General features: G+C 32.9%; 2 long non-coding RNA genes across 2 annotated transcripts; both read right to left on the reverse strand.

Annotated features, from left to right (window-relative positions):
- Positions 1-4,612: 4,612 nt before the first annotated feature.
- Positions 4,613-33,111, reverse strand: LOC131804204 (uncharacterized). The gene is made up of 2 exons (XR_009342945.1): positions 32,734-33,111; positions 4,613-5,130 (listed from the first exon to the last, which is right to left on the reverse strand). It is a non-coding gene; the product is annotated as an uncharacterized LOC131804204 (long non-coding RNA).
- LOC105262480 (uncharacterized) lies at positions 13,566-27,910 on the reverse strand. Its single transcript, XR_891804.3, has 2 exons — positions 25,744-27,910; positions 13,566-14,056 (listed from the first exon to the last, which is right to left on the reverse strand). It is a non-coding gene; the product is annotated as an uncharacterized LOC105262480 (long non-coding RNA).
- Positions 33,112-72,089: the final 38,978 nt, after the last annotated feature.

A 72,089-nucleotide genomic window follows, 5' to 3' on the forward strand; every position in this document is an offset into this window, starting at 1 on the left:
GCCGTAATATGCACTATGCAACAACAATATTTGGTGAAATATATCAAATACAGCTCAGAAATACATTTGCTAAATTTTATCGAGATCGGTTCAGATTTGGATATATCTCCCATATATATAACTTCGTCCGATTTACCTTTTATTGTGCACCAATCGTCTAATATTTGTCCAAATGGAATGGAATTTGGCACTTACGACCGAATTGAGTCTAGAAGCTAGTATGTCAAATTTGGTGAAGACCGGTTCAGATAAAGCTATAGCTTCCATATATATTATTCATCCGATTTTTTATATTTGTCCACCGCCGCCGTAATATGCACTATGCAACAACAATATTTGGGGAAATATATCAAATACAGCTCAGAAATATCTTTGCCAAATTTTATCGAGATTCGTTCAGATTTGGATATAGCTCCCATATATATCTTTATCCGATTTCAAATTAATTGTGCACCAAATGGGCAATACAATTCCGAATTTAAAAGATACAAATGCTTCGGCATATTTAGTTTTTTTGAACTTTAAATTATAATTATAATCATAGCGTGTATGATTGAATTCTCCCATAAAAACTTTTAATTGTTATGTGGAGCTCTACTTAATTAGCAAACTGGTGTAGGGTATCATAAAGTCGGCCCCGCCCGACGTGAAGACTTTCTTTACTGGTTTAAAATTTAAATAGGTCAAACGGGGTTATGACAACAGTTTTTGGAAACGCTACTTCGTTCACTGATAAATGAAATCAAATCAAATATTGAAAATTTCCTGGAATCAGATAATGGCATGGAAAAATCGTTCAGGTATGGTATGAGGTAGCAATCCGAAACAGTATAGCCCCCACATGGAAGCCAAGAACCATCCAATTTGGGCCCTATATGTAAAAGGTTGGATTGATATCACTGGGACGAACAATACATTTTTCCATAAGATACTGAACATCGGCATTTGCCACCACTTATTTCTCAGGATCTAACTTTGAGACCTTGCTTTAATTGAGTTTCAGTTAGAAGTAATTCGATGTACCGCTTGGTGGATGTTATAAATTTTTCTAAGATTTTGAGAAATTAATTACAGAAATGTTTTTCTTTTAAATGGCATAATATTAAAATTGCATACTGCCTGTAAACATTTCAAAAAAGTGTTTCAATCGACCAAATCTGACATGAATGAAAAAAAAAATCCACCCCAAATATTGGTTTTGGTACATCGGCCAATATGAATACCCAATAAAATACTCTCTTGAACCCAAATATAGAACAATATCCCGAATCAATCATATACTGAATTTTAATGCGGCGATCAGTAGTAATAAACGATTATTACCTCTGAGAGACGCCAACTGTCACATGATGGTTGTACTAGTTTTTTGATGATTGAAACTTACATGCCAGTACAATGTGTACTGGCAAAACGCCAATGATACCAACATAAACCCAGCCAGGCCGTACGAGTCTTGATTTCAGATAAATATAGATTTCCCTACAAAGTTTACGACGCACTGTAAACATAGACTAATTAATGTATAGACAACGAAAAGTTAGTTTTTATTTATGCAGGTGGTTCTCAGCAGGTCGGCCGAGTACGTCCTACTTGACTTCGAGAAAAAGCATTTCATCGTTTTTCAAGAATTTCACTTGATTATTCCTGTATTTTTCGATGTCATCGCGTAATTTTCACTTATCTTTATTATGAAACACATTTCCATCGAATCATCTTCCGATTATTATTGCTGTGGCTAGTTCAAGTGACTTTGTGGAGCTGGAAAAGCAGCCAATAAATAATTACAACAAACCCGACTGAAAGAAATTAATCACAACATTAGTCGACTTCCGTCCACTCATACGCCAGAAAGGGAAATATAAAGTTCAGAACGATCGTATTCAGGGCGGCTGAACACTATATAATATCAGACAGAATTTAAATTAAATAACCTGCTTTTTTGGTTTCAATATTGAGGCTGTCAAAATATGCGCGTTAAAGTTGGGCTAATAGTTTAGTGTGCATCCAATTGAGCAGAACAAATGCAAAGGAATTGTTCTTAGGTGAACAATGAAAGAAGCTCCCACACAAATAACACCAAAAGATGTAAGCGCCTCAATAAATAAGTCAAAGTCAGATGTATATTTGATGATTGCGCTAAACCATATTGAGAGGCAGTTATTTCAGAGAAGAGATAGAGAACACAAATCCCCGAAACCCAGGTTTTTTCGTATTTCGCGACCACCGCTATTTCTTTCATTGTGGTAGCGTATTAAAAATTTAAACTTTATTGTTACTGTTATAGTTAACAAACGTAAATCATTGTCTTAATATATCACGTTTATTTATTTGTCCGTACAATAAATCTAACCGGCGAGATTTACAATTTTACTTTTACAAAGAACTTTCAAGATTATGTTTGCTTAGAAGATGGATTGTATTGATTAATTATCAAAAGTCGACGGAAAATCATCGATGTGGTTGCATTTTCCAATAAACAATACTTCTATGACCAAATGTAAGTTTGGTAAGAAAAGGATTAATCCTCAAAGTAGGTCAATGTTTTCGAAATATCATGGAAGAACAAATTTGTCTTCACATTTTTTTTCTTACAGATTCACAATATTAAATTGTCGAAATGTTGTAAACATCGAAAACGTAATGTATATAAATTGCAAGTATGTATTAAATGTATTAAAAAAGGTACAAAACGTCATAAGCTTCCAAAATATTTTAATATCCCACATAATACATCCATGTTGGTTGATAAAAGATTAGGTCATATTATTGAAATCTTGTTGATCACAATAATGATTTTTTCTTATGTGAATTTTTCAAATCTAGCAAAGTTACATCAGAGACCTTTAAACCTGAGGCTGGATTTTTGTTCTATAAAAATATGAAGTGTAAATTATTTCTGTATAAAATTTTTTCATTTAACATTTGTCGCCTTTATCAAAGCTTTCATTTCAGACTTTCATAGAACATGAATAGACCAAGCTTTAGACCGTCATTGTATATATCAATCAATTACCTTTATTACTTGCCATTCTAGGTAAACCTTAAACCCTAATTAAAGTGGCACCGTCGTTTCAGCGCCAGAAAACTGGTGTTTATGAAATGTACCTAAAAATAATAGACTTAGAGGCATTAAACATTATAATAGCAAATGTTCAATCACCATGTTTCTGTCAAAACTCATATTTACTTTTACATGAATCTAGCAATATATATATTATCAAATAACAGAAAATTGTTCCACACTTTTGTAGGACCTCTATATAATGATAACGTCCCTTTGTGAACTTTTTTTACGTAACTATCCTGTTGGTCCGGATGACAGAAAGCTCATCGCATATGCTTTGTTACAAGTTTTGTGGCAAAACCAAATTATAATATCCGACTCACACAGTGGCAAGTGATATCCACATCATGATTAAAAAAATCAATAAAATCGCAATGACACAGATCAAAATAGTTTTTTTGATAATCTACTGAAAATGTACTTCACACTCCAAAAATTTTAAAGGTTTTTTATGTCAAATACTATAAATTTCAAAATGCTATAAATTTTACGATTGGCCCCTAATGGGTTAATTACAGTCAAAAAACATGGGAAGTTTACTTTTGCGACAATTTGAACATGCATATTTACTTGAGAGACATTACGATGTTTTTGGCTGTAATTAAGACAAAATTTATAGAATTTTCTGATAGAATGATTACTTTTGGCCACCTTACTTTTTATATCGGAACTTGTTCAAGTCCTGTAATTCCTGAGAGCTTTTATATAGCGGATGAACGCAGCACACCATTGCATCCCCTTTTAACACTCATTGGGGATGTGTTGTATTAACGATCACCCTAGTGTAGTATTATTCGAAATAAAACTGTTATTATTTTTGTCTCAAGTAGATTTCGGGGACAGGCAACAACAATCTTCGTGTTTATTGCAATCGTTAGATATTTGTAATTGTAACCACCACCTCCATCGATATACCTATAGCTAAGGTTGTGGCCAATAAACCATGAGAAACTATACCGATACTTTCATTCGGAGAATAATTGGAAAGCTACAAACCGAAAACTTCATCTTTTGTGATTCTTCAATGAAATATATACTTTATGATCGGTAAAATATCGCGGTTAATCGTTTCAAAAGTGTGCTACAAAGAATTAAGGCACAAACACTCCTTTTACTTTACCAGGGAGTACATATGACGCTAGTGACAGTAAATTTTTTTTCCATATTTAGAAGTTAAGCATATCATGTAATACATAGAAACCATTTAAATTGTGGAATACATGAATAAAGTGCATATGTACATTTTTCATTAAATGCATTTTCCTTAGTATTCAGAGATTTTCACCGCATGTTGTGGAAAAATATTTATAGAAAATTATATTTCATTGATAAAATATAAAAAAAATTATTTTTTTATATATGTGGTTAGGTTGAATTGTATTTGTTTTTTACGTTTTCTGAAAATGTGAATCGTATGTATAAATAAATTAAATTAAAAATATTGAAAAGTGCAATTTGGAGAGAATCTAAATGAGATAATTTAATTGAAAATTGTATCGCGACATGAATCTAAGAATTAATTAAGTAAATTTTTGCCAAGACAAGTAGTTTGTTTTTTTTTTTTTTTTTTAATTTTCCAATGCGATAGAATTTACTTTTCTGTATGTCAATAGTAACTTTAAATAAAAACTGTTCAGACATACAACAATCTGTAAGCATAAAATAGCTTTTTGAAGAAATAATAAATTCAATATACAAAATATTTGGCTTTGCTCCTTCTTTCCGATTTTATTTACTGTAAAAGGAAAAAAAAATAAGGGAATCAGGTAATTCCACTGTAATATTTTAAAGTACAGTGCGACACTTCAATTGGTATAACATTATTTTGCATAATAATAGAAAACTTTTCGATAACATTATATTTTGATTAAAGTGCGATATTGCAAATATGTATGAAACTAAATCTAAATCACCACTGTAATATTTTAATGTACAGTGCGACACTTCAATTGGTATAACATTATTTTGCATTAAAATAAAAAACTCGTCGATGACATTAAATTTTGATTAAAGTGCGATATTGCAAATATGTATAAAACTAAATATATAGCACCACCATTACCAATCTGAAAAGAAAAGAAAACAAACATTTCATTAAATACCAAATGTCTAATAATAAATATTTTTTATAATAGAAAATGTATCCAGTCATATACGCCACATGTGTTAATGAATATATTTTTTCAGAATTTTTTTCAGTTGTGGCTGATTCAACTATGCTGCTATAAATTTTCAATTTGACAGAATTTGAAAACATTTTTACTGTTAACTTTTTTTTCAAAATTGTGTAAAGCTGAGTAAAAAAAGAAAGCAAAGAAATTATGTAAAAATTGCGTAATTAAATGTTTGAATAGGAATTTCTGTTTAAAATAATTTAAAAGCATCCCTTTAGTCTGAAAAGACAAATCCGATCAAATCTGTCTACTCCATTTATTACATTCTTGTATTAGAAGGAATGACAAATTTCAATGAATATATTTTTGATATATATTTTGATATATGTGAACAAACACCACTGCAGCAATTTATTTCTAGGTTTAATTTAATTATTTTAGTTCTTTGCTGTGTTATAATTACAAACAAGTAAAGAAGCAGCAGCTAAATATCCTCCATCAACTTGCAAAAACGTTCCCTGAAAAAATGTCGCTTCATTTATTAAAATACCGAATATTGGGTGGTACAGTTACATGGGGAGTATACTAAAAAGTGGACCTGGAGACCAATTATGTGTCACAAAAGATCTTTGCGAAATTCAAATGCCAATTCTGAGATATTTCCTTTGAATACCCGACTATCGGAAGGTATCATAATATGGGGATATACGAAGATGTGGGCCTTCATAGGTAAATTTCTGGTAAAGGTAAATTTTGGTCTAACTCCAAATGCCAAATGTGGGGAATTTACAAAAAGATAGTACCTATTGTTAACACCAAATATCAACTTGTAGACTCTTAATTTATTTTAATGATCTTCATAGAATCAAGTTATGAGTCGGTTTATGTATTTTCGTCCGTCTGTATGCCCACATTTTATAAATTTTTACCGAATTTAGTCTATACATAAGTACATTAGGGCCCGATTTACGTCGATGAGCCGTTGGAGTTGATTTGCATTTTTGAAACTGTTAAATTTGATCTGATTAGCGTTTGGCACCACTAATCGTGGAATTTCCTTTTCTTTGTATTAAGTATACAACCGTAAAAACAATTTGCAGGAAAGACAGCGATAAAATAAATCAATTATCTGATGCTGTTAAACCACTCCAATCAAAGAAAGATACAACTGCATGAAATCCCTTATAGGTTAAGATGGGGTCCCTTCATTCAATTTAAATACATGATCAAAATAAGACGAGAAATTCGCAAGGACGTTAAATTAAAGCTCTTTCTATTTACTACCACCTTAAAGGAGGGTGCGCCAGTGCAGATTCAGTAGCTTCCGGAAAGAATTTTAAACATAAGATATAGATACACGTCTACACGCATTTGTATACAAATGTTTGATTGCATTGATAGATATATTTTTCATCTGAACGGCCATGTTTCTAAAATGTCATAAACCGAATTATATGGGTTGTTATAAAGTGGATCCTCAACAATATTTTGTCAGTTCCAAGTAAAAATATTAATTAAAATTAATACTAATTCGAATTCAAACAACTATATCACAGCAGAACATTCACAAATAGTAATAAACATTCCAAACTCTTCCCAAGGATCAGGTGGTGAAAGCTTCTTTAGAGCTCTTTCATCAGATAATATTAGCCAACATTTGGTGAATTTGCCACTAAGTGAGAATTTAACACTTCACTGACTAAAATCGTCCAGCTTGCGATAGCTTCCAAGGTTATCAAATATCGTGGAGCAGAATGTCTCCGAAAGTATTGGCTCAGCTTAAAAAAAGAAAGGAAGAAAACGATGAATAACGTCGGAGAACCAATTTCATTCCGTTGAATGGAATGCACGAAATACCCATAAAAATCTGTTGGAAAATATGGAGGACGGGTTATACTATACACTCTGATATCACTTGTTACAACCATGAAACAACGGAATATTTTTTTACCACTAACTGATTCAACTATGCTGCTATAAATTTTCAATTTGGCAGAATTTGAAAACATTTTTACTGTTAACTTTTTTTTTCAAAATTGTGTAAAGCTGAGCAAAAAAAAGAAAGCAAAGAAATTATATAAAAATTGCGTAATTAAATGTTTGAGTCAGAATTCCTGTTTAAAATAATTTAAAAGTATCCCTTTAGTCTAAAAAGACAAATCCGATCAAATCTATAATTTTTGTATTAGAAGGAATGGCAATTTTCTTTAGACATCTAAATGAGAACAAACACAACTGCAGCAATTTATTTCTAGGTGACGTTAACATTGTTGTACCAACAGGTAAAATTACGCAAAAATAAAATTACTGTTTCTATTTTCAATTTATTTACATTTCGATTGACGGTCTTAAGATCATAAAGAGATCGTTTAAATGCGCTGTCTAGGAGTTGTATCCATTGGCCGGATATTTCTAGAGAAAACTCTAAAGATGTGGACTATAGAAAATAATTTAAGTAGCACTGCACCACAAAAAAAAATTGCAACAATCACTGTTGGAGACCGCAAAATCATTAAGGACTGACTGTTTTGCAACGTGCATATTTACATCCAGACGACGAGAAACAATCGATTGCATATTTCTGGTTTGAGAGGGAATTAACGAGCATTGAACCCCATAGCGATCTTATAAAGTTAATATTGCAACAATTGTGCTATTATTTTATATTCAACTAGCTGAACCCAGTGCGCTTCGCTACCTCTTTTGATTTTATATGCATTCAAAATTTTATTTACGAATATATGTTGGATAAAAAAAAAAACAAATTTAAAAATTAAAAAAAAAAATTGCACTACTTTAATGCGTTAATAAACAAAACCAATAGAACAGCAGTAACATGACATGCATACATGAAGGGTTTGTCCTTTGGATTTATTTATTTCATGGCAAATACCAAGCGTGCAGGAAACTGCAATTTTTTGAAGTTGAGTGGCATTTCTATTGCAATTAGTGAATTCGAGATAGCAACATACTTCCCCGTAATAAGCGTATTTCAAATTAATTGTTGTGTTGTTTTTTAGTGTTAGCCTAAGGCGTTGTAGGTCAATGGTTCTTATTAAAATCATATCCCAATCTGATCCGATTTAAATATAATTTTACAAAAATTTTCTTTTACACCAAATTTCGCTACAACTTTCATATTTTATTGAAATTGGTGCGTCAACTATGTGAAATCGGCCGAGAATATATATATGGGAGCTATATCCAAATCTTAACTAATTTCCAATTAATTTATCACATTTATTATTATAACCAAATTCCGCCACACATTCTGAATTTTATTGGAATCGGTCATATATATCGTATTTGGTGCATAACATGTATGAAGTCGGCCGAAATATATATGTTAGCTGTACCAACCCCCCCGGTTTCAATATAATTTGGCAATTTTTTTCTGGTGCCAGATTTCGTCTCTCTCGCTTTGGGTGCATCAAATATGTGAAATCGGCCGAGAATATATATGGGAGCTATATCCAAATCTGAACCGATTTTAATATAAATTGAATAATTTATTTTCTAATCAAAATCCCGTCACACATTCCCAATTTCATTGGAATCGAACATACATACTGGTTTGGTGCATCAAATAAACGAAATCGGTTGAATATATACATGGGAGTTATATCCAAATCTGAACCGATTTCAATATAATTTGACAAATGTATATTCGTTTTAATTTCCGCTACACATTCCAAATTTCATTGAAATTAGAGATACATAGCGTGTTTGGTGCATCAAATACATGAAATCGGTCGAAAATATATATGGGAGTTATATCCAAATCTGAACCGATTTCAATATAATTTGACAAATTCATTTTTGCTCCCAATTTCGTTGCTTATTTTAAATTTCATTAAAATTGGTCATACATATCGTGTTTGGTGCACCAAATACATGAAATCGGTCGAAAATATAGATGAGAGCTATATCCAAATCTGAACCGATTTTAATATAAATTGAATAATTTATTTTCTAATCAAAATCCCGTCACACATTCCAAATTTCATTGGAATCGAACATTCATATCTTGTTTGAGTCATCAAATGAACGAAATCGGTCGAAAATATTTTTTGAAGCTATATCCAAATCTGAACCGATTTCAATATAATTTGGGAAATCAATTTTTTAAGTAAAATCCATCATACGTTTCAAATATCATTGAAATTTGGGATACATAGCGTGATTGGTGCATCAAATGTTTGAAATCGGCCGAAAATATATATAGGAGCTATATCCAAATCTGAACCGATTTCAATCAAATTTGGCAAATTTATTTTTGTTCCAAATTCCGTGACGCATTCCAAATTTGGAGACTGTATCTGTAATCGATCAATAGATAGCATACAAAATCTAAATTTTTGGAAGGTACCTCCGATTCTGATGCTATATCTCCACTTCCTAGAGGAATTTCAGAAATGTATATAGCCTATGTTACTTTCAGGCGATGTTGCAGTGTACATGCAAATTTTCAGGAAAATCTGTTCAGCGGTTTTCGAAACAAACAAACAAACACACATACAAACATTTTCCTCTTTTATAGATATATAGAGAAGAGATATTGAATACACAAAAAATATTTGGGAAACCGTCTGTTTGTGGAAATCACTCTAGCTTCCGAGTAAATTGAAGTAGGTTGATAAAATTTACTCAAATCTGTGTTTTGTCTGCAGGACTTTCACTTGTTGAATTTGATTACATTAAAACCCCATCTGAAAAGTAATTCTTAATTATTTTCCACTTTTTTTTTCTCAAAAACAGCCTTACGCACTTATTTTGTATTGTATTCTAAAAGCCATGATCATTCTAAGATTTATGTAATAATTGAATAGCTTTACTGCTCCCTGACTATATCCCCCACTGATAAAAAAAAAGTGGAGCGCGGATTCCCTACAAACGGCGCACAATGGTTCGAAAATTTTCCTGATAAAAACACACATTGTTTTCGTCACCGATTTTTCTATACTTTCTATATGGGATTTTATTTATGTATTCGATTTAAGCCTAACACAATTACAATAAATTTCTTATGAATTAGTGCTATTGGTATATTCAAGCATAAGAATAGTATATAAAAATGAAAATGAAATACAGTTAATACTACGTTATAATAAAAATCTCTTGTATTCTTTCCCAAATATATATATATATATATATATATATATATATATATATATATATATATATATATATATATATATATGTATATATATATATATATATATATATATATATATATATATATATATATATATATATATATATATATATATATTCCCTAAACCTGCGCAAAAGTTTTATTGTTAATAACTTTTTTAACCCAAGTGACGAGATAGTAAGCAAAGCAGAAGAGGAACCAAAGAATTGAATTAAAGTAAATTTTTTTTGGAATTCCTTCTAAATCTTACAACCGCAATTATGAACATGTTCATCTCTCTCCACTTATTATCCATTCGTTTACCTGAATGAAATAGCATAACCATGTAAGTTCGTTTTGTCTGTTAAAACACAAACCCCTTCGTCGACGGGGCATTCTCTATTAATAGAAGAGTGTTGGCATTTTTATCCGGGATACTGTAGTATGTGTTGTTGCAAAATAGTCAGGTTTAACACCATAATTGTTGTAAACATTACCACCTTTTTGCACTAATAAAAAAATGCTGTTTCAACTATGGAATTAAGCTTGACTATTTTCCAACAACAAAGATTTCAACATCTGAGATTTTCAAATTCCTCATCGAAGTTGGGTTAGTAAAACGTTAAAAGAGATGTGGTTATTAAAATGTTTGTAAGTCAAGGTTTCCATGACCTTAGTTATCTGTTTTAGTAATTCGGTATATTTTGTTGCTTGTTTCTATATATCAGGAAATATTAAGTCTAAGTCATATATGTGACTAGTGTTCACTATATATGCCACTTAGGGAAAGATTGTTGGCAAAATTATGACTCTGAGAAGCTTGGTGTTGGTACCATCTATATCCGATATTTCGATAGTAAACATATTGAAAGTAATGAAATGAAAACGCCAATTTCCCAATTTTGAAAAATAAGTAATTTTTGCAAATTATTGAAAAAGAAATACCTATTTGTCGACAGTTTTAACAGATTTTGCATTTTATCAGGTAGGCAGAATTGATGCATTTAAGCATCACTTTATTAAATTACGGTAGAGGTAGATGTACAAAATTGTTGAGAAATTCCAACTTTAGTGGACTTGACATTTTTTGAAACATTGTGGAACGAAGATTTTTTTAACATCTTTTGTAATTTTTTGAAACTACACGTTTAGAAATGTATATTTTTCGTACTTTTTGCCTCCATGTACATATCAACAAAGTTAACACATTCAGCAAATGCAAACATAAAGCCTAAGTATTGGAATAGTAACTAGTAAGTTTATATTTCTTAGCATATTCTTGTTCTTTAAAATATTTTCCGTTTCTATTTATTTTAGATTACGTTCTGCTTAAAGGGATATACTACATATGTACATAAGATATTAAAAAATGTGGTATAAGAGACTTAGTTAAAAAAACATAATTCCAAATAAATACTACGAAACGTTTTATAAATATCTGGTATTTATGTTTCTGTTATAATAAAAATACGAATAAATATTGTATTAGCAAAAAATAATAAATATTTTTGATTTTATGATCATGTTAATAATCGCTGCCTATATTTCCAGCTAAACGGGAACAGGTCGAAATAATATCTGTAAAGTGGTAGTTACACAAATCTTGGTTATATATCTAAAACACTGAACGAAATAAAACCAGTAAAGAAAGAATTAAAGTCGGGCGGGGCCGACTTTAAGATACCCTACACCACTTGGCTTATTTAGTAGAGCTCCGCATAACATTTAAAAGTTTTTATGGGAGAATTAAATCATACACGCTAAGATTATAATTATAATTTAAAATTCAAAGCACTAAATATGCCGAAGCATTTGTATCTTTTAAATTCGGACTTGTATTGTCCATTTGGTGCACAATTAACTTGAAATCGGATAAAGATATATATGGGAATCATACACGCTAAGATTATAATTATAATTTAAAATTCAAAGGACTCAATATGCCGAAGCATTTGTATCTTTTAAATTCGGACTTGTATTGCCCATTTGGTGCACAATTAACTTGAAATCGGATAAAGATATATATGGGAGTTATAACCAAATCGGCACCGATCTCGATAAAATTTGGCAAAGATATTTCTGAGCTGTATTTGATATATTTCCCTGAATATCGTTGTTACGGAGTGCATATTACGGTTGTGGGTAGCAAATATAACAAATCGGATGAACAGTATATATGGGAGCTATAGCTATATCTGAACCGATCTTCACGAAATTTGACATACTAGCTTCTAGACTCAATTCGGTCGTAAGTGCCAAATTTCCATTTGGACAAATATTAGACGTTTGGTGCACAATCAAAGGTAAATCGGAAGAAGTTATATATGGAAGCTATATCCAAATCTGAACCGATCTCGATAAAATTTAGCAAATGTATTTCTGAGCTGTATTTGATATATTTCCCCAAATATAACAAATCGGATGAACAATATATATGGGAGCTATAGCTATATCTGAACCGATTTCGATCAAAAATGGCATACTTATTTTCAGGCCTAATTTGGTTGTATGTGCAAAATTCCATACTATTCGGACTGATAATTACACGTTTGGTGCACAATAAAAGGCAAATCGGACGAAGATATATATGGGAGCGTCTTTGGGCCAAACAAATGATTTGTGCAAAATTTCATCTGGATAGGGCAATAAATGCGAACTGTACTTTGTTTACAAAAATACATGGACAGACGGATGGACGGACATGCATAAATCGACTCAGAATGTGATTCTATGCAGATCATTAAAAGGAACTATGGGTCTATCTCGTTTCCTGTTGCCTGTTACAAACAAATGCACAAAGACATAATACCCTGCGTTTTGAAGAACAACAAATCCGACACGCAACACGTTTTCTACATTAACTTAACATAGATAAATACGGTTCTATACCTTACCAGTGAGCCTATTCTGTAACTTTTTTTAACATTTTTCATTGTTTATTAACAAAAAAAAAATATATATATATAAAAACAAAATTAGGTCTATCAAAATTGTGATGATTACCACAAGATGTCAGTCAAATATATATAAATCGTCGTAAAATTTTGCTGTGATTCAGAATACATATACTTTGCATTTAGTCTTAAGTGATTATTTCTTTCGATTACAAACGGAATAACAAACATCTTATAGTAAAGAATATAAAAAATAATTGCTTTGTCGAACACACAGACATCACCCTTTTTTCCTTTTCTTGGTATGTAATAAAAAGTTTAATGTTTCAGCAGAATAAAACAATAATGATATGGGTCTATAAGTTGTATGTTTGTAGTTGTATATTTTGTTTTCCATTGATACATATTAATAAATCATAAAAACATTTGGTATTTTTTAATGTATATTGAGAAAATTAAGTGAACAGACTTTAGTTCTTTTCCCAGCATGAACGATATCTATTTTTGAAGATAACAGACTTTTTTGTCTATACGTTTATTTGTCTATGATATTTCTGCCTCTTCTCGCTCTTATTTTAAAAGGTTTGTTTAAATCTAGTGAAATATTTCAAAAATAGCCATAAATTGTTTAAACGGGCCAAGTAATTCCCCGGCAATATTTTATAGCTCAGTGCGATACTTCAATTGTTATAATATACATTTGTATTAAATTGTCCTTGTCGGTCCAATACAAAAGCATTTATTATTATGGTGATTTGGTGAACGTTGCAATGTCGTAAGCGAACAATTGTATAATATATTATTTAAAGTGCGATATTGCAAATAAATCAACAGTAACGCCGTAAGTTATCTGAAACAAATACAGAAATCACAATTAAATTAAATTCAATTACAAATATTTGTTATTTTGTAAATTTATCCAGTCATATACGCCACATTTATTAATAAATTAAAATGAAGAAGTATATAATATATATATATATATATATATATTTAATTGTACCATGCTGGTAAGTAAGCGATCTTTTAAAATCACTTAGAGTGAGCTTTCATATTTTTTGATTAAGTTATGATTACTTCATTTGTCATTTGTTAGTATACATTTTCAAAACAACTTAGATTAGTACGGACGACAGATTGCAATGATTCTTTCTGAGGGAATAGGGTAGTTCTATTTTCTATTTTCTATATATATATATATATATATATATATATATATATATATCCTTCTATGCAATTTCGGACAATTCGATTGAAAAATGTACCTAAAATCATCAAATATCGTTTGCAAATGTGGCTAAAGTCATCAAAATACCGAATATCGTGAGGTGCCGTTATGTGGGTCATATACGATATCGTGAACCTGTAAAAATAATTCTCTTCTAGGGGATAAAGTACTTACACGGAACTCCTTGTGTGAACTTTTAGACAATTTCGTCGACAAATATGGCTAAAATCATCAAAATACCGAATATGAGGTTCACGGTATCGTGAACCTATATAAAAAATTCTCTTCTAGAGAAGAGCTATTTGTGTGAATTTTTATACAATTCCGTTGACAAATGTGGCTAAAATCATCAAAATACGGAATATCGGGATGTACCGTTGCATGGGGAATATACGATATCGTGGACCTACATAAATAATTTTCTTCTAAGGGATAAAGAACTCATAAGGAACTCCTTGTGTGGATTTTCAAGCAATTCCGTTGAAAAATATGACTAAAATCATCACAATACCGAATATCGGGGGTGCCGTTATATGGGAATATACGATATCGTGGGCCGACAAAAGACTGATCTGTGCAAAATTTTCGTTTTGAAAATTTAGCGTGATTACAAAGACAGACTAAATAAAACGATATTTTGTTCTGAATTTTGCCAATTTCAATTAGAATGCTCGGGTTTATTCTGGCTTGTGGCGATTTCAGTTTATCAATTGCTTTCAGAATTTTTATACGTTTTTAAATACGTTTTTAAATGTAGGCACCAAGAGCATATTTGTACATCTTTGTAAGCACTAAGAGCGTATTTGTACTTTGAGGCTTGAGAACACAAGATGGAGTTATATATAGTTCGAGCTATCAAAGTATTGAATATAGTGTATCATGTGACTGTCATTCTTGTATGAATTCCTCATATATATATTTTAGAGTTGAGTCACGTTCAATACATCTTCATTTATATCGAAAAATACAAAAACAGAAAAATACATGTATATCGAATGCGCTACCAAGAAAGCTGGAACATTTCTTGACTTTATGATACCCTACACCACTTTACTAATGTAGTAGATCTCCGCATGACAATTAAAAGTTTTTTATGGGAGAATTCACTCATACACGCTATGATTATATTTATAATTTAAAGTTCAAGGGACTAAATATGCCGAAGCATTTGTATCTTTTAAATTCGGACTTGTATTGTCTATTTGGTGCTCAATTAATTTGAAATCGGATAAATATATATATAGGAGCTATATCCAAATCGGAACCGATCTCGATAAAATTTAGCAAATATATTTCTGAGCTGTATTTGATATATTTCCCTGAATATCGTTGTTACGGAGTGTATATTACGGCTGGGGGTAACAAATATAACAAATCGGATGAACAGTATATATGAGAGCTATAGCTATATCTGAACCGATCTCCACCACATTTGAGATACTAACTTCTAGAGTCAATTCGGTCGTAAGTGCCAAATTCCATCCCATTTGGACAAATATTATACGTTTGGTGCACAATAAAAGGTAAATCGGACGAAGTTATATATAGGAGCTATATCCAAATCTGAACCCATCTCGATAAAATTTCTGAGCTGTATTTGATAGATTTCCCCAAATATTGTTGTTACAGAGTGCATATTACGGCTGCGGAGGCCAAAAATAACAAATCGGATGAACAATATATATGGGAGCTATAGCTATATCTGAACCGATTTCGATCAAATTTGGCATACTTATTTATACTTAGCTATATCTAAATTTTGACCGATTATCTCCAATTTAAATAGGGTTCGTCCTTGGGCGAAACAAATGATTTGTGCAAAATTTCATCTGGATAGGGCATTAAATGCGAACTGTACTTTGTTTACAACAAGTAAAAGAACATTAAGTTCGGCCGGGCCAAACTTTTAATACCACCTTAGGGTAAAGGAAACATTAGAAGAAATGTGGCAAAAACCATTAAAATGCCGAATATCGGGAGGTATCGTTATATGGGGGCTATACCAAATCGTGGACCTACACATGCAAGGTTTCGCCACCGGAGCTAGAACCCATTATGACCTACAAATACCAATTTTCAGACAAATACGTGAAAAAATGTGGCAAAAATCATCAAATCACCGAATATCGGGAGATACCGTTATATGGGGGCTATACCAAAATGTGGACCTATAACTACAATGACTCGCCACACGAACTGGGACCCATTATGATCTACAACTACCAAATTTTCAGAGAAATTCGTAAAAAATGTGTCAAAAATCATCAAAATACCGAATATTGGGAGGTACCGTTATATGGGGACTATGCCAAAACGTGGACCTATACATACAATGTTTCGCCCCACGAACTAGGACCCATTATGACCCACAAATACCAATTTTTAGACAAATCAGTGAAAAAATGTGGCAAAAGCCATCAAAATACCGAATATCGGGAGGTACCGTTATATGGGGGCTATACCAAAACGTGCAATGTTTTGCCACACGTACAGGGATCCGTTATGACCTACAAATACCAATTTTCAGACAAATCCGTGAAAAATGTGGCATAAATCATCAAAATATCGAATATCGGGAGGTACCGTTATATGGGGACTATACCAGAACGTGGACCGTTATATCTCATTTTCAATACCAACCATCCTAGACACAATACCAATTGCTCTGCTAAACTTTGGCGCTCTACGTTAAATAATGTAGGCTGTATCGTGATTTCAACAGACAGACAGACGGAAATCGTTAAATCGACTTAGAATTTTATGCTGATTATGAATATATATACTTTATGGGTTCTACGACGAATATTTAAGGATGTTACAAACGGAATGACAAAGTTAATATGCCCTCCTTTCTAAGGTGGAGGGTATAAAAATACATGGACAGTCGGACGGACATGCATAAATCGACTCAGAATGTGATTCTATACAGATCATCCTTTTTCCTGTTACAAACAAATGCACAAAGGCATAATACCATGACCATCTTGTGGTGTAGGGTATAAAAATAAGAAATAAAACAGTAAAGAAAGTCTTAAAGTCGGGCGGGGCCGACTTTATGATACCCTACACCACTTTGCTAATTTAGTAGAGCTGCGCATAACAATTAAAAGTTTTTATGGAAAATTCAATCATACACGCTATGATTATAATTATAATTTAAAGTCCAAAGGACTAAATATGCCGAAGCATTTGTATCTTTTAAATTCGGACTTGCATTGCCCATTTGGTGCACAATTAATTTAAAATCGGATAAACATATATATGTGGGAGCTATATCCAAATCAAAACCGATCTCGATCAAATTTGGCAAAGATATTTTTGAGCTGTATTATATATATTTCCCTGAATATCGTTGTTACAGATATATATATATATATATATATATATATATATATATATATATATATATATATATATATATATATATATATATATATATATATATATATATATATATAGCAATTTTGAAAAATATAATCCAAATAAATCCATTATTGCAAGATAATTCTAGACTACCGTAAGAAGTCGAAATAAACGCATCAATTCTTTATATTAAGAGCAAGCATATTGGTAGGATATTATTACGAACAAATATACATACTTTTGAAAGAACAACATCAGAAAAATCCATTGAAAATGTTGGCAAAATCATCAAAATACCGAAAATTGGGAGATACCGTTATATGGAGGCTGTATGATAGCACCCGACACCCGGACCTATAGCAACCGATATGAACTTCGTGTGCATATTTGTAGACGATTCTATTGAAAGATGCAGATACAAAATACCAAGTATCTGGCGGTATCGTTATATAGGAGTTATATGCAAGAATTGAGACTCATTGAATCGACGAATGCTGTAAGATACACTTAGATGGGAGTTATACCAAAACGAGACTGATTTATACCATTTTAATATCAATCGTTCCAAGTTACAGCCCATTTGATTGGAAAATGTTGTTGAACTATTTAACATGAATTTTATAATACCTTGGCATATCTAACATTTAATAGATCTGTTATATCCATTAGGCTTTAAAATGTAAAATTAAATCTAGCTGTAGATAATCTATGCAAAATTTCACTTATTCTTCTAGCTAGTATAATTATAAGTGGTGATGCGCAGTTTTTTGAGCGGCGTATGCTATATCTGGTATTAAGAAAATTAGCAGTAACTGCTGGAACTCCAAGGACTATATTTCAAACAATTCTACAGAAAAATGTGTAAAAATTATTCAAAAACCAAATGGCGTGGGATACCGATATATGAGTAATATATTAAAATGTGGACTTATATAAACGAGTGGGACCTATTACGAAATCCAAATATCAATTTTAATTATATAATGTCTCTAAAGCCATAAAAATGCCAAATATCTGGGGATACCTTATATATCCTAATACAAAATAATACGGACTTTAAATACGTTTTAATGAAATTTTGTCTACCTACTCCCTTTCGTTCGGAAACAACACTATTCGGTTCCTCGCCCACAAAGTCTTAACATTTTGGTTACTTATAACCCTCATAACATGCAAAACAAGTCGATTCTCAATGTTTGACTTAATTCGAGATCTAATGTGAATATTAACCTTCTCCGCTTGATATCTCCCCACAAGGAGTCCACACAAAATATCCATGTATTCCAATGTCCATAACCAAGTATTCCCACAAAACAAGAAACAAGTAGTAAGCACATCTCAATATTTTTATCAGTATTGGTATTATTTATTTTAATACATCCACTCTTTCTGCCACCTTCTTCACAAAACTTCAACATTTACAATGAATATGTCTCATCTCAAATGAAGGGCAAAGAGTAATCGATATTGTCCAAACCTGATATATACCTGATACCTTCCACGCAACAGGTCAAAATTTTGAATAATTATACTTTTCACGAAATGTAAAATAACATACCAATATTTTTATCAATATTAAATGAAGTTCGGTATTCTATATAAGGTATCCCACGCATATTTCAACAATTAACAAAAATTATCACAATTTTCATAAAATATGAATGAAGTAGACGATATAGTCCAAATCTGGTATATTGTAATATTTATATTAACAGTTTGAACAATTATAACGCAAAGCTGAGGAAATATATCTCCGAAAACCAACGCACAGTGGGGTGAGATACCAAGAAAAAAACGAAGATTACTTCAGGGAGGCATTCCATAGCTTTGAACTTTTGCTCAGACTTTTATATTACCTCTAGTATGTTTGGTATTAAAAATGGGGCATGGGTAAACGTAAGGTCCCCATATAGCGTCACTTCCTGATTTTCGGTATTTTGAATGTTTTATACACAATTTTAAACCAAATCATGACATTAACAGTTCTGAGCAAGTTGTTGCTATTTTTTTTTTTTTAATTTAAATGCACTATTATGCAGTGACCATATGTAACGGCACTTCCAAATGTTAGGTTTATTGAGAATCTCTCCTTGCAAAATGTTGTGAAGGTAGGTCCACTATTATATACAATACCTATATAGTGGTACTTCCTAATTTTTGGTATTTTGAAGGTTTCAGGTTTTTACAAGCTCATTGTTTGATATTTTGTTTCACAGTGGACAGAAACTACAAAAATAGCCAATATAAAACCACTTATAACATAGGTTTCTGCATGACCCGATACAGGGCTAACATCAGGGATAAATTCAAAGGAAGCATGTCGTTGCGCCCATTCATGTTTTTTTCATACATTAGTCAACAAAAAATAACAAAATTTGCGATAAGTCAGGTAAAGGCTATTAAACCTTTCTATCCGAAATAGAAATAAACGTTATCAATATATTAAAAAATATGTAACTTATTTTTAAAGAATCATTATTATGGTATTCCTCCCTTAAATCTTCCTCATTGTCTTAAAGGTGATCATCAGTCAAAATTTAAGGTAAGGCAAATAATTTCACCACTGACTTTTAAAGATACTGGATTATTTTAATATAGTTAAGATTTCCGATTAATAATAGGTTAAAACTCAAGAGAAACTTATTAAAAAAAGAACAAAAACAAACAAAACAGAGATCTAGACCAAAGTACATTCACCGCAAAACAAGTTGACTATCTTCGCCATTTTTTAAATTAAAAAAATACACTATTTTTTGTAGATTATAAAAGATGGAATTCCATACTAAAACACAAAATTAAAATTTTAGGACCTTCCCTTTTTTAATTCAACATACTTTTCGGATATGGAGAAAATATGGTCATATTTTGAATTCATTTCTAAAATATTTTTACATCAATGTTTTTAGAACTTTTTTTGTACCTTTCAAAAACCATTTTTTTCTTCTTTCTTACGAAAAAGTGAAACATTTCTCAACTTAAACCCTTTGTAATTAGAAAAGTAAATAACGTATGACTTTGAAATTGTCGGTACTGAAATAGAATTTTGTGTTCGATAATAGTTTAAAAACATTTATTCCAAAAGGTGAATTTAATTTTTAATTAATCTCCGTTCTGTGTGATTTAACCCCTTTGTGCGTCGGATATTCTTAAACTTGGTTTTAATATTATTTTAGAAATTTTTTAATATTTATTTGGATACTGCTTAAGATTTACAGCAATACTTCCAACCACAATTCAGACAAAACATGGAATCTTGATGCCAATATTTTATATGGATAATACATCACATTTCTTTTTTCATAACTAATCTCAAAATTTTCATATGTTGAATATAATGACGTATACGTATAGTTGGTTCTCAAGTATACATCAACCCCATGTATATGTGTATTCTATTATTTCATGTAGCTTTTATCAAGTGATAACATGGACCGCTATTTTGTGAAGATAGTATTTCACGAGCACTCCATAGTTTGTTATTCCATTCAACATACCATGGAAAGAAATTTCATGTCGAAACTACAAAGTATTTATTGATAAATCTCATGTACATCGAATGCTATTTGCGTATGAAAGAGGATTCAAGCTTTACTGTTGTATTTTGGGAACATGCATTGTTTTTTGTATTGCCTCTTGAAGTTCTCTCAATAATAGAGATTTGGTGGCATCATCTTTAGTTTTTCTTCTGAAACAATGTTGTCCTCACCATTGCTATCAATCTCAGCAACAAACAAAACACAACATCGTTGGGGAATTGCTTTTAAAAGTGACACAATTGTCCTAGCTCAATTCATTCCGTCGCTGAGTAGACATTAATATAGCCTTGGTCACTCTCACTTTCAATAAGCTACCCTAGTTTTGGTTTTTGTTTGAGTACAAATGTTTTTACAGTGTTCGTAATGTAAATTTTTTAGAAATTCTTTAAATCCCGAATTCGTTGAATATATTTGTATTTAGTTCTCACCAAAGGTCTGATTTTTGTTGATGCCGTCTTTTAAATTGATCTGAATGAAATGATCGTTTTCACATCGGATCGAATCGAACACACAGTTAGAATCACGTCACTTACAATTTAATTTGAGTGTTCGAGAGCGTTTTATGTGTTTAGCAACATGAGTTGATCGAACACGTGAATTAAAGTGAGCAATCACAACTGTGGTTTTTTTCTTTCAATCGGATTCGCTCAGCATCAGTATTATTCAAACATTCAATCAAGTTGAGGCAGTTTATTTTGATTTATATAATATTTGAAATGGAAGACTACCGAAAGTGTTGCAAGTAGAAACTACGAACTTTTTAGGCAAACGAAAGGTCGAAATTTTGTTTAAAAAATCATGACCAATATTGTAAAATAAAAACTACTGATGTGTTTGTTAATTAAAAAATATGATTTTGTTTTTAGAAATAAGTCACTGAAGTCTTACACAGCAAAATTCCAAATTATTGTCTGCTTATAATATAATTTATGTCAATTCTTTAATGGGGATTGTTTTTAGTTATGAAATGCTTAGTAAAATTACAATCATGATTTCGCTCAGGTTCGATCATTTGTGTTTTAATAAAATCAAATCACTCATTTAACTAAGATGAATCAGACCGATCACATTCATCATCTACATCAACATTAGTTCGTAAACAATTCACTCATGTGAACTGTTTGATTATGAACACAGAGCTTAGATCAGTCCAGGTTTGCTTCACAACTTTTTCGTTTCGCTTGAGCAACTCGAATAAACACGTTACATCTGACCGACTGATTGAGTTTGATTTTATTTCCACTATGTGTTATCAAGCCTTATCAATCATACTCATTGCAACTCGCAGTTCGCCAAAAATTACCACTTTTCAACCATGTACGAGAAGCCGCAGCAGTTTTTAAGGCCATCTGTTTTATTTCACATTTTGAATCGAAAAACAAAAGAAAACTAAACTTAATAAAAGAAAGAAAATAGACAAATGTTGCATAGAGATTGTATTGATTTTATCCACAAAATAGATCACAGTTTTAAAAAGTTTTACATTGTTGCAGTTCTGGAACTACATGTCATTTTTTATTCTAGAAATTTCGTTATCTTATTACACGTTGTACATATGCATATATGGTTATGTGAATTCCGGTAACTTCTAAAAATTTCTAAGTTGTCTGTCAATAATTATCTACACTAACTTTTTGTATCTTTGAATCGACGTGGTAAAATATTGGTAAATCACACGTTCGTAGGAGTGACCACTTTTCTTCGTGCCACTATGCTATTGATATCATTAATTATACGTTATGGGGGACTTTTTATACCCTCCACCATACTATGGAGGGTATATTAACTTTGTCATTCCGTTTGTAACTCCTCGAAATACTCATATCAGACCCAACAAAGTATATATATTCTTGATCAGCGTAAAATTCTAAGTCGATTTAGCGATGTCCGTCTGTCTGTCTGTCCGTCTGTCTGTCTGTCTGTCCGTCTGTCTGTCTGTCTGTCCGTCTGTCTGTCTGTTGTAATCACGCTATCTTTCGAATGAATTGAGATAGGTGGCTAACATTTTGCACACATGTTTATTTTTCCAGTAAGCAGGTTAAGTTCGTAAATGGGCCATGTAGGTCCACGTTTTCATATAGCCCCCATATAACGGTACCTCCCTATATTCGGTATTTTGATGATTTTAGCGACATTATTCACGGGAATTGTTTTAAATTTGGTATTTGAAGTTCAAAATGGATACTACACCCTAAGACGGAGAATTATCCGTGCAGGTCCAGGTCTTCGTATAGCCCCCATATAACGGTACCTCCCGATATTCGGTATTTTGATGATTTTAGCGGCATTATTCACGGGAATTGTTTCAAATTTGGTATTTGAAGTTCAAAATGGATACTGCACCCTAAGGCGGAAAATTATCCGTGCAGGTCCACGTCTTCGTATAGCCCCCATATAACGGTACCTCCCTATATTCGGTATTTTGATGATTTTAGCGACATTATTCACCGGAATTGTTTTAAAATTGGTATTTGAAGTTCGTTTTGGGAACTACAGTCTGTGACAGAAAATTGTCTGTGCGGGTCCAGCTCTTCGTATAGCCCCCATATAACGGTACCTTCCTATATTCGGTATTTTGATGATTTTAGCTATATTGTTCACCGTTTATTTCAAGTTTCGAATTTGAATATGGTAATGGCTTATAACCACAATGCCTATGTATGTCCACGTCGTATAGACCCCAAAATAACGGCTATATTCGGTATTTTTAAAATTTTAACAGAATTTTTTAAGGATTTTATTTTTTGAAAATTTCCAAATTCGTTGCAAATGGTGGAGGGTATTAAAAGTTCGGCCCGGCCGAACTTACTGCTCTTTAACTTGTTCAAATTGTTTTTTTTTTAATTGTTTTAATACCACACACCAAAATGTTTATGAAACAGGATTTATAGTAATACTTGCAACCGCACAATTCAGGCAAAATATTAAATTTTAATGCCAATATATTAAATGGATAATACATCACCTTGCGTATATCAATAATAATCTAAGAATTTTCAAAAATATCTCATTATTCTACATTAAAACACCAGTAAGAAAGTCTTAAAGTCGGGCGGGGCCGACTTGGGCCAACAAATGATTTGTGCAAAATTTCATCTGGATAGGGCAATAAATGCGAACTGTACATTGTTTACAAAAATACATGGACAGACGGACGGATGGAAATGCATAAATCGAGTCAGAATGTGATTCTATGCAGATCATTAAAAGGAACTATGGGTCTATCTCGGTTCCTTTTGACTGTTACAAACAAATGCACAAAGACATAGTACAATGACCACCTTGTGGTGAAGGGTATAACAAGTAAATAAAAAGAATGAAAAATGTTGTTTAGAGATATGATACTGGTAGTAATGAAATTAATGTTTACCTATATCGAAAACTACGTTTGCTTTACAACGTGAACGCATAAATTCGATTTAATAAATGTTTATATACCCTTCACCATAGCATGAAGCATTCCGTTTGTAATACCCCGAAATAAAAATGTTAGACCACACAAAGTGTATTTATATTTCTAATAAGCATAAAACTCTATGTAGATTTAGCGATGTCCGCCCGTCTGTCTCTCTGTCTATCCGTTTGTGGAAATCACTCTAGCTTTCGAACAAACCTACTTCATGGTTGATAAAATTTTACTCAGATGTGTTTTAGGTCTGCAGGACGTTTGGTATTGAAAATGGCCCAAGTTGCTCCACGTTTTGATATAGCCCGCATATAACTAGATTTAAGTTGTTTTAATAATTTGTGTAACACTTTTCACCGGAATTGTTTCAAATTTGGTATGTGGAGTTCGCAATGTGGACTACCTCTTATGATAGAAAAATGTCTATATAGGACTACATCTTCGTATAGCTCCCATATAAATGTACCACCTTATATGCGGTATTTTGACGATGGAGTTCGCAGTTCATATAAAGTTCATATTATATTCAGTATTTTAATAATTGTAGGTATACTTTGTATTTTTTTAATTTCCTTCCAGACAGTGGTAGTTCGACCAGGCCGAACTTTTTTACTTGTTATAGTATCAATGCAGTCAGATAGTAAGGATCATAAGGGACGTAAAATACCTTAATTTTCCCTAGCTTTAGTTGGCGGAGGATTTTGTTACCTCTCTACCCAAAGTACTTAAAACCATTTTTCTTCTAAAATGTCGTTTCCTTACTCTTTGTACACATACATGTATAATTATGTACATTGTAGAAAGTAATACTAAATAAGTTGTTCATACATCATTCTCCACACTATTTTTTTTTTGTGTTATAGAATTGACATGGTAAAATATTCGTTAAACACGTGTTAGTAGAAGTGACACAACACCAAACCACTTTTCTTCATGCCGATATGCTATTGACACCATTAGTTATACATTATGAGAGACTGCTCAAACTTAAATAGTTCTTATACCATGTTATGTATATGTTACGAGATTTACAGTAATACTTTCAATAATACAATTCAGCCAAAATACGAAAACTTGATGCCAATATTTTAAGTGGACAATACATCGCCTTGGTAATTCCATTACTGATCCAAAAATTTTCAAACTCATTTAATTGTTCCTCATTAAAACATAAGTATAATATAATGACATGACATGACAATGATATTTATAGTTGGTTCGAAAGTATACATCAATCCCATGTACATACGAATGCTATTACTTCATAAAGCTTGCATCAAGTGATAACATGCAAACAATATTTCATGGGTGAATTTTATTTGTTATTACCTCTAACATACTAAGGAAGGTATATTAACTTAACATTGCGTTTGTAACACCTCTTTCATTAATTTCTCTCCACTTGTTATACATTCATTTACCTGAGCGAAACGACTTAACATGAAAACTTTAAGTCAATTTTCGAATAAAGAGATGTGAAAGGTCAAACTCATTAAAAACTACCACTTTTCTTATATAAATGCATTCTATATAAGTAAATAGTTTCTTATTTGCGTGTATACGGCTGCACAATTTGTCGCAAATTGTTCTTGAAAAATGTATTACCAATTGAAATGCTGTCAATATTCTTATATAAAATTATTCTGAAGGTGATTTTCCGATATTTTGTTATAAACGTGTTACTTATGGGCATTAACCTCCCATGTGCAATAACCTATATGGAGGGTATATCGATCCGTTTGTAACTTCTGGAAATTCTCATGTAATACCCTACAAAGTATATATATTCTGGATCGGCGTACAACTTTAACTCTATTTAGCGATGCCCATCTGTCTGTCTGTTCGTCTGTCTGTTTTAATCACGCACAATGGACCACGTCAGTCCAAGGTTTATAAAGGTACCTGTTGACATTATCTTTTTGATGATTTAAGGCACACTTACTAACGAAACAAGAAACATTTTCTTACCAAAGTGTTTCAAATTTGTGTTTTTATACTCGCAATAGGTACCCACCACTGTAGCATAAATTGTTTGCATGAGTCCTATTTATTTTAAACCCCCATTTAGCGGTACCTGCCGATATTTTATATTCCGATTATTTTAGCCTAGCAGTAACGAGCCAAAAATTTGGGAGCATTTCCAACGTAAAGTTTCTTTTGAAGTCGTTAATCCGAGCAATTAAGAAGGTCCGGTATCCGCAATGTAAAACAATTTCAAATCTATACTCTATGGTTATTACAAAACACTGTAAGTTGCTTCGCTTACATTACATTAAATTAACTACTATTGATGCGCAACTTTTTTCCGAATCGTCCCAAAACCCTATTTTTTGCATCCAACTGTTATACCTTTAAAACATTATCAAAGTAAGCATTTTATAAATTATCGTTCCCACTAATTATTTATACCCCCACCATGGACAGGAGAATATATCAAATTTATCATTCCGTTAGCAACACCTCGATATATTCGTCTTAGATTCTTGGTAATATCAGATTCTTGGTATAATCACGATTAGCATAAAAGTCGATTTAACGATGTGCGTCCGTCGAAATCACGATGACGTCACATTATTTCAAGTAGAGCTTTGCAATTTGGCACAATAAATTGAACCGAAAAAGATAACAGTCCTTGTAGTTGAAAATTGTTCCCGCTAAAAAATGAATCTTTATAAAGGCTCCACACAATTCATCTTTTACCGATCTCACTGATATTTGCAGACTAAAGTGGAAATCCAAATACTTTTATTTAAAAATGTTTGTTTTCCTTATGGTGAAGGGTATTGAAAATTCGGCCCGACCGAAGCTAATGTTTTTATACTCTCCACCATAGTATGGAGGGTATATTAAGTATGATATTAATGATATTGATTTTGTAACATTTTTATGATAATAATAGTATTTTTAGGCACTTTACTTATTTAATTATTATTTTTCGGCTTTTAACGTGCTTATACTTGTTATTGACTTGGATAGTAATATGTATATAATACCTGTTTGTATCCGTTTTACTACAACACTTCGTGCCAATACATTATTGGCGATAAGAGATTCTTTCATTCAACTTGCTTTAAATATCATCATATTTAGCTTAAAATCAATACTGTCAACAATAAAAAGGAATCATAATAAGAATATTCAAAATGTATACAACGCCGTGGATACTTCAACATTAATGTAATAAGTTTCCAAGTTACTAACACAGTACTGACTGAAACACAAATTTATCACACAATTGAAAAATGCTTATATATATATATATATATATATATATATATATATATATATATATATATATATATATATATATATATATATATATATATATATATATAAGACATTTTTATTATAGAATTTTTTTTGATGATTTTAGCGTCATTAATCACCGGAATTGTTTCAAATTAGTATTTGGACCTCGTTATGGGAACTACAGTCTGTGACAATTGTGAGAATTGTCTATGCAGGTCCAGGTCTTCATATAAGCCCACATACCAGTACCTCTTTATATTCGGTATTCTGACGAGTTTAGGTACAATACCCACCGAAATTGCTTGAGACGCGTATTTGAAGATCGTAATCGATGCTACAGCCTATGACAGCAAATTGTCTATGCTGGTCCAGGTCTTCGTACAGCTCCGATATAAGGGTACCTCCCTATATACGATATTTTGATGATTTTAGCTACATTATTCACCCTTTATTTCAAGTTTCGAATTTGAATGTGGTAATGATTTATGACAAACAATGCCTGTGTAGGTCCACTCGTATAGACACCAATATAACAACTATATTCGGTGTTTTTGAAATTTTAACAGGATTTTATTTCCAAATTCGTTCCAAATGGTGGAGGGTATTCAACGTTCGGCCCGACCGAACTTACTGCTTCTTAACTTGTTTTATTATTATTTGTGTTATTGAATCGACATGGTAAATATTTGTTAAGCACATTTTCGTAGCAGTAACACTACACCAAACCAAATTTTATTCGTGCCAATGTGCTATTGATACCACTAGTTATACAATATGGGAGACACCTCAAACTTAAATTATTTTTATACCATATGTATATTTATGAAACAGGATTTACAGTAATACTTTCAAACTTAAATTATTTTTATATCACATGTTTATTTATGAAACAGGGCTTACAGTAATACTTTCAACCATATAATTCAGCCAATGTGGAGTCTTTCTGCCAATATTTCAAATAGATAAAACATCACCTTGATTATTTCATTACTAATCTAAAAATTTTCAAACTTGTCTCATTGCTCCTCACTAAACATAAATTTTATAAAATATTTAAAGTTGGTTCGCAAGTCTACATCAAACCCATGCACATAAAAATGCGCAATATAACTTGCATCAAGCGATAACCTGAATGCATATAACTGTGTCGCTCTGTTTTGCTAAACAATATTTCACGGACGTAGCCTTATTTGTTATATCCTCTAACAATGTCAATTTTATTAATCTTCGAAATAATCGCGTTAGGCCCAACAAGCTAATATTAATGATCAACGTAAAATTCTAAGTCATTTAACACTTGCTGTCTCTTGTTATTAACAATAGACAGGATCACAAATGATCCACGTCAGTGCACGTTTTCCCATATCCCCATAGAGAGGTACATCTTAATATTTGTGTTCTTTTTTTTTGACAATCTGAGCCACATTTGTTTTGGATATTGTTTAAAATTCGAGTTTGTCCTCAGTTGCAGAGCATTGTCAATTTAGGTATGTTTTCCTTTAGCCCACATATAACTGTACCTCTCCAAGTATTTTTATTTTGACAATTGTTTTGCATTTAGTGTTGGTACTGGCTTCAATCCCGTTTGACGCATCATTGTATATATAGGTCCTTGATTTTCTATAGTTCTTACACAGTGCTACCTCCAGGTTTTAAGTATGTCTATAATTTCAAAAGCATTTTTAATTTAATTTTAATTTAAAAATTATATTGTAGAACCTCTTTCGTATTACGTAAACCATCCTCGATACATATTCTGCACTTTTTCCCCTTGGTTTCTGTGTTCTATTTGGAAAACTCCCCCAAAGCTTTTTATCGACACAACTACAATTTACGATATAAGTTCTGTATAACTATAAAACAGAAGGCACTCGAAAAGTTTCAAAAAAAAGTCCGCAGAATGATACCCCCTGAATTAAACCCGTTATTTAGGAGCTATACGAAGACTTGGATCCGCACACTATATTTTTTGTCTTAGGCTTTAATACCGATTCCGAACTTTAAATTCGAAATTTGAAACAATTCTGGTGAATTGTCAAACATCATCAAAATACCGAATAAAGGAAGTTACCGTTATATGTGCGTATAGGTCTTCGTTTTGCTATAACCTAACATATAATAGAGCCCATATTTTATATCGAATTTGTTTCAGAATCATTATTTGTAGTACAAAATGGATTCTGAAACCGATGTCAGAACATTGTGCATATTAGTCTAAGATTTTCATATAACGGAATTCACCGATGCTTGGCATTTTAATTATTCCAGCCAAATTTTTCTACGGTATTTTGAATTTGGTACTTAACAACCGAAAAAGATAACAATCCATGTAGTGGAAAATGGTTCCCGCTTAATAATGCCTCTTTATAAAAGCTCCACACAATTCATTTTTCATCGATCTCGCTGATATTTGAAGATTGAAGCGGAATCCAGATACTTTCATTTAAAACTGTTTTTACCTAATGGTTAAGGGTATTAAAAGTTCGGCCCGACTGAAGTTAATGTTTTTATATTCTTAACCATAGTATAGAGGGTGTATTAAGTTTGTCATTCCGAACGAAGAAGGTTAATGAAATTTTACTCAGATGTTTGTTTGGTACTGAGAATGAGGTATATCGGTCCACATTGTGGTACAGCGCCATATAACGGTACCTCCCTAAGTTTGATTGATTATTTTAGCGACATTATCGAACAGAATTGTTTCAAATTTCGTATCTGTAGTTCGTTATGGGTACTACAATTTGTGACAGAAAAGTGACTATCTCAACCTGACTATGACTCAACCTCTTCGTATAGCCCCCATATAGCTTTTTTTTTAATTCTTATTTGCAGTTCGCAAAGAGTACTACATCCTGTGACAGAAAACTGCATATGCAGGTCCACGTTTTCGTATATACGGTACCTCCCTATATTGGATATTTTGATGTTATTAACCGGATTTAATTTTTTCGTACACCTAAGTCTGTTTTTATACGGTTTTGATATAACACGGTTTGAAAATTGAATATTTTTAATGTTTTTTACACGATTTTATTCCATTTAGCACGATTTGAAATTTTATGTACTTAAATTTTTTTGTCAAATTTAATTTTTGCGAAGTATGTTCATATCAGAAAAAAGTATTTATGAAAGAAAAGTCTGAAACCATCGATAGTATCGATAGTTTGCGAACACTAGCTTAAAGATTTAAGTGAATTCCCCTTTAGCGCGTACAAACAATTGTTACTGGTCAAAGCAAATGTGAATAGCACTAATATAGGAGAATTCCCTTTATGTGCATACAATAAAATTTAATGGTCAGAGCAATTGAAACGTGTTAATATTTTGTGAACTGTCAATGCAATAAGACGTGTTTGGTAAAGAAAAAAATAAAAAAATTAAAAATTCTTGTTTTTCACTAATTTTAATAGGTTTTAGAGATTAGGAAAAAATCACCCATTTTTGTATAAGATCAATGTCTTTTTTTACACGGTTTTTTTTACACGGCTTCTTCTGGAACCAATCTACCGTGTAAAAACAGACTTAGGTGTATTTGAATATTGTAATGGCCTATGACAAAACTTGTCTTTGCAGGTCCACATCTTCGTATTCATATGACGGTTAGTCCCTTTATTTGGTATTTTTATGATATTAATGATATTGATATTGCAATATTTTTATGAAAATAATAGTATTTTTCTATGTACTTCATTTATTATTTTTTTGTTTTTAATTTCCGAATTCCTTCCAAATAGTGGAGGGTTTTCAAAGTTGGTATTGACTTGGATAGTACTATTTATATAACACATGTTTGTATCTGTTGTACTACAAAACTTTACTTCGTGCCAATACATTATTGGCACTATTAGTAATTGGCGGTAAGAGATTCTTTCATTCAACTTGTTTTAAATATCATCATAAAATCGATATTTTCAACCATAAAAAGCAATCTTAATAGGAATATTCAAAATGTATGCATCGCCGTGGTTACTTCAACACTAATGAAATAAGTTTCCAAGTCACGGTCCTGACTGAAACACAAATTTATAATAAAGATAAATTTAAACTGTTCGCCAAAACACATTCATCGTGATATATTCGAATTCTTTTCCTTGCGTGGTCTTTCTTAAATATCAATTATCATCAATTATTACACAATTGAACAATGCTAATGAAGATATAGTAATATCTTGGCTGTTATCTTTTTATATTACATATTTATAATGGTTTACAACTTCAAAATCGTAGTATTGACGGTATGCAACTCGCAGTGTGCTAATAATTACTTCTTACCAACAATGTTTGAGATATCGGAACATTTCCTTTTCTATTTTATATTGTGAATAAAAAAAAATAAATCTAATTTAATAAAATAAAAAATAGAGATATTTCGCTTAGATATTGCAATGTACACGAAATATTTTAAAGGCATAAATAAAAGTAATGTGTATTTATGTCTAAAGTTACGTTTACATTGCAATTGCCACAATTCGATTGAATTCATGCTTTTATTGTACCGAAGCATTCAGGTAGTAGGGATGAAAACCGGGCGGCAGGAGCTTATTACTTTCCTCCAGTTATCGGAAGATATTTTATCATCTTTACCCATAGAAATATAAGCAATGTTTATTTTAGATAAAATATTTGTTAAGCACATGTTCGTAGCAGTGACACTACACCAAAACACTTTTCTTCGTGCTAATACACTATTGACACCATTAGTTATACAATATGGGAAACTCCTCAAACTTAAATTATTTTTATACCACATGTATATTTATGAAACAGGATTTACAGTAATACTTTCAACCATATAATTCAGCCAAAATGTGGAATCTTTTTGCCAATATTTTATATAGATAATACATCACCTTGGTTATTCCATTACTAATCTAAACATTTGCAAACGTGTCTCATTGTTTCTTACTAAATATAAGTTTGATATAATAACATATTTATAGTTGGTTCGCAAGTCTACATCAAACCCATCCACATGAAAATGCTGCAATATAACTTGCATCAAGCGATAATTTGAATGCATTCAATTGTGTCGCTCTGTTTCGCTAAACAATTCCGAATTTGTATGAATCGTTAAAATCAGTCTAGCTGTTCTTAAGTTATAAGCGTAGTATCTAACACAACTTTTGATTGAACAACAATTGATTGATTATATACATATATATATATATATATATATATATATATATATATATATATATATATATATATATATATATATATATATATATATATATATATATATATATATATATATATATATATATATATATATATATATATATATATATATATATATATATATATATATATATATATATATATATATATATATATATATATAATTGGTTTTTGTTTGTAATGGTTGAAAACGGATGGACCGATTTGCATAATTTTTTGTGCAAACGTTCGTCATACCCCAAGTTATGTTTTTAAAGAAACCAGTAAAGAAAGTCCTAAAATCGGGCGGGCCCGATTTTATGATACCCTACACCACTTTGCTAATTTAGTTGAGCTCCACTTAATAATTAAAAGTTTTTATGGGAGAATTCAATCATACACCCTATGATTATAATTATAATTTAAAATTCAAAGGACTAAATCTGCCGAAGCATTTGTATCTTTTAAATTCGGACTTGTATAGCCCATTTGGAGCGAAATTAGTTTATATCCAAATCTGAACCGATCTCGACAAAATTCGGCAAAGATATTTCTGAGCTGTATTTGATATATTTCCCTGAATATCGTTGTTGGCTGTGGGTAACAAATACAATAAATCGGATGAACAATATATATGGGAGCTATAACTATATCTGAACCGGTCTTCACCAAATTTGGCATACTACCTTCTAGACTAAATTCGGTCGTATGTGCCAAATTTCATCCCATTTGGACAAATATTAGACGTTTGGTGCACAATAAATGGTAAATCGGACGAAGTTATATATGGGAGCTATATCCAAATCTGAACCGATCTCGATAAAATTTAGCAAAGGTATTTCTGAGCTGCATTTGATATATTTCCCCAAATATTGTTGATACAGAGTGCATATTACGGCTGCGGAGGACAAAAATAACAAATCGGATGAACAATATATATGGGAGCTATAGCTATATCTGAACCGATTTCGATAAAATTTGGCATACTTATTTTCAGGCCTAATTTGGTTGTATATGCAAAATTCCATACTATTCGGGCTGATATTACACGTTTGGTGCACAATAAAAGACAAATCGGACGAAGATATATATGGGAGCTATATCTAAATTTTTACCGATTATCTCCAATTTCAATAGGGTTCGTCCTTGGGCCAAACAAATGTTGTTTGCAAAATTTCATCTCAATCGGATAATAAATGCGATCTGCATTTTGTTCACAAGAATACATGGACAGACGGACGGACGGACGGACAGACGGACTGACATGCATAAATCAACTCAGAAAGTGATTCTATGCAGATCATCAAAAGGAACTATGGGTCTATCTCGTTTCCTTTTGCCTGTTACAAACAAATGCACAAAGACATAATACCCTGACCACCTTGTGGTGTAGGGTATAAAAAAATATATACCACGCCTCCTTTTACGTCCACTATTTTGATTTATCTAAAATCCTTATATTTCCCAAATAATGAAGATATATTTCCCTTAAGTATTTGTTTGGGGCTGAGGAACTGACCACGCCTACTTTTTAATCTATCTATACATCTATATATATATATATATATAAAAGAATGTTGTGTTAGTTACTACGCTTATAACTTAAGAACCGCTAAACTGATTTTAATGATTCATTCATATTCTGAATTGTCTCCTATCCGAAAAGGATAATATCCAAACAAAACGCGTAAAAATGTGATATATTAACATTTTCATTTTGACTTTTAAAAGGTACAATAGTGATGTTTTATTTTGCATGATTTTTTTCCATTTCGACTTACTTTTTTTCTAATGTACATTTGTAGTGTTTTTTATATTTTATTTTTGAATTCGAATATTAATACCAATTGACTTGATTTCTTGAGAACTGAAATTGATGGCGGGTTACATGGAAGTGTAGTACCGAATTATGTGGTGGCGAAACGGAATAGATGATATCGAAATAATTTAACGCGATCACACCAAAGTTAAAAGATAATTACTTTTTCAAAATCGCTAAAAAATCACGAAAAAGAGATCTCATTGAAAAATTTTCAAATCGGGAAAATATCGAAAAAAATTTTCAATGGAATTGAATTTTAAAATAAAAGTACATTCTATTGACAAACTTTGTAAGGATCTTTAAACAGTTGCTGTAAAAAAATCAGCGAACAAGTGGAAGATTTTTTCAACTTCTTATTCTTCTTTTGTAAATTTTTTTTCAATTTGTATTATCATATTGAATTCAGTGGATTTTTTGTGAACAAAATAAAGAATATGTTTTTACTATATACAATTTTTCACCAAAAAAATGAAATAAGTGCGAAATACGATGTTAACTGACATTTACCTTTCAACTCCAGGGCCTACATCGTGGTTCCGCTGCAAAATGCGAACACATTTAAACAAACAAAAATAACCGAAAAAAGCCTAATGGGGCTCATTTCAAAGCGTGGACCTACTTCTTTCATGTGACAATAATCCGTCCAATGAGAGCTCAATTTTTTTGGGAGTACAATCAGTAAAATACCAAATATAAAGGGTGCTAAATAGTAGAGCAAATGGGACTTTTAGTAAGAAAAGGACTGCTATCCTTCCAGAAAATCTTCCCGAATATTCAGAATACCTTAAATCGCTTTTGCAGGTCATGATATCGATCATATATAACCATCGTATGATTTAAGCTATCTTTGGGATCTTTGTCACTTTTTTCTATTTTTGGTCCTTATTTGGTATCTTTGTTTCTAAGGGGATAGAGAACCTCTTCGCATAAGATTTCCGGAGTAGAGCCCACATTGGCCTTGACCACATTCATCAATTGATTTGGCTAAAAAATTGTATTTATGCTACCCTGGGGTAAGGAACCAGATAGATAATTGCCACAAAAAATTGTATTTATGCTACCCAGGGGTAAGAAACCATCATACAGATAATTGCCACATAGAAGTTTTTTTAATTAAAGTCCCCACATTGGAGTATCGCCAAGTCCACTTTCACATCTAATGTGTAGTCAGAAAAGAGAATTTTGAATTCTATTGAATTTGTAACCCCCAAGAGAATATTGGTTGGGAACGTAGATTTGGGATGTACATCTATATGAAATAAATTGTGAAAACATGAACAAATTACAAATATAAGAAAGTAGCACGGGACCGAATATTTGTTGAATCGTCATTGAATTATACTATGATGAAAAATATGGACTTTATGGGGTCTCCAAATTACAATTTAAATGACAAATAAAATTAGTTCCCATCTTACGGTAATGGGTGTAAAATAGTATTTATGTTTGACTATTCTGAAATCAGTTTGCCCTCAATTATGAGGTGGATAAAACTATTTTTGCTTATTTAAATCACGTGAATTTTTTTTCAGTGTGACATGCTATGTTTTCCTGCTATATTTTTGATTTGGCCTCTATTTGTCATCTTGGATTATAAGGGGTGAAGAAAGTTTTCAATGTAGGTCGATATTTCGCAGCAGTGCCCATATAAAGGTACTTCCTTATTTTACCATATTTCGAAGGATTTGGCTAAAAATGTGTATTTGGGGGGGGGGGGGGGGGGGGGGGTGAAAATCTTACACAAAAATTTAAACATTAGAATTTTCTCCATGTAATAGTACCCCCTCAAGTCCACCTTTTGGCGGACAAACAGACCGATATGGTTAGGGGGACTTATGAGGACCCTAATGCTCAATCTGGTCTTTCTTAAATATCAATTATCATCAATTATTACACAATTGAACAATGCTAATGAAGATATAGTAATATCTTGGCTGTTATCTTTTTATATTACATATTTATAATGGTTTACAACTTCAAAATCGTAGTATTGACGGTATGCAACTCGCAGTGTGCTAATAATTTCTTCTTACCAACAATGTTTGAGATATCGGAACATTTCCTTTTCTATTTTATATTGTGAATAAAAAAAATAAATCTAATTTAATAAAATAAAAAATAGAGATATTTCGCTTAGATATTGCAATGTACACGAAATATTTTAAAGGCATAAATAAAAGTAATGTGTATTTATGTCTAAAGTTACGTTTACATTGCAATTGCCACAATTCGATTGAATTCATGCTTTTATTGTACCGAAGCATTCAGGTAATAGGGATGAAAACCGGGCGGCAGGAGCTTATTACTTTCCTCCAGTTTTCGGAAGATATTTTATCATCTTTACCCATAGAAATATAAGCAATGTTTATTTTAGATAAAATATTTGTTAAGCACATGTTCATAGCAGTGACACTACACCAAACCACTTTTCTTCGTGCCAATACACTATTGACACCATTAGTTATACAAACTTAAATTATTTTTATACCACATTTATATTTATGAAACAGGATTTACAGTAATACTTTCAACCATATAATTCAGCCAAACTGTGGAATCTTTTTGCCAATATTTTATATAGATAATACATCACCTTGGTTATTCCATTACTAATCTAAACATTTTCAAACGCGTCTCATTGCTCCTCACTAAATATAAGTTTGATATAATAACATATTTATAGTTGGTTCGCAAGTCTACATCAAACCCATCCACATGAAAATGCTGCAATATAACTTGCATCAAGCGATAACCTGAATGCATTCAACATGCATGTGTCGCTCTGTTTCGCTAAACAATTCCGAATTTGTATGAATCGTTAAAATCAGTCTAGCTGTTCTTAAGTTATAAGCGTAGTAACTAACACAACTTTTGATTGAACAACAATTGATTGATTATATATATATATATATATATATATATATATATATATATATATATATATATATATATATATATATATATATATATATATACAACAAAAGAAAAATAAATTTAATTTAATAAAATATAAAATAGGGATATTTCGCTTAGATTTTGCAATGTACACAAAATATTTTAAAGGCATAAATAAAAGTAATGTGTATTTATGTCTAAAGTTACGTTTACATTGCAATTGCCACAATTCGACTGAATTCATGCTTTTATTGTACCGAAGCATTCAGGTAGTAGGGATGAAAACCGGGCGGCAGGAGCTTGTTACTTTCCTCCAGTTATCGGAAGATATTTTATCATCTTTACCCATAGAAATATAAGCAATGTTTATTTTAGATAAAATATTTGTTAAGCACATGTTCGTAGCAGTGACACTACACCAAACCACTTTTCTTCGTGCCAATACACTATTGACACCATTAGTTATACAAACTTAAATTATTTTTATACCACATGTATATTTATGAAACAGGATTTACAGTAATACTTTCAACCATATAATTCAGCCAAAATGTGGAATCTTTTTGCCAATATTTTATATAGATAATACATCACCTTGGTTATTCCATTACTAATCTAAACATTTTCAAACGTGTCTCATTGCTCCTCACTAAATATAAGTTTGATATAATAACATATTTATAGTTGGTTCGCAAGTCTACATCAAACCCATCCACATGAAAATGCTGCAATATAACTTGCATCAAGCGATAACCTGAATGCATTCAACATGCATGTGTCGCTCTGTTTCGCTAAACAATTCCGAATTTGTATGAATCGTTAAAATCAGTCTAGCTGTTCTTAAGTTATAAGCGTAGTAACTAACACAACTTTTGATTGAACAACAATTGATTGATTATATATATATATATATATATATGTATATATATATATATATATATATATATATATTTATATATATATATATATATATATATATATATATATATATATATATATATATAAATATATATATATATATATATATATATATATATATATATATATATATATATATATATATATATATATATATATATATATATATATATATATATATATATATATATATATATATATATATATATATATATAATGAAGGTATATTTCCCCTAAGAATTTCTTTGGGGGCTGAGGAACTGACCACGCCTACTTTTTAATCTATCTATACATCTATATATATAAAAGAATGTTGTGTTAGTTACTACGCTTATAACTTAAGAACCGCTAAACTGATTTTAATGATTCATTCACATTCTGAATTGTCTCCTATCCGAAAAGGATAATATCCAAACAAAACGCGTAAAAATGTGATATATTAACATTTCCATTTTGACTTTTCAAAGGTACAATAATGTTTTATTTTGCATGATTTTTTTATACCCTCCACCATTCTATGGAGGGTATATAAATTTTGTCATTCCGTTTGTAACTCCTCGAAATATTCATGCCAGACCCAACAAAGTATATATATTCTTGATCAGCGTAAAATTCTAAAACGATTTAGCCATGTCCGTTTGTCTGTCTGTGTGTCTGTCTGTCTGTCTGTCTGTCTGTCTGTCTGTCCGTCTGTCTGTCTGTTGTAATCACGCTATCTTTCGAACAAATTGAGATAGAAGGCTAAAATTTTGCACACATGTATTTTTTCCCAGTAGGCAGGTTAAGTTCGTAAATGGGCCATGTAGGTCCAAGTTATCATGTAGCCCCCATATAACGGTACCTCCCGATATTCGGTATTTTGATGATTTTAGCGACATTATTCACCGGAATTATTTCAAATTTGGCATTTGAAGTTTGTAATGGATGCTACAGCCTAAGACAGAAAATTATCTGTGCAGGTCCACGTCTTCCTGTAGCCCCCATATAACGGTACCCCCCGATATTCGGTTTTTTGATGATTTTAGCGACATTGTTTACCGAAATCGTTTCAAATTTGGTATTTGAAGTTCGTAATGGATACTACATCCTAAATCAAAAAAATGAGCCATGTAGGTCCACGTCTTCATATAGCCCCCATATAACGGTACCCCCAGATATTCGGTATTTTGATGATTTTAGCTACATTGTTTACCGGAATCGTTTAAAATTTGGTATTTGAAGTTCGTAATGGATACTTCATCCAAAGTCAAAGAATGAGCCATGTAGGTCCACGTCTTCATATAGCCCCCATATAACGGTACCCCCCGATATTCGGTATTTTAATGATTTTAGCGACATTATTTACAGGGATTGTTTCAAATTTCGTATGTGAAGTTCGTAATGGATACTTCAGCCCATGCCAGAAAATTGTCTGTGCAGGTCCACGTCTTCGTATAGCCCCCATATAACGGTACCCCCCATATTCGGTATTTTGACGATTTTAGCTACATTATAAACAGATTTTTCTTCAAGTTTCGCATTTAAATATTGTAATAATTTATGACAAAAGTTGCCTATGCAGGCCCACGTCGTCGTATAAGCATTCGGTATTTTTAAGATTTTAACAGAATTTTTAACGTTTTTTTTTTTTTTTTTGGAAATTGCCAAATTTGTACCAAATGGTGGAGGGTATTAAAAGTTCGGCCCGGCCGAACTTACAGCTTTTTTACTTGTTCCATTTTGACTTACTTTTTTTCTAATGTGCATTTGTAGTGTTTTTTATATTTTATTTTTGAATTCGAATATTAATACCAATTTATTTAATTGACTTGATTTCTTGAGAACTGAAATTGATGGCGGGTTACATGGAAGTGTAGTACCGAATTATGTGATGGCGCAACGGAATAGATGATATCGAAATAATTTAACGCGATCACACCAAATTTAAAAGACAATTACTTTTTCAAAATCGCTAAAACATCACGAAAAAGAGATCTCATTGAAAAATTTTCAAATCGGGAAAATATCGAAAAAAATTTTCAATGGAATTGAATTTTAAAATAAAAGTACATTCTATTGACAAACTTTGTAAGGATCTTTAAACAGTTGCTGTAAAAAAATCAGCGAACAAGTGGAAGATTTTTTCAACTTCTTATTCTTCTTTTGTCAATTTTTTTTCAATTTGTATTATCATATTGAATTCAGTGGATTTTTGTGAACAAAATAAAGAATATGTTTTTACTATATACAATTTTTCACCAAAAAAATGAAATAAGTGCGAAATACGATGTTAACTGACATTTACCTTTCAACTCCAGGGCCTACATCGTGGTTCCGCTGCAAAATGCGAACACATTTAAACAAACAAAAATAACCGAAAAAGCCTAATGGGGCTCATTTCAAAGCGTGGACCTACTTCTTTCATGTGACAATAATCCGTCCAATGAGAGCTCAATTTTTTTGGGAGTACAATCAGTAAAATACCAAATATAAAGGGTGCTAAATAGTAGAGCAAATGGGACTTTTAGTAAGAAAAGGATTGCTATCCTTCCAGAAATTCTTCCCGAATATTCAAGATACCTTAAATCGCTTTTGCAGGTCATGATATCGATCATATATAACCATCGTATGATTAAGCTATCTTTGGGGTCTTTGTCACTTTTTTCTATTTTTGGTCCTTATTTGGCATCTTTGTTTCTAAGGGGATAGAGAACCTCTTCGCATAAGATTTCCGGAGTAGAGCCCACATTGGCCTTGACCACATTCATCAATTGATTTGGCTATAAAATTGTATTTATGCTACCCTGGGGTAAGGAACCAGATAGATAATTGCCACAAAAAATTGTATTTATGCTACCCAGGGGTAAGAAACCATCATACAGATAATTGCCACATAGAAGTTTTTTTTAATTAAAGTCCCCACATTGGAGTATCGCCAAGTCCTCTTTCACATCTAATGTGTAGTCAGAAAAGAGAATTTTGAATTCTATTGAATTTGTAACCTCCAAGAGAATATTGGTTGGGAACGTAGATTTGGGATGTACATCTATATGAAATAAATTGTGAAAACATGAACAAATTACAAATATAAGAAAGTAGCACGGGACCGAATATTTGTTGAATCGTCATTGAATTATACTATGATGAAAAATATGGACTTTATGGGGTCTCCAAATTACAATTTAAATGACAAATAAAATTAGTTCCCATCTTACGGTAATGGGTGTAAAATAGTATTTATGTTTGACTATTCTGAAATCAGTTTGCCCTCAATTATGAGGTGGATAAAACTATTTTTGCTTATTTAAATCACGTGAATTTTTTTTCAGTGTGACATGCTATGTTTTCCTGCTATATTTTTGATTTGGCCTCTATTTGTTATCTTGGATTATAAGGGGTGAAGAAAGTTTTCAATGTAGGTCGATATTTCGCAGCAGTGCCCATATAAAGGTACTTCCTTATTTTACCATATTTCAAAGGATTTGGCTAAAAATGTGTATTTGGGGGGGGGTGAAAATCTTACACAAAAATTTAAACATATCTACAAATTTTAGAATTTTCTCCATGTAATAGTAACCCCTCAAGTCCACCTTTTGGCGGACAAACAGACCGATATGGTTAGGGGGACTTATGAGGACTCTAATGCACAATCTGAGGTGCTAAAGGGATTAAAAAAGTAATTAACTTTGGCTATTCTTAAATCATTCAGCCTTCACTTATGAGGTATAAAAAATGCAGTAAATTCCAAATTACTGCTCATTTGACTAAATATTAAAAATTAATCGACCAGTACGTGAACACTTATAACAGTCATATCTGTGAATTATTATGCTTTGACAAATATGCATAATAGACAAAAACTACGGGCCGGCAACGCGGACCGGGCCAGCTAGTATCTATATATATATGAAAAAAATGTTGTTTGTTGGTAATGGAATCAGTTGAAAACGGCTGGACCTATTTTCATAATTTTTTGTACAAACGTTCGTCATACCCCGCGTTAGGTTTTTAAAGAAAAACAAGTAAAAAAGCTGTAAGATCGGCCGGGCCGAACTTTTAATACCCTCCACCATTTGGTACAAATTTGGCAATTTCCAAAAAAAAAACCGTTAAAAATTCTGTTAAAATCTTAAAAATACCGAATGCTTATACGACGACGTGGGCCTGCATAGGCAACTTTTGTCATAAATTATTACAATATTTAAATGCGAAACTTGAAGAAAAATCTGTTTATAATGTAGCTAAAATCGTCAAAATACCGAATATGGGGGGTACCGTTATATGGGGGCTATACGAAGACGTGGACCTGCACAGACAATTTTCTGGCATGGGCTGAAGTATCCATTACGAACTTCACATACGAAATTTGAAACAATCCCTGTAAATAATGTCGCTAAAATCATTAAAATACCGAATATCGGGGGGTACCGTTATATGGGGGCTATATGAAGACGTGAACCTACATGGCTCATTCTTTGACTTTGGATGAAGTATCCATTACGAACTTCAAATACCAAATTTTAAACGATTCCGGTAAACAATGTCGCTAAAATCATCAAAATACCGAATATCGGGGGGTACCGTTATATGGGGGCTATATGAAGACGTGGGCCTACATGGCTCATTTTTTGATTTAGGATGTAGTATCCATTACGAACTTCAAATACCAAATTTGAAACGATTTCGGTAAACAATGTCGCTAAAATCATCAAAAAACCGAATATCGGGGGGTACCGTTATATGGGGGCTACAGGAAGACGTGGACCTGCACAGATAATTTTCTGTCTTAGGCTGTAGCATCCATTACAAACTTCAAATGCCAAATTTGAAATAATTCCGGTGAATAATGTCGCTAAAATCATCAAAATACCGAATATCGGGAGGTACCGTTATATGGGGGCTACATGATAACTTGGACCTACATGGCCCATTTACGAACTTAACCTGCCTACTAGGAAAAAATACATGTGTGCAAAATTTTAGCCTTCTATCTCAATTTGTTCGAAAAATAGCGTGATTACAACAGACAGACAGACAGACGGACAGACAGACAGACACACAGACAGACAGACGGACATGGCTAAATCGTCTTAGAATTTTACGCTGATCAAGAATATATATACTTTGTTGGGTCTGACATGAATATTTCGAGGAGTTACAAACGGAATGACAAAATTAATATACCCTCCATAGTATGGTGGAGGGTATAAAAATATATATCACGCCTCCTTTTACGTCCATTATTTTGATTTATCTAAAATCCTTATATTTCCCAAATAATGAAGATATATTTCCCCTAAGTATTTGTTTGGGGGCTGAGGAACTGACCACGCCTACTTTCTAATCTATCTATACATCTATATATATAAATGTAAGTTGTGTTAGTTACTACGCTTATAACTCAATAACCTCTGATCTGATTTTAACGATTCATACAAATTCGAAATTGTCTCTTTTCCGAAAAGGATAATATTCAAAAAAACGCGTAAAAATGTGATATATTAACATTTTAATTTTGACTTCTGAAATGTACAATCGTAATGTTTTATTTTGTATGTTTTTTTTTTTCTATTTTGACTTACTTTTTTCGAATGTACATTTGTAGTGTTTTTTATAATATTTTTTTTTTCTTTTTGATTCCAATATTAATACCAATTTATTTAATTGACTCGATTTCTTTAGAACTGAAATAGAAGCCGGGTTACATTGAAGTGCAGTACCAAATTATGTGGTGGCTAAACGAAATAGATGTTATCGAAATAATTTAACGCGGTCACACCAGAGTATTGCTAAAAATCTTGAAAAAAGAGATCTCATTGCAAAAATTCTCAAATCGGGGAAAAAATACGCAAGGTATAACTAAAGAACGACTTGACAATTCATACAATTTTGGAATGGTATCCAATAAAAATATTAATAAAAAAATCTTTTTGGTGTGATTTTTTTCAATTTGACATACTATATTGAAGTGAACATTTTTATTGCCTTGAAATCTGAATGAATAATATTTAAAATAAAATGAGTGACCTACGTGGACCTACTTCTTTCATATGACAATAATCCGCCCAATGAGAACTCAAAATGCAATTCACTGGAACTGCAGTCAGTGAAATACCGAATATAAAGAGTGCAAAATGATAGAGCGAATTGGACATTTAGGAAAAAAGAAAGAAATTCTTCCTAAACTTTCAAGATGTCTTAAATCGCTTTTGCAGGTCATGATATATGACCCCCGGATAAGGGTACAACCCTATTTCAAGTATTGTTTACATTTTAACCACATTTTTCTCATACTCATTTTACCAAAAGTCGGTCATTTGATAAGAAACCATCCTCGCAAAATATGATCATGTCTTCGACATTGGTCTTCGACATTGGTCTTCGACATTTTTTTTCATTTTTGGCCTTTATTTGGAATCGTTGTTTCTAAGGGTGTAAAAAACCTCTTCTCATAATATTTTCAATTTTCTGAGTAGAGTCCATCTTGGTCTTGACCACATTCATCTATTGATTTGGCTAAAAAATGTATTTAGGCAACTCTGGGGTAGAGAATCGTCCCTCATATAATTGTCCACATAGGCATTTATTCGAGTATAGTTCCCACATTAGTGTACCCACAAATCCACTTTCCTAACCAATGTTGGTCAGAAAAGAAAATTTGATATACTATTGAATTTGAAACTCCCAAGAGAATATTGGTTGGGAACGTAGATGTGGGATTTACATCTACATGCCATAAACTCCGAAATATCAAATTGTGGCAGAAACATGAAAAAATCACGAATATTAATTTTTTTGATCGTTATTGAATTATACTATGATGAAAAAATATAAACTTTATGGGTTCTCTAACTCACAATTTAAATGGCAAAAATAAATTAATATTTCACGTGTGTAAAAAAGCAAGTATCTTTGACTATTTTGAAATCATTCCGCCCTCAATTATGAGGTGGACAAAACTAAATACCACGCAGCACGGTATTCTTAACATTGGAAATTCAATACCAAAAATTTAGCTGAGTTTTCACATGGGGCTATTATAGAAGTTCTATATCATACAGGTTTTTAACACTCAATTATAGCCTTAGGCTGAAAAAGAAGATCAGGCTATTCAAAATATATAAAACCGACGGTAGATTATTATCTATTATAATTTTTCCCATGAATGTTTATTTCTATTTAGAAATTACTATGGAGTTATTTTACTTATAACAAAACTTTATGCCGCTTACATAATTCTATAATGCTTAAAATAATATGCATTAAAGACTAAAAGTAGGGGTCGGCAACGCGGACCGGGCCAGCTAGTCTATATATATAAAAGAAAGTTGTGTTAGTTACTTCGCTTATAACTTAAGAACTGCTGAACTGATTTTAATGATTCATACAAATTCGGAATTGTCTCCTATCCGAAAAGGATAATATCCAAAAAAAAATCGCGTAAAAATGTGATATTTTAACATTTTTATTTTGACTTTTGAAATGTACAATAGTAATGTTTTATTTTGCATGATTTTTTTCCATTTTGACTTACTTTTTTCTAATGTACATTTGTAGTGTTTTTATACCCTCCACCAAAAAAAAGTATGGAGGGTATATTAAGTTCGTCATTCCGTTTGTAACTCATCGAAATAATCATTTTAGATCCAACAAATATATATATTCTTGATCAGCGTAAAATTCTAAGACGATTTAGACCTGTCCGTCCGTCTGTCCGCCTGTCTGTCTGTCCGTCTGTTGTAATCACGCTACAGTCTAAACGAATTAAGATAGGAAGCTAAATTTTTGCACAGATCTCTCTTTTGTCTGCAGGCAGGTCAAGTTCGAAGATGGGCTATATCGGTCCACGATATTGTATAGCCCCCATATAACGGTACCCCCGATATTCGGTATTTTGATGATTTTAGCCACATTTTTCAGTGGAATTGTCTGAAAATCCACACAAGTAGTTCCTTGTGGGTGCTTTATATCTCGGCAGAGAATTATCTATATAGGTCCACAATATCGTATAGCCCCCACATAACGGTACCCACACGGTATTCGGTATTTTGATGATTTTAGCCACATTTTTCAATGGAATTGTCTGAAATTCCACAAAAAGAGTCCTTTGTGGACATTTTACCCCTTCAAAAAGAATTGTATATATAGGTCCACGATATCGTACATCCCCCATATAACTGTACTCCCCGATATTCGGTATTTTGATGATGTTAGCCACAATTTTCAATGGAATTGTCTTAAAATCCACACAAGTAGTTCCTTGTGAGTACTTTACCCCCTGAGAGAGAATTGTCTATACAGGTCCACGATATCGTATATCCCCCATATAACAGTACCCCCGATATTCGGTATTTTTATGATTTTAGCCACTTTTTCCAATGGAATCATCTGAAAATCCACACAAGGAGTTCCTTGTGGGTACTTTATACCTCGGCAGAGAATTATCTATATATTCGATATTCGGTATTTTGAAAATCCACACAAGGAGTTCCTTGTGAGTACTTTACACGCAGACATAGATTTGTCTTTATAGGTCCACAATATCGTATATCCCCACATATCGGCACCTTATTATATTTGATATTTTAAAGATTTTAAAAGAATTTTTAATGGATTTTATTTTTATTTTTTTTTTTTTTTTTTGAAAATTTTTAATTCGTTCCAAATGGTGGAGGGTATTCAAAGTTCGGCCCGGTCGAACATACTGCTTTTTTACTTGTTTATTTTATTATTATTATTTTTTTTTTTTTTTTGAATTTGAATTGTAATACCAATTTATTTAATTGACTTGATTTCTTGAGAACTGAAATTGATGGCGGGTTACATTTATTGGCGAAACGGAATAGATGATATCGAAATAATTTAACGCGATCACACCAAAGTTAAAAGAAAATTACTTTTTCAAAATCGCTAAAAAATCACAAAAAAGAGATCTCATTGCAAAAAGTCTCAAATCGGGAAAATATAGAAAAAAAAATTCAGTGGGATTGAATTTGAAATAAAAGTGCATTCTATTGACAAACTTTGTAAGGATCTTTAAACAGTTGCTGTAAAAAATCAGCGAACAAGTTGAAGATTTTTTCAATTTGTTATTCTTCTTTTCTCAATTTTTTTTCAATTGAATTCAGTGGATTTTTTGTGAACAAAATAAAGAATAATTTTTCACTATATACAATTTCTCATTTAGAAATTACTATGGAGTTATTTTACTTATAACAAAACTTTATGCCGCTTACATAATTCTATAATGCTTAAAATAATATGCATTAAAGACTAAAAGTAGTGGTCGGCAACGCGGACCGGGCCAGCTAGTCTATATATATAAAAGAAAGTTGTGTTAGTTACTTCGCTTATAACTTAAGAACTGCTGAACTGATTTTAATGATTCATACAAATTCGGAATTGTCTCCTATCCGAAAAGGATAATATCCAAAAAAAAAATCGCGTAAAAATGTGATATTTTAACATTTTTATTTTGACTTTTGAAATGTACAATAGTAATGTTTTATTTTGCATGATTTTTTTCCATTTTGACTTACTTTTTTCTAATGTACATTTGTAGTGTTTTTATACCCTCCACCAAAAAAAAGTATGGAGGGTATATTAAGTTCGTCATTCCGTTTGTAACTCATCGAAATAATCATTTTAGATCCAACAAATATATATATTCTTGATCAGCGTAAAATTCTAAGACGATTTAGACCTGTCCGTCCGTCTGTCCGCCTGTCTGTCTGTCCGTCTGTTGTAATCACGCTACAGTCTAAACGAATTAAGATAGGAAGCTAAATTTTTGCACAGATCTCTCTTTTCTCTGCAGGCAGGTCAAGTTCGAAGATGGGCTATATCGGTCCACGATATTGTATAGCCCCCATATAACGGTACCCCCGATATTCGGTATTTTGATGATTTTAGCCACATTTTTCAGTGGAATTGTCTGAAAATCCACACAAGTAGTTCCTTGTGGGTGCTTTATATCTCGGCAGAGAATTATCTATATAGGTCCACAATATCGTATAGCCCCCACATAACGGTACCCACACGGTATTCGGTATTTTGATGATTTTAGCCACATTTTTCAATGGAATTGTCTGAAATTCCACAAAAAGAGTCCTTTGTGGACATTTTACCCCTTCAAAAATAATTGTATATATAGGTCCACGATATCGTACATCCCCCATATAACTGTACTCCCCGATATTCGGTATTTTGATGATGTTAGCCACATTTTTCAATGGAATTGTCTTAAAATCCACACAAGTAGTTCCTTGTGAGTACTTTACCCCCTGAGAGAGAATTGTCTATACAGGTCCACGATATCGTATATCCCCCATATAACAGTACCCCCGATATTCGGTATTTTTATGATTTTAGCCACTTTTTCCAATGGAATCATCTGAAAATCCACACAAGGAGTTCCTTGTGGGTACTTTATACCTCGGCAGAGAATTATCTATATATTCGATATTCGGTATTTTGAAAATCCACACAAGGAGTTCCTTGTGAGTACTTTACACGCAGACATAGATTTGTCTTTATAGGTCCACAATATCGTATATCCCCACATATCGGCACCTTATTATATTTGATATTTTAAAGATTTTAAAAGAATTTTTAATGGATTTTATTTTTTTTTTTCTTTTTTTTGAAAATTTTTTAATTCGTTCCAAATGGTGGAGGGTATTCAAAGTTCGGCCCGGTCGAACATACTGCTTTTTTACTTGTTTATTTTATTATTATTATTTTTTTTTTTTTTTTTTTTGAATTTGAATTGTAATACCAATTTATTTAATTGACTTGATTTCTTGAGAACTGAAATTGATGGCGGGTTACATTTATTGGCGAAACGGAATAGATGATATCGAAATAATTTGACGCGATCACACCAAAGTTAAAAGAAAATTACTTTTTCAAAATCGCTAAAAAATCACAAAAAAGAGATCTCATTGCAAAAAGTCTCAAATCGGGAAAATATCGAAAAAAAAAATTCAGTGGGATTGAATTTGAAATAAAAGTGCATTCTATTGACAAACTTTGTAAGGATCTTTAAACAGTTGCTGTAAAAAATCAGCGAACAAGTTGAAGATTTTTTCAATTTGTTATTCTTCTTTTCTCAATTTTTTTTCAATTGAATTCAGTGGATTTTTTGTGAACAAAATAAAGAATAATTTTTCACTATATACAATTTCTCACCAAAAAATGAAATAAGTGAGAAATAGGATGTTAACTGACATCTACCTTTCAATCAGTAAAATACTAAATATAAAGCGTGCCAAATAGTAGAGCGAATGGGACTTTTAGTAAGAAAAGGATTTCTATCTTTCCAGAAATTCTTCCCGAACATTCAAGATACCTTAAATCGCTTTTGCAGGTCACGATTTAAGCTATTTTTTTGGGTCTTCGCCACTTTCTTCTATTTTTGGCCCTTATTTGACATCTTTGTTTCTAAGGGGTTAGAGAACCTCTTCGCATAAAATTTTCGGAGTAAGGCCCATATTGGTTTTGACCACATTCATCAATTGATTTGGCTAAAAAATTGTATTTATGCTACCCTGGGGTAAGGAACCATCATACAGATAATTGCCACAAAAAATTGTATTTATGCTACCCAGGGGTAAGAAACCATCATACAGATAATTGCCACATAGAAGTTTTTTTAATTAAAGTCCCCACATTGGAGTATCCCCAAGTCCACTTTCACATCTAATGTGTGGTCAGAAAAGAAAATTTTGTATTGTATTGAATTTGTAACCCCCAAGAGAATATTGGTTGGGAACGTAGATTTGGGATGTACGTCTATATGAAATAAACTCCGAAATGTCAATCTGGGTGCACCGATTTGAATAATTTTTTGTACAAACATTCGTCATACCCCGAGTTAGGTTTTTAAAGAAAAAAATATTGACCACGCCTGCTTTTACGCCCACTATTTCGATTTATCTAAAATCCTTATACTTGCCAAATTAAAGAAGATATCGATTTGAGAATTATTACACGAGATACTCTTGGCTTTCCTTCCAACCGTAACTATTTATTTAGGGGCTGAGGAACGCGCCTACTTTTAAATCTGTCTCTCTTTATGTAAAAGAAAGTTATGTTAGTTACTACGCTTATAACATAAAGATCGTTGGTCTGATTTTAACGATTCAGACAAATTCGGAATTGCCTCTTGGCAGAGAAGCATAATATCCAAAAAATCGCGTAAAAATGTGAAATTTTGAACATTTTTATTTTGAATTTTTAAATGTACAATAGTAATGTTTTATTTTGCATGATTTTTTTTTCCATTTTGACTTACTATTTTCGAATGTACATTTGTAGTGTTTTTTTTGGAATTCTAATATGATGAGTAGTTTTTTTGGGTAGTATAAAGCGACAACGGATAAAACTGTTATTTATAGATTTTATGTATTTATTGGGTAATACGAATAATTTAATATTTCAGAAGAGAATAAGATGTGAAAATTCTAAAATCGGGAAAAATCGAAAATTTTTCAATGAAATCGAATTTCAAAATAATAGTACATTCTACAGACAAACTTCATGAGGACCTTTAAAAAATTTGCCGTAAAAAAAATCAGCGAACCAGTTGCAGATTATTTGTCTTTTTTCAATCCTTTCTTTTTATACCCTCCACCATACTATGGAGGGTATATTAATTTTGTCATTCCGTTTGTAACTCCTCCAAATACTCATGTCAGACCCAACCCAAAGTATATATATTCTTGATCAGCGTAAAATTCTAAGACGATTTAGCCATGCCCGTCTGTCTGTTGTAATCACGCTATCTTTCGAACAAATTGAGATAGAAGGCTAAAAGTTTGCACACATGTATATTTTGCCAGTAGGCAGGTTAAGTTCGTAAATGGGCAATATAGGTCCACGTCTTCGTATAGCCCCCATATAACGGTACCTCCCGATATTCGGTATTTTGATGATTTTAGCGACATTATTTAGCGGAATCGTTCCAAATTTGGCATTTGAAGTTCGTAATAGATACTGCAGCATAAAACAGAAAAAGGGCCATATAGGTCCACGTCTTCATATAGCCCCCATATACCGTTCCCCCCGATATTCGGTATTTTGATGATTTTAGCGACATTATTTACCGGGATTGTTTTAAATTTCGCATGTGAAGGTCATAATGGATATTTCAGCCCATGCCAGAAAATTGTCTGTGCAGGTTCACGTCTTCGTATAGCCCAAATATAACGGTACCCCCCATATTCGGTATTTTGATGATTTTAGCTATATTATAAACAGATTTTTCTTCAAGTTTCGCATTTAAATATTGTAATAACTTATGACAAAAGTTGCCTATGCAGGCCCACGTCGTCGTATAAGCACCCGGTATTTTTAAGATTTTAACAGAATTTTTAACGGATTTTATTTTTTTTTTTTTATTTTTTTTGGGAATTGCCAAATTTGTACCAAATGGTGGAGGGTATTAAAAGCTCGGCCCGGCCGAACTTACAGCTTTTTAACTTGTTATTGTTGTAAAAAGCTTAAAATTTTCATTCAAATGATCTATAATTTTGAATTTGTGTTTCCAACGTTTAAAATCCCGTACTGAAATGATCACGTTTTGGTATCACCATCATATGATTTAAGGTATTTTCGGGGTCTTGGCCACTTATTTGACATCTTTGATTCTAAGGGGAAGAAAACCTCTTCTCATAATTTTTTTTTTTTTTTATTTATTTATTTTTCGGAAAAGTGCCCATCTTAGTCTTGAGGCTACATTGGGTAAAAAACCCTGAGGTAGAAAACCATCTAACAGATAATTATCCACAAATGCATTTATTTATGTATAGTTCCCACATTAGTATACCCCCAAGTCCACTTTCCCAACCAATGTGTGGACGCAAATGAAAATTTGGTATTCTATTGAATTTGTAACCGCCAAGAGAATATTGGTTGGGAACGTAGATTTGGGATGTACGTCTATATGAAATAAACTCCGAAATCTGGGACTTATTCAGTCGGAAATTGTGGCAGAAACATGAAAAAAATACGAAATTAGAAAGTAACACGAGACCGAACATTTCTTTAATCGTCATTGAATTACACTACGATGAAAAATGTGGACTTTATTGGATCTCCATCGCACAATTTAAATGACAAAAAATGTATGCCCAAAAGAGTATTTTTTGGCTATTCTGACAACATTCTACTTTCAAGTATGAGGTGAACAAAACTAAATACCAAGCAGTACGGGATTATAAACGTTGGAAATACAAATTCGAAATTATAGTTCATTTGAATGAAAATGTTAATCTTTTTACAACAATAAAAATTGAGCTGAATTTTCACATTGGGCTATTATAGATGTTCTTGATCATAAAGGTATTTAACACAAAAATTAATTTCTATTTAGTCATGGAGTCATTACTTATAGTGAAAATTGTGCCGCTTACATAAGTCAGATCTGTGATTTATTATGCTTTAAAAAATACGCTTTAAAACTAAAAGTATGGGCCGGCAACGTGGACCGGCCCAGCTAGTATATATATATATATATATATATATATATATATATATATATATATATATATATATATATATATATATATATATATATATATATATATATAAATCAATTGTTGTTCGTTGGTAACGGAATCAGTTGAGAACGGGTGCACCGATGTCAATAATTTTTGTGTACAAACATTCGTCATACCCCGAGTTAGGTTTTTAAAGCAAAAATATTGACCACGCTACGCCGGTGCGCTTCGCTACCCCTTTTGATTTTATATGCATTCAAAATTTTATTTACGAATATATGTTGGATAAAGAAAAACAAATTTAAAAATTAAATTAAATTAAATTAATAAACAAAATCATTACAAAAGCAGTAACATGACATGCATACACGAAGGGTTTGTCCTTTGGATTTATTTAGCAAATACCAAGCGTGCAGGAAACTGCAATTTTTTTAAGTAGAGTGGCATTTCTATTGCAATTAGTGAATTCGAGATAGCAACATACTTCGCCGTAATAATCGTATTTCAAATAAATTGTTGTGTTGTTTTTTAGTGTTAGCCTAAGGCGTTGTGGGTCAATGGTTTTTATTAAAATCATATCCCAATCTGATCCGATTTAAATATAATTTTAAAAAAATTACTTTTACACCAAACTCCGCCACACCTTTCATATTTCATTGAAATTGGTGCGTCAAATATGTGAAATCGGCCGAGAATATATATATGGGAGCTATATTCAAATCTTAACTAATTTCCAATTAATTTATCACATTTATTATTATAACCAAATTCCGCCACACATTCTGAATTTCATTGGAATCGGTCATATATATCGTGTTTGGTGCATAATATGTATGAAATCGGCCGAAATATATATGTTAGCTATATCCAAACCTCAACTGATTTCAATATAATTTGGCAATTTTTGCTGGTGCCAGATTTTGTCTCTCTCGCTTTGGGTGCATCAAATATGTGAAATCGGCTGAGTATATATATGGGAGCTATAATCAAATCTGAGCGTATTTGAATATAATTTGTCAAATTTATTTTTGTACCAAATTTAGCCACTCATGCCGAATTTCATTGGAATCGGAAATAGGTATCGTGTTTTGTGCATCAAATATGTGAAATCGGCGGAAAATATATATGGGAGCTATATCCAAATCTGAACCGATTTTAATATAATTTGACTAATTTGTTTTCTAATCAAAATTCCGTTACTTATTCCAAATTTCTTTGGAATCGAACATACATATCGTGTATGGTGCATAAAATACATGAAATCGGTCGAAAATATATATGAGAGCTATATCCAAATCTGAACCGATTTCAATATAATTTGACAAGTGTATAGTCGCTTTAATTTCCGCTACACATTCCAAATTTCATTGATATTAGAGATACATAGCGTGTTTGGTGCATCAAATACATGGAATCAGTCGAAAATATATATGGGAGCTATATCCAAATCTGAACCGATTTCAATATAATTTGACAAATTTATTTTCGGATCAAATCCCGTCACACATTCCAAATTTTATTGGAATCGAACATTCATATTGTGTTTGAGGCATCAAATGAACGAAATCGGTCGAAAATATATATGGGAGCTATATTCAAATCTGAACCGATTACAATATAATTTGGCAAACTTATTTTTTTCCAAATTCCGTTACATATTCCAAATTTGGAGACTGTATCTTCAACCAATCAATAGATATGTGCATATAAAATCTGAATTTTTGGGAGGTACCTCCGATTCTGATGCTATATCTCCAGTTCCAAGTGGAAATTCAAAAATGTATATAGCCTATGTTACTTTCAGGCGATGTTGCAGAATATATGGAAATTTTGAGGAAAATCTATTCAGCGGTTTTCGAGTCCATAAATTACAAACAAACAAACAAACATACAAACATTTTCCTCTTTTATATATATATATATATATATATATATATATATATATATATATATATATATATATATATATATATATATATATATATATATATATATATATATATATATATAGAATATATATACACATATATCTATATCTTCATTAATTTGGCAAATATAAGGGTTTTAGATAAATCGAAATAGTGGGCGTAAAAGTAGGCGTGGTCAATATTTTTAGCTTTAAAAACCTAACTCGGGGTATGACGAATGTTTATATATATATATATATATATATATATATATATATATATATATATATATATATATATATATATATATATATATATATAACGGAATCAGTTGAGAACGGGTGCACAGATATCGGTTTGAGATATCGGTTTTACAATAGCAATGTTTTATTTTGCATGATTTTTTCCCATTTTGGCTTACTATTTTCGAATGTACATTTGTAGTGTTTTCTTTTTTTTTTTCTGGAATTCTAATATGATGTGTAGTTTTTTTGGGTAGTATAAAGCGACAACGGATATAACTGTTATTTATAGATTTTATGTATTTATTGGGTGATACAAATAATATCATTTCAGAAGAGAATAAGATATGAAAATTCTAAAATCGGGAAAAATCGAAAATTTTTCAATGAAATCAAATTTCAAAATAATAGTACATTCTACAGACAAACTTCATAAGGACCTTTAAAAAATTTGCCGTAAAAAAATCAGCGAACCAGATGAAGATTATTTATCTTTTTTCAATCCTTTCTTTTTTCTATATTGAAGTGTACTTTTCTTATTGTTTTCAATTCTGAATGAATAATATTAAAAATGAAATGAGTGTGTAATACGATGTTAAATGGCGATCTTACATGTATAAAAGTGGCATCTAGCTTTCAACTTCTGGACCTTCAGCTGGAAGATGCGAACACATTTATACAAACAAAAATGACCGACAAAGCGTTATGGGGTTCACTTCAAAAAGTGGACCTGTTTCTTTCATATGACAATAATTCGTCCAATGAGAACTCAACATGCAAAATACATTGGGGCTGCAATCCGTGAAATACCGACTATAAAGAACGCAAAATAGTAGAGCGAATTCCTTCCAGAAATTTTTTCCAAACATTCAAGATACCTTTAATCGCTTTGGCAGGTCATGATATGGGTCATAACCCCCGATAACGGAACAACCCGATTTCAAGTGTATTCTACATTTTAACCATATTTTTCGTACTAATTTTACCTTATGTTGATAATTTAAAAAAAAACATCCTTGCAAGAAATGATCACGTTTTAGTATCACCATCATATGATTTAAGGTGAATGAGAAGAGAAAACCCTACCGAATGGTTTGGCTGTAGATTCAATTCTGGTTTTATTTTTAAAATATGTTCCTTACGTACTACTGAAACTAATCTAACTTAACCTAGTCGCAGTCACACAATTGTTCTTATCTATTCTAATATTGAATGGAGAACATTGCAGGGCTGCTTGACATCTCATTCAAGTGGTCTTGTACATCTACTGAGCGCATCGATATATGTGCGTGTGGGTCATAACCTTTATTATCTCTCACATTATCGTATGCGTCAGCGCACAAGATCACCGAATTCTTCACATGTGATATTTTATGGCGGCTGGGAAATATTTAATTTTAGAACATTTATTTTTATACCCTCCACCTTGGAAAGGAGGGTATATTAACTTTGTCATTCCGTTTGTAACATCCTTAAATATTCGTCTTAGACCCCATAAAGTATATATATTCATAATCAGCATAAAATTCTAAGTCGATTTAAAGATGTCCGACTGTCTGTCTGTCCGTCCGTCTGTCTGTCTGTCTGTTGAAATCACGATACAGCCCACATTATTTGACGTAGAGGGCCAAAATTTAGCAGAGCTATTTGCATTGTGTCTAGGATGGTTGGCATTGAAAATGAGATATATCGGTCCACGTTCTGGTATAGTCCCCATATAACGGTACCTTCCGATATTCGGTATTGTGATGATTTATGCCACATTTTTTCACGGATTTGTCTGAAAATTGGTATTTGTAGGTCATAACGGGTCCCTGAGCGTGTGGCAAAACATTGCATGTATAGGTCCACGTTGTGGTATAGCCCCCATATAAAGGTACCTCCCGATATTCGGTATTTTATTTTTTTTGCCACATTTTTTCACGGATTTGTCTAAAAATTGGTATATGTGGGTCATAATGGTTTCCAGCTCCGGTGGCGAAACATTGCATGTATGGGCCCATGATTTGGTATAGCCCCCATATAACGGTACCTCCCGATATTCGGTATTTTGAAGGTTTTTGCCACATTTGTTCACTGATTTGTCTAAAAATTGGTATTTGTGGGTCATAATGGGTGCCTGAGCGTGTGGCAAAACATTGCATGTGTAGGTCCACGTTTTGGTAAAGCCCCCCTAAAACGGTACCTCCCGATATTCGGTAATTGGATGATTTTTGCAACATTTTTTCACGGATTTGTCTGAAAATTGGTATTTGTTGGTCATAATGGGTTCCAGCTTCGGTGGCGAAACATTGCATGCATGGGTCCATGATTTGATATAGCCCCCATATAACGGTACCTCCCGATATTCGGTATTTTGATGGTTTTTGCCACATTTTTTCACTGATTTGTCTAAAAATTGGTATTTGTGGGTCATAATGGGTTCCAGCTCCGGTGGCAAAACATTGTAATTATAGGTCCACCTTTTGGTGTAGCCCCCATATAACGGTACCTCCCGATATTCGGAATTTTTATGGTTTTTGCCACATTTCTTCTAATGTTTCTTTTACCCTAAGGTGGAGGGTATTAAAAGTTTGGCCCGGCCGAACTTAATATTTTTTTACTTGTTTATTGCTACATTTTCCCAGCGCCTCAATCGCACTCAAAAGTATGTACAAAGTATTTTGTACATTCTCCAGGGCGGCTTAAATGTGTATGTTAATAGTGGACTGTATTTTTATAAAGTTGAATAAATGTATACTATAAAATATTTAAATATAAAAATATACTAACTATATATGCTCAAACAATCTAAATATTCTATTAAGTAACTGCTTTCAGGAAACGACTCCATTTCTTTGTCCAGTCCTTCTTGCCAATGCCACCACCTTTATCTGCCGGCTTCATTCTCCATACCGCATTAATAGTCCATCGATGCAGACCGCCATCATTCACGTCGGAAAGGATTACCATTGGCTCCATGGTACGCTCTGCTTTGTCGTGTTCTGTTTTTACGGCCATCGATGATTTGCTATTGGTTTTTCTAAGGCAATACCGTTCAAGAACCGGAAGCAGAGAACTTTGTTCGGCTTTACCCATTTCTTCGTTGTATTCTTTTTCATATCCGTTGGAAATGAAGGGACCATCTGTACGTAGAGGCTTTCCTTCTTTTTCCTCTTCTGCTATGTTTTCTTTTCCTCTAGAATCGTTGTCGTAATCAACATCCCCGTATCCGCTAAACATGTTGGGGCCTTCTGCACGTGAATTAATTCGTTCTTCACCGAGTGCTTCATTGCTCAGGGCGGATTCTTCTTCTTCTTTCCGTTCTTCTTGCCGGTGGGAACAATTTCACAATATTTACTTCTAAGCAAGGAATCTGCTTTAGTTGAGCAGCATCATGTTTTATTCTTAAATTTTCCACTTGTTTAGACATGTCATCTCTCTCAGCTTCCAAGACTTGCCGCGCTCTTTCCGAGCTAGCCAATTTTTCATTGACTTTCTCTAACTTCATTTTCAGATGTCGCACTTGATCTTTCTGAACACGATGTTTTTCTTCGAATTGTTCATCTTTGGCCCGCAGGTTTTCTTCAGATTTGGCGAGCAGATATTTTTCGTGGGCCTTCGCATTTCTCAATATCATTTCACTTTTTTCCACTTCGATTATTAATTGAGAACGCAATTCGATTGCTTGTCCCTACAGCAGTGGTGCTCAAAACCGTGTTCTAGAACATGAAGAGAAAAAAGAGATAATTTAAGAGAAAATTAAAACTCTGTTTTTCTTTATATTTTACGTTTCTATTTAATTGTTTTTAAACACGAATGTTTGCCAAAATAATTAATAAAGCAAATGGATAAAAAATATTTGTATAAATAATGACTTAACACTGTTTTGTTCTTGATTTAAATAAGCAAAGAGAAATTTGAATGAAAAGAGATATTTCTTTTTGGGCACCGCTGCCCTACAGAGATTGAAAATTGTTTTCATAGGCTTGCATTTGTTCGTGCAAACCATCTTCTAATTCTCTGTCGTAATCTTCCTTTGTTTCGACATAGTTAAGTTGTCTGTTTTCTTCCACTTGCTCTTCCCAAGTTAAATAGTCACATTTCAGCGAGAGTGTCCATCGTAATGGGGGTTTCATCGAATCTTCGATTTCTTCATCGATGTCCAAGTCTGTGTTATTGCGACTCCGGGTTGCTAAAAGCTTCATTGCTGATAACATACACATATCCACATCACAGGACAATGTCTTCATATGGGTTGGAAAGTATTTGTGGTGTACCCTCAAGTACCGTCGTAACTGGTAATATGAATTTTCTGCCAGTACCTTACATGCCGCGACGTGTTTCACCTTTTTAATGGCTGACGTCGACGTTAACAACTGGAAATAGTCTGCCAAAGTGGTTATATCTTCTTCAATTTTTTTATTCATTTTTAATTTAAATGTTTTAGATGGGACTATTTGTCCTCTTTTAAAAACTTTTTTATATTGCCTTCCTAGCTTTTTCTATTTTTTTTTAATTTGTTTCTTTTTATACCCTCCACCATACTATGGAGGGTATATTAACTTTGTCATTCCGTTTGTAACTCCTTGAAATACTCATATCAGACCCAACAAAGTATATATATTCTTGATCAGCGTAAAATTCTAAGTCGATTTAGCGATGTCCGTCTGTCTGTCTGTCTGTCTGTCTGTTGTAATCACGCTATCTTTCGAATGAATTGAGATAGGTGGCTAAAATTTTGCACACATGTTTATTTTTCCAGTAGGCAGGTTAAGTTCGTAAATGGGCCATGTAGGTCCACGTTTTCATATAGCCCCCATATAACGGTACCTCCCTATATTCGGTATTTTGATGATTTTAGCGACATTATTCACGGGAATTGTTTCAACTTTGGTATTAGAAGTTCAAAATGGATACTACACCCTAAGACGGAAAATTATCCGTGCAGGTCCACGTCTTCGTATAGCCCCCATATAACGGTACCTCCCGATATTCGGTATTTTGATGAATTTAGCGACATTATTTGCCAGAATTGTTTCAAATTTGGTATTTGAAGTTCAAAATGGATACTACACCCTAAGACAGAAAATTGTCTGTGCAGGTCCACGTCTTCATATAGCCCCCATATAACGGTACCTCCCTATATTCGGTATTTTGATGATTTTAGCGACACTATTCACCGGAATTGTTTTAAAATTGGTATTAGAAGTTCGTTATGGGAACTACAGTCTGTGACAGAAAATTGTCTGTGCGGGTCCAGGTCTTCGTATAGCCCCCATATAACGGTACCTCCCTATATTCGGTATTTTGATGATTTTAGCTACATTATTCACCGTTTATTTCAAGTTTCGAATTTGAATATGGTAATGGCTTATGACAAACAATGCCTATGTATGTCCACGTCGTATAGACCCCAAAATAACGGCTATATTCGGTATTTTTAAAATTTTAACAGAATTTTTTAAGGATTTTATTTTTTGAAAATTTCCAAATTCGTTGCAAATGGTGGAGGGTATTAAAAGTTCGGCCCGGCCGAACTTACTGCTTTTTAACTTGTTTATTTTGGACTTTTGATGTCCTCTTTTCAAATTTGTATTTTTATACCCTCCACCTTGGAAAGGAGGGTATATTAACTTTGTCATTCCGTTTGTAACATCCCTAAATATTAGTTTTAGACCCCATAAAGTATATATATTCATAATCAGCATAAAATTCTAAGTCGATTTAACAATGTCCGTCTGTCTGTCTGTCTGTCTGTCCGTCTGTCTGTCTGTTGAAATCACGATACAGCCCACATTATTTGACGTAGAGCTCCAAAATTTAGCAGAGCTATTTGCATTGTGTCTAGGATGGTTGGTATTGAAAATGAGATATATCGGTCCACGTTCTGGTATAGTCCCCATATAACGGTACCTCCCGATATTCGGTATTTTGATGATTTATGCCACATTTTTTCACGGATTTGTCTTAAAATTGGTATTTGTAGGTCATAGCGGGTGCCTGAGCGTGTGGCAAAACATTGCATGTATAGGTCCACGTTGTGGTATAGCCCCCATATAAAGGTACCTCCCGATATTTAGTATTTTAGTTTTTTTTACCACATTTTTTCACCGATTTGTCTAAAAATTGGTATTTGTGGGTCATAATGGTTTCCAGCTCCGGTGGCGGAACATTGCATGTATGGGTCCATAATTTGGTATAGTCCCCATATAACGGTACCTCCCGATATTCGGTATTTTGATGATTTATGCCACATTTTTTCAGGGATTTGTCTTAAAATTGGTATTTGTAGGTCATAGCGGGTCCCTGAGCGTGTGGCAAAACATTGCGTGTATAGGTCCACGTTGTGGTATAGCCCCCATATAAAGGTACCTCCCGATATTTAGTATTTTAGTTTTTTTACCACATTTTTTCACGGATTTGTCTGAAAATCGGTATTTGTTGGTCATAATGGGTTCCAGCTCCGGTGGCGAAACATTGTAATTATAGGTCCACGTTTTGGTATAGCCCCCATATAACGGTACCTCCCGATATTCGGTAATTTGATGATTTTTGCCACATTTTTTCAGGAATTGTTCGAAAATTGGTATTTGTTGGTCATAATTGGTTCCAGCTTCGGTGGCGAAACATTGCATGCATGGGTCCATGATTTGATATAGCCCCCATATAACGGTACCTCCCGATATTCGGTATTTTGATAGTTTTTGTCACATTTTTTCACTGATTTGTCTAAAAATTGGTATTTGTGGGTCATAATGGGTTCCAGCTCCGGTGGCGAAACATTGTAATTATAGGTCCACGTTTTGGTATAGCCCCCTTATAACGGTACCTCCCCATAATCGGCATTTTAATGGTTTTTGCCACATTTCTTCTAATGTTTCTTTTACCCTAAGGTGGAGGGTATTAAAAGTTTGGCCCGGCCGAACTTAATGTTTTTTTACTTGTTTTTGTTATAGTGGGACTTTTGTTGTCCTCTTTTCGTTATGTTTTTTTATTTTTTTTTAATTTGCCCCGTGGGTCTTTTTTTAAATATATCTGTTTAAATTTTGCCCTTATGGCTCTTTATAATTTTATCCCTCAACGGATTTTTATTGGTAGCTATTTTTTTTGAAGAATAGCTACTTCTGCTTGTAGTGAGTCTCTTACCACTGGTGGGAGAAAACTCCTACTATTTGCGTTTTGTGGTCGCTAATTCGTTTCACTTTGACAAAAGTGAAGGCTCGATTGACCAATGTTGAGAATAGAAACACGACCGTGTCGTCTGTGTGTTATTTCAATTCTTAGTATTTGGCTCGAATTACCAAATATAAATAGTGAGAAAAGAAAGAACAACCTTATTCTTTGGATGTAGTTTCAATTCTGGTTTTATTTTTAAAATATGTTCCTTACGTACTACTGAAACTAATCTAACTTAACCTAGTCGCAGTCACACAATTGTTCTTATCTATTCTAATATTGAATGGAGAACATTGCAGGGCTGCTTGACATCTCATTCAAGTGGTCTTGTACATCTACTGAGCGCATCGATATATGTGCGTGTGGGTCATAACCTTTATTATCTCTCACATTATCGTATGCGTCAGCGCACGAGATCACCGAATTCTTCACATGTGATATTTTATGGTGGCTGGGAAATATTTAATTTTAGAACATTTATTTTTTATTGCAACATTTTCCCTGCGCCTCAATCGCACTTAAAAGTATGTACATAAGGCATTTTCTAGATCTTGACCACTTTTTCCAAAACCATTACAAAAGCAGTAACATGACATGCATACACGAAGGGTTTGTCCTTTGGATTTATTTATTTCATAGCAAATACCAAGCGTGCAGGAAACTGCAATTTTTTTAAGTAGAGTGGCATTTCTATTGCAATTAGTGAATTCGAGATAGCAACATACTTCGCCGTAATAAGCGTATTTCAAATAAATTGTTGTGTTGTTTTTTAGTGTTAGCCTAAGGCGTTGTGGGTCAATGGTTCTTATTAAAATCATATCCCAATCTGATCCGATTTAAATATAATTTTAAAAAAATTACTTTTACACCAAACTCCGCCACACCTTTCATATTTCATTGAAATTGGTGCGTCAAATATGTGAAATCGGCCGAGAATATATATGGGAGCTATATTCAAATCTTAACTAATTTCCAATTAATTTATCACATTTATTATTATAACCAAATTCCGCCACACATTCTGAATTTTATTGGAATCGGTCATATATATCGTGTTTGGTGCATAATATGTATGAAATCGGCCGAAATATATATGTTAGCTATATCCAAACCTCAACTGATTTCAATATAATTTGGCAATTTTTGCTGGTGCCAGATTTTGTCTCTCTCGCTTTGGGTGCATCAAATATGTGAAATCGGCTGAGTATATATATGGGAGCTATAATCAAATCTGAGCGTATTTGAATATAATTTGTCAAATTTATTTTTGTACCAAATTTAGCCACTCATGCCGAATTTCATTGGAATCGGAAATAGGTATCGTGTTTTGTGCATCAAATATGTGAAATCGGCGGAAAATATATATGGGAGCTATATCCAAATCTGAACCGATTTTAATATAATTTGACTAATTTATTTTCTAATCAAAATCCCGTTACTTATTCCAAATTTCTTTGGAATCGAACATACATATCGTGTATGGTGCATAAAATACATGAAATCGGTCGTAAATATATATGAGAGCTATATCCAAATCTGAACCGATTTCAATATAATTTGGGAAATCAATTTTTTACACGTTTCAAATTTTATTGAAATTGGGGATACATAGCGTGATTGGTGCATCAAATACATGGAATCAGTCGAAAATATATATGGGAGCTATATCCAAATCTGAACCGATTTCAATACAATTTTACAAATTAATTTTTGCTCCCAATTCCGTTACTTATTTTAAATTTCATTACAATTGGAAGTACATATCGTGTTTGGTCCACCAAATACATGAAATCGGCCGAAAATGTATATGGGAGCTATATCCAAATCTGAACCAATTTCAATATAATTTGGGAAATCAATTTTTTACACGTTTCAAATTTTATTGAAATTGGGGATACATAGCGTGATTGGTGCATCAAATGCTTGAAATCGGCGAAAATATATATGGGAGCTATATCAAAATCTGAACCGATTTCAATATAATTTTTCAATCCTTTCTTTTTTCTCTATTGAAGTGTACTTTTCTTATTGTTTTCAATTCTGAATGAATAATATTAAACATGAAATGAGTGTGTAATACGATGTTAAATGGCGATCTAAAATTGGCATCTAGCTTTCAACTCCTGGACAAACAAAAATGACAGAAAAAGCGTTATGGGGTTCACTTCAAAAAGTGGACCTGTTTCTTTCATATGACAATAATTCGTCCAATGAGAACTCAACATGCAAAATACATTGGGACTGCAATCCGTGAAATACCGACTATAAAGAACGCAAAATAGTAGAGCGAATTCCTTCCAGAAATTTTTTCCAAACATTCAAGATACCTTTAATCGCTTTGGCAGGTCATGATATGGGTCATAACCCCCGATAACGGAACAACCCGATTTCAAGTGTATTCTACATTTTAACCATATTTTTCGTACTAATTCGTACGAAATGATCACGTTTTAGTATCACCATCATATGATTTAAGGTATTTTCGGGATCTTGGCCACTTTTTCCACTTTTTTGGCCCTTATTTGACATCCTTGTTTCGAAGGGGGAAGAAAACCTCTTCTCATAATATATGTTTTATTTATTTTTCGGAAAAGGGTCCATCTTAGTCTTGAGGCTACATTGGGTAGAAAACCCTGAGGTAGAAACCCATACATATACATATATCTATATATATATATATATATATATATATATATATATATATATATATATATATATATATATATATATATATATATATATAAATGCATAATAAATCGCAGATCTGACTTATGTAAGCGGCACAATTTTTATTATAAGTAATGGCTCCATGACTAAATAGAAATTAATTTTTGTGTTAAATACCTTTAAGATAAAGAACATCTATAATAGCCCAATGTGAAAATTCAGCTCAATTTTTATTGTTGTAAAAAGCTTAACATTTTCATTCTATGATCTATAATTTCGAATTTGTATTTCCAACGTTTAAAATCCCGTACTGCTTGGTATTTAGTTTTGTTCACCTCATACTTGAAGGTAGAATGTTGTCAGAATAGCCAAAAAAAACTCTTTTGGGCATAAATTTGTTGTCATTTAAATTGTGCGATGGAGATCCAATAAAGTCCACATTTTTCATCGTAGTGTAATTCAATGACGATTAAAGAAATGTTCGGTCTCGTGTTACTTCCTAATTTCATATTTTTTTCATGTTTCTGCCACAATTTCCGACTGAATACGTTCTAGATTGACATTTCGGAGTTTATTTCATATAGACGTACATCCCAAATCTACGTTCACAACCAATATTCTCTTGGGGGTTACAAATTCAATAGAATACCAAATTTTCTTTTGCGACCACACATTGGTTGGGAAAGTGGACTTGGGGGTATACTAATGTGGGGACTATACTTAAATAAATGCACATGTGGATAATTATCTGTCTGTAAAAATGTTCAAAATTTCACATTTTTACGCGATTTTTTTCGATTTTATGCTTTTCTGCCAAGAAGCAATTCCGAATTTGTCTGAATCGTTAAAATCAGACCGGCGGTCTTTATGTTATAAGCGTAGTAACTAATATAACTTTCTTTTACATATAGAGAGACAGATTTAAAAGTAGGCGCGTTCCTCAGCCCCTAAATAAATACTTACGGTTGGAAGGAAAGCCCAGAGTATCTCGTGTAATAATTCTCAAATCGATATCTATATATATATATATATATATATATATATGTAGAGTGAACATCCCGGACGAGCTGCCATATGAAGAGTGATTTCACTGTCGATTCCTCAAAATGTAGAGTTTATTTACCGACGAGTTGCCAAATAATGTAGGAGAACACTTTGCTTTGATTTGTACATTTATTCAGTTAATTTAATTCATTGATTGTACATTTCTTATATTAAACTTAGACTATTTTATTTACATACTTTACACAACTTCGCGTCCGATCGACTTCTTGTTTCTTTGCCGTCTACTCTCTAACTGACTGTTCCGTCTGTCCAGTCTGTTTCTACTTCGACTTGTTTCATGTCCCTCGTTTCGTCCATGTATCCTATCTCTCTCATGTTTTATTAGGTGAACGTCAGTATTGGTCGACCACGGTTGATATCCTACAATCGGCCCTCCTGACGGCGATACGGCTCGGATCGCCATTTCTAAATTCTGCAACCGTGGTTGTCCTTATGGGACCTTCGTGGTCTCCCACTTTCTGCACTTCATATCTTCCATGAGGTAGCTTCTTTACAACTTTGTATGGCCCGAGGAACTTTCCTCTTAACTTAAGGCCTGTCCCAAACTGAGTTCGCTTGATGGCGACTAACTCGTTCAACTCGTAGATCTCCTCAACCTTTCTGCCTTCATTAAAAGTCTTACAATTCTCCTCTTGTATTTTAGCTATATTAGCTCTTGCCTCGGCACGCATTTCATCTTGATCATTAAGCCAACTTTCTATCTCTTCAGCCTCAATTATGTTTCTCATATCGGGATAATACGGTGACCTCATCTCTACTCCAGTCAGTAATTTAAAGGGAGAGTATTGCGTACTTCTCGATTTTGTCGAATTTTTAATAATTTGTACTCGCCGGACATGCTTACACCAACTCTTCGGATCCTCCATACACAACTTGGTTAACATTGGTATCACAATCTTATGCATCCGCTCCACTTGACCATTTCCTCGAGGGACACCAGTGGCTATCAACAAGTGTTGAATATTCTCTTCCTTACAATAGCTTTCAAATGCACTCGAAGTGAACGCCGCGCCTCTATCCGTTATAATTCGTTTGGGATTCCCAAAAACGGCAGACTGTCGTTCCAAACAGTCAATCACTGATTTCGCATCTGTTGTTTTCGTGGGATAGAGCCACACGAATTTGGTGAGACCATCTACGACTACAAAGATATGGTTATACACCTTCTTCGTCACTTCCATCGGTCCAACGTGGTCAACATGGTAAGTCTTCAAAGGGACATCCTCCTTATCAATAGGATTTAGAAAACCCTCTTTTCTGCCAGCCTTAGCGTCAGTGATAATGCACTCCATGCAACTTCGATCTATTTCTTTACAATCTGCGGTATGTAGTATTGCTTCTCGACAATTTCTTGGGTCCTGGCAACTTCGTAGTGACCCTGTTTGTGTGCAAGCATAATTATCTCGCATCAGCCTTGGCCATCGTCATCTTAAACGCACTACAGTCCGTTACTATCTTAAACGGAATACCCAGTAGATAAACTCGCCATTTCTTTAGAGCTTCTATTATAGCCAACACTTCCAGCTCGTATGAGTGGTATTTCTCTTCGTATTGCTTAGTTCTGCGGCTCATGAATTGAACTGGATGCATCTGCTGATCATCCACACTTTTCTGCAAAAGGATTGCTCCATACCCGTATTTGCAGGCATCTGCATGCACCTCCGTTATAGCATCAGGATCATATAATTTTAATACAGGTGCACTAGCTAAAGCCTCTTTCAACTGCCGGCATGATAATAACACCTCATCACCAATAACGAATGGAACATTCTTCCTCAAAAGATTTGTTAACGGCCTCGCAATAACTGCATAATTTTCAATAAACTTCCTAAAATATGAAGTTAAGCCCAAAAATCTTTGTACCATCTTCCTATCGGTAGATATTGGGAAGTTGTATACAGCTTTAACCTTCTCAGTGGATGGTTTTATTGAACCATTCTTCACCACGTAACCAAGGAAATTTACTTCCTCCTGCAAAATCTGGCACTTATTCCATTTTATTCCTAGGCCACACCTCTCTGCTCTTTCTAACACAATTCTTAACTTTCTTACTCCTTCTATCAAATCCATGGAGGGAAATATGATATCGTCCATGTACACTATAACCGTACCATCACGTATGAAATCCATCAATACTGCGGCTATAAAACGTGTAAAGACTGCTGAGGAATTACTAATACCAAGCGGCACAAATAAAAACTCAAACTGCCCATCGCTCGTTACAAATGAAGTATACTTTCTCGACGACTCTTCAAGCGGCACGTGGAAAAATCCGTTCGTCAAATCTAGCGTTGAATATACCCTTGCCTTTTGCAACTTGTCCAATATTTCTTCTATCAACGGCATTGGGAAATTGTCTCGCACAATCTTCTGGTTTAGTTTGCGATAATCACAGCATAATCTTTTCGATCCATCTTTCTTTGCAGCTAAAACTATCGGTGAGGCATACTCCGATGTACTGTGCTGGATTATTCCTTGCTTCAACCATTCCGACACCTGGTTGTCAACTATAAGCTGATCGGACAATGGTAAACGTCTTGGTCGCTGGTAAACTGGTATGTCGTCCTTTAACACGATTTTCATCTGAACTGGGCTCTTAAAATCATTTCGTGGCTTGTAGTCTACAATTATTTCGGCAACTTTCTCAGCTGTTGCTCCTTCTAGATGCTCAAGTTTAGCTTCAACCTCTGGGACAAACTGTTCTGCATTTAAACAAATGCTCTCAAATTCTCGCATTAAAATATTCGTATTCGAAGGTTTTCGAAAAACTGCTTCTCCGTTTCTTATAGTAACCTCGGCTTCTCTCATCACACTGTTCCCAATCATTAGGGAGTGAATAGTGTCTCTCTCCTTAACAACATAGAAAGTCACTTTGAATTTCGTACCATCAATTCCAACTTCAGCATCGAAACGACCTAATGTCACTATCACACTGCCACCTATACCATGCAGCTTCACTTTCTCTGGAATGAACTCGACATCGCCCAAAATTAATAACCGGTCATTTCTAATGACACACACGTCACATCCGGTATCGATCAATGCATTTAAAGTTTTGCCCATAATAGTAACATCTTTAAAAATTAGACCTGGGCCTTTGCGAATCATATTAGCCTGACCATGTTCTGTCTTTAAAGCCTGTGTTTCCTGCTTTTTTGCCTTGCACTCAAACGAACGATGCCCTAGTCTCTGACACTTGACACACTTTACCTGCTTCTCGGGACAATCTCTAGCAAGATGCGAAGAATCACCACACTTGTAGCAGCGCTTATTGTCTTTATTGGCTTCAGACTTTACATACTTCGCCGATTCATGTTTCCTTTCTGCAGTAAAAGGCTCTTTTCCCTTGTATGATGACCGGGGATTGGGCCTTACTTTCTCATAAACTTGAATCTGTCGCTTTAATTCATTAATGTTATTTGCCTGGTACAAAACTGATTTGTTAAACTTGGAGTCTGGAATCCCTTCAATGAAATATTCAATAGTGCTCTTCTCATCTAATTCTATTCCTTTGCCCAGCTCCATTATACTGTACAAGTACTCCAACATTGTCTCTCCTTTGCTCAACTTTCTGTTGCGTAACTTTCGATGAACTTCTGCCGATGAAAGTCACACATTAAATTCATCCTGCAAACGTCGCTTCAGCATCTGCCAATCTCTGATGCCACTTTGGCTTTTTATAAACATTCTTGCGACTCCAACTAGCAACTGTCTTGCATATACAAACATCTGTAGTGGGCTCCACTCTACAATTTCGGTCATCTCCTCGAACTCGGTAATCCACTGATTAACGTCAGGTGAATCCGTTCCACTAAACGGTGACAAACTATCAACATCTTTAAGCGTATACAGGCTTCTCTATTCACGATTGCTCTGGCTTCGGCAGCATCACCCATGTCAGAACCGACTGCACTAACACAATCATCCGTGTCAACCGTATTGTCCGAAGACTCAAGTCCGTAATACTCTAAAAGCCTTTCCCTCAAGTTCGCTTTTATCCCCTGAGTATTTAACCCTAACTTAGTCAACTCTGCTCTAAGTCCTGCAACATTCAGTTCCAAAATAGTCTGCTTATCCATTTTGCCCAAAAAGTCAACAGAAATATTACAAAAATGTTGAATAATAATTATAAATTAATAATAGTGGTATTAAATATGGTCTATCACAAATCAGTTGCAATTATTGAATCACGGAAAAACTACGTTACAAACAATCAAATGAAATTTACATCAAGGAAAAGCTACGTTAAATTTAACTACTCAATTAAAATTTAATTTCAAGCTTCAAAATTTAAATTATCAAATAATGTTAACTCCAATTTCAAATAATATTAATTTTAGACATAACTGACAATTTCATACACTCGATTCGTTGACCTCTCACCCACTGTGCGAATTCAATTTTGTCTTCTGCAAGATCAGCAGCTCGCCAAACCATACACCGCAACATGTAACAACAACGCCTTCGTTTTCTAACTACCTCCGCAGCTGCGCTCCAAATTCCTTTATCAACTCGCAACACCGTACAACATGTAACAACAAAAGCATTCACGATTGGTTCTGTTTCTGTTGTTGCACACAAGATTCCCCTAGCAACTCGCCACACCACACAGCACAACAATAACAGCACAACGTTTTCTTCTGTGCCCTTCTTTTCTTTGTTTCCACTCGCAGGCTTGCTTGTGCCTGTCTTTTTATTCTTCTTTTTTTTTCGTTAGAAATATACGTTAAAGCGGCAATATATCTGTTTTTGTATTGCAACGACTTTGTTTCGTTCCACAATAACACACAGTTTATATCAAGAGACAACAAGTTCTCGGGTCTGTTTCTCGCCACGACACAGTTTCTTATTTTAAGAGACAACTAGTTTGTTTTCAATTTGTTTCTCTCCACGATAACACTGTCTATTTTAAGAGACAACCGAGCTGTTTCTCTCCACGACAACACTGTTTATTTTAAGAGACAACCAATCTGTTTCTCTCCACGACAACACTGTTTATTTTAAGAGACAACAAATTCATTTCTCTCCACGACAATACTGTTTATTTTAAGAGACAACAAATCTGTTTCTCTCCACGACAACACTGTTTATTTTAAGAGACAACAAATCTGTTTCTCTCCACGACAACACTGTTTATTTATTGAGCAACAACAAAATCCATTGTTTTGCTCCACAATATCAACACAGTTTCTCTATGGATGTTGGTCTCATTTCCAACCGTCCATACTCACAAATGTTTTTTGCTTTTTCAATAAGGGTGGTTTTTGCGATGCATATTTTTCTTTCTCCCTTCGCTTCCAATTTTATTTGTTGATGCAAAATAAAATTACGAATGATCGGACACTTTCTCGTTCATCTCCAACACACCGTCTTCTCGCCGTACAATCAACTAACAACACTTTCATGCTCACTGTCTAAGAATTTCGGTCGAGCCCCCATATGTAGAGTGAACATCCCGGACGAGCTGCCATATGAAGAGTGATTTCACTGTCGATTCCTCAAAATGTAGAGTTTATTTACCGACGAGTTGCCAAATAATGTAGGAGAACACTTTGCTTTGATTTGTACATTTATTCAGTTAATTTAATTCATTGTTTGTACATTTCTTATATTAAACTTAGACTATTTTATTTACATACTTTACACAACTTCGCGTCCGATCGACTTCTTGTTTCTTTGCCATCTACTGTCTAACTGACTGTTCCGTCTGTCCAGTCTGTTTCTACTTCGACTTGTTTCATGTCCGTCGTTTCGTCCATGTATCCTATCTCTCTCATGTCTTATTAGGTG

Source organism: Musca domestica, unplaced genomic scaffold (genome assembly GCF_030504385.1).
Source record: "Musca domestica strain aabys unplaced genomic scaffold, Musca_domestica.polishedcontigs.V.1.1 4, whole genome shotgun sequence".
In the NCBI taxonomy this organism is placed as follows: domain Eukaryota; kingdom Metazoa; phylum Arthropoda; class Insecta; order Diptera; family Muscidae; genus Musca; species Musca domestica.